The following is a 72,089-nucleotide window of genomic DNA, read 5'->3' as shown; positions in this document are numbered from 1 at the left end:
TCAGAAATATTTTTCTTATTTGCATAAGGAAAAAAGTAAATGTTTCAACAATTTCTGGTAATACAAGCTTGATTGAAGGCTCCGGAAGAGCTATTATATTTCTGTCTAAGGGAACAAAACTTATTATAGACATTGCATTATTCTCCTCCAAGTCCCAAAGAAACTTGTTGAATTTTATAGATATCCACCGAAATGGGCATCATCTTGAGACAATAGATTAAATGAACGTGGAATATCTTTGTATTACAAAGAATATTTCTGGCCAGAAATGCATTGTAGAAAAAGTTACCGACTTTATCTTCTGGCTTATACTATTCAAAAATTAGTACAGTTGAAGCACACTCTATCGTAAACCAGAAGTTTACGAATTCAAATACTTTTGTGCTTTGGCATGCCCGTTTGAGCCATCCTGGATCAATAATAATAAGATGAATTACTGAAAATTCGAGTGGACATACATTAAAGAACCTGAAGATTCTTACAAATGATAAATTTTCTTGCGATTCTTGTTATCAAGGCAAAATAATCACTAGACCATCACCAATGAAGGTTGACATTGAATCCCCTTCATTTTTAGAGCGTATACATGGGGATATATATGGACCTATTCACCCACCAAGTGGGTTGTTTAGATATTTTATGGTTCTAATAGATGCATCTTCAAGATGGTCTTATGTGTGCCTACTATAATCTCGCAACCTGACGTTTGCAAAGCTATTAGCCCAAATAATTCGATAAAGGGTACAATTTTCAGATTATCATATAAAGGTTATTCGCCTCGATAGTGCTGGAGAAATCTCATCTCAAGCTTTTGATGATTATTGTCTATCAGTTGGGATAAAAGTTGAACATCCTGTAGCCTATGTTCATATTCAAAATGGCCTTGTAGAGTCATTTATTAAATGCCCAGAATTGATAGCAAGACCACTACTTATGAAAACAAAATTACCCACTACTATTTGGGGACATGCTATCTTGCATGCAACATCACTTATCCCTCTAAGACCAACACATTATAATAAATATTCTCTTTCATAATTAATTTTTGGTCATGAACCAAATATTGTCTATCTACGAATTTTTGGATGTGTTGTATATGTGCCAGTAGCACCACCACAACGTAGTAAGATGGGGCCACAGAGAAGGATAGAAATATATGTTGGGTTTGAATCATCCACTATTATTCTCTATCTTGAACCATTGACAGGAGATTTATTTACTGCTCGATTTGCAGATTGTCGGTTTGATGAAACAATTTTCCCACAATTAGGGGGAGAGAAAAAGGAAATCAAAAGAGAAATTGTGTGAAAAGTTTCATCATTATCTTACTTTGATCCACGTACCATTATATGTAATCAGGAGGTCCAGAAGATCATCCATTTACAGAATATAGCAAATCAAATGCCAGACGCATTTACTGATTTGAAAAGGATAACGAAGTCACATATCCCTGCAGAGAATGTGCCTATCCTAATTGATATCCCAGTAGGACCATCTACTAGCATGAGAGCTAGTGAACCTAAAACACGCCTAAAGCGTGGTAGGCCTTTGGGTTCTAAGGATCGAAATCCTCGAAAAAGAAAATCAACAAATGATCAAAACGATACTATGAAGGGATCTCCAGAAGAGATCCAAGATCTGATTAGTTCTGAGATTCTTGAAAAATAAATGAACCTGAAGTTCAAGTGAGTGAGGAAATTTTAATAAGTTCTACCGGTGATGGGATTAATTTAAATCGATCTGAAATAGTGGTGGATAGTATTTTTGCATATAATATTGCACTCAATATTATGCAAGATAGTGAGGATCTTGCACGCCGATCTGTCGAAGAATATTGACAAAGATCTGATTGGTCAAAATGGCAAGAGTCAATTCAATCGAAATTGAAGTTACTTGCTAAAAGGGAGGTCTTTGGACCAGTAGTCCAAACACCTGCTGGTATAAAGCCAGTTGGTCATAAATGGATTTTTGTACGAAAAAGGAATGATAAAAATGAAGTTGAAAGACACAAATATCGCCTTGTCGCACAAGGATTCTCACAACGACCTGGAGTCGATTTGGATGAAACATATTCACCTGTTATGGATGCCATAACATTTTGATATCTCATCAGTTTAGCACTACATGAAAAGCTTGAAATACATCTAATGGATGTAGTTACAACTTATCTGTACGGATCACTTGATAATGAAATTTATATGAAAATCCCTGAAGGATTTAAAATGCCTGAAGCAAATTTAAAATCTCAGGAAATATATTTAATTAGATTACAAAGATCTTTGTACGGTTTAAAGCAATCTGGGCGCAAGTGGTATAATCGCCTTAGTGAATATTTGCTGAAAGATGGTTACATAAATGATGTTATTTGTCCATATATTTTTATAAAGAAAATGACATCAAAATTTTGTTATAATTGCAGTTTATGTTGATGACATAAATCTTGTTGGAACTACAGAAGAGCTCCAAAAGGCAATTGAATATCTTAAGAAAGAATTTGAGATAAAAGGTCTAGGAAAGATAAAACTTTATCTTGGTCTGCAAATTGAACATTTAGCATATGAGATCTTTATCCATTAATCTGCCTATATCTTAAAACGCTTTTACATTGACAAAGCACACCCATTGAGTACACCAATGATTGTTCGATCACTTGAAGTGAATAAGAATTTGTTCCGACCTCCAGAAGAGGATGAGGAACTCCTTAGTCCCGAAGTACCCTATATCAGTGCAATTGGTGAACTAATGTATCTTGCTAATGCTACAAGGCCTAACATAGCATTTTCTGTTAATTTACTAGCAAGATATAATTCTTCTACTATACGGAGATATTAAAACGGGATTAAGCATATATTGCGATATTTAAAGAGAACTCTTGATATAGGTTTGTTTTATACTAACAAAGATAGTGCAGATCTTATTGGTTATGCAGATGCAGGTTATTTATATGATCCCCATAAAGATCGATCTCAAACTGGGTACGTGTTTACATATAGAGGTACTGTCATATCATGGCGCTCCACAAAGCAATCTATTGTTCCTACTTCTTCAAAGCATGCTGAGATAATAGCTATTCATGAAGCAAGTAGGGAATGTGTATGATTGAGATCAATAATTCATTTTATTCGAGAAAAATATGGTTTGGAATGTGAGAAAAGACCCACAATTTTATACGAAGACAATGTTGCATGCATAGCCCAATTGAAGGGAGGATTTATAAAAGGAGATAGAACAAAGCACATTTCACCAAAATTATTCTACACACATGATCTTCAGAAAAATGGTGACATTAATGTACAACAAATCCGTTCAAGTGATAATCCAGCAGATTTATTCACTAAATCTTTGCCAACTTCAACTTTTGAGAAGATGGTATACAAGATTGGAATGCGGAGACTCAAATATTTGAAACAAGATTTTCATCAGGATGCACTCTTTTTTCCTTACTAAGGTTTTTCCCCACAGTGTTTTCCTTACAAGGTTTATAATGAGGCACCTAGCAATGCGTATTACTAAATATGTGTACTCTTTTTCCTTCACTAGAATTTTTTTCCATGGGGTTTTTCCTAGTAAGGTTTTAATGATGCACATTATCTTTTAAACATCCAAGGGGGAGCGTTATAAATATATTATATTATGAATGTTTATTTGGTACTCCGTTGTAGATAAATATTACTACCGGTAGAAGATTATCCATACCTGGTACAACGAGTTTATCCTTTCGGTACTCTGTTATGGATAAATATTACCCTCTGTAGAAGATTATTTATACCTGGTACAATGAGCTTATCCTTTCGGTACTCCGTTATAGATAAATATTACCCTCGGTAGAAGGTTATCTATATCTGGTACAGTAGCAACTTACACATCAGCTTCCTTTCTTCTATAAATAGAGGAGATTTCAGTTTATTATGTACATGAGTTTGAAGTCGAATAATATATTAATTTCTCTTTATACGTGTCTTCACTTTACAATCTTTATTTCATAACAAGTTATAGTAGTTAAAAATATTTCTTTTTTAAGGTTTAAAAAAGATATCTTCTTCTCCTCATAATACCCTACTCCTCTCCCTTAGTTGATGAAAAAGCAAAAATTTCCGCACCCATTGATTTAAAAATTTAAATTGTCTTTGCTTTTGAGTCTTTGGACCAAAAATCAAATCTCGAGCTTTCAATTCTTTGGCATAAATATCTATGTTTGCTGACTTTTCAAATTTAGCTGCTCCACTAATTTAAGTGCAAAGATTCTTCCAAAGTAGAAGGACGAGGACAGATAAAGTTTTCTTTTTGGAACTTCTTGTATATGCATTGTGCCCTACTAAATTCGAACTCTCGCATTAGGAAGATTCGCATCGAGAGTAAAGTGTTTTCTAACAAAAATAATTTTATATTCAATGTTTGAAACCAAAATTTATGATTAAGGATAAAAGGTACTTATAGCTCCCCCAAAATTCTTGTTAGTGAGGACAAATAAAGTTAAAAAGCATGTCACTAAGTGTCACCTAAAAGGGTAGATTTGAATTTGATTAGTCATTATTTGAAGTTGACAAGGTGCAATTAAGGTTTAAGTCTTTAATTATAGGTTATTGTAAAACGACATGAATCTAACATCATAGTAGTAGGCAAACTTTTCCAAAAAGTGTAATTTCTCAACTTTTTAATTTAACTTTTCCCTGTCCTTGGAACATTCCCTAAAAGGTAGGAGGAAAGTTTAGTGGAGAAACTACTTAACAGATTACTAATGTAATTAAGAGGGATTAATTCTGCGAAAATGTTTTTTTATTGATGGTATAAATTAGAAACAAGTTGTTCTCTTTCAGTATTTAATTGGAAATATTAGATCTGTTGAAAGGAATTGATTGTATATTGAAACAGACTTATTCCATGCTCCTTTTTTTCAAATCAAATAATTTACTTATAAGAGATCTTAATCTAAAGTGTATATAAATATTCATTAGCTAAAATTGAGGGACGAAAGTGTATTTAAAAGACATGGGTTATGCGTTTATTTGTTTGGTAAAATTATTATGTGCAAACAAGTATGCCATTATAACTGTGGTAAAATTCACCTTCTCTAACATACACTAAAATTTTATATCTAATAAAATTTCAACTTGAGATAGTGATGAATTAATGTAACGTACCGACTCTTTTGAGAGAAGCACTCCCTTCTCTCTAGCTATCAAAAAACAGACCCTGCAAATTCCCTAATAACACTACTTCTCTGGAAAAAAAACTCCCTTAAAATCTGCAATGGACAGTCACGCTATTCGAATGGAGCCACCCCCAAAACCGCCTACCATCCTTTCCAATCAATCAACAGACCTTTTCTCGTTCAAGGAAAAGCTACTAGCCAATGACCATGAGAAATGTTTTTCCTTGTCCTCAACTCCCTCTCATTTACTACCTATGGCTATTGACTCCATTGAGGTGGAACTGGACAAATCACTTACAGAATAGGAAAACGAACACCTAGTTCAAATAAGTGGGGAAGACAAGCAACACATCTACTACCCCTGGAGGTTCTCTGTAATAATTAAACTCCAAGGAAAAAAAATACTTCACCAAGTATTCAAACGAAAAATCACTGATCTATGGAAGCCTTCAGAGGCTTTCCCTCTCATTGACCCGGGAGAGGGCTACTACACAGTTAAGTTCAATAAGGAAGAAAACATGGTAACAGCCCTGCAAAAAGGCCTCTGATTCATATTTAGCACTTTCTTATCAGTACAACGATGGGAGCCTAATTTTGTGCCATCAACAGCAAAACAAACACTCACCGCAATCTGGCTAAGATTGCCAGAACTACCCACAGAATTTTACGATGAAAAGATCCTAACAAAAGTTGGAAACACAATAGGAAGACTCCTCAAAGTGGATGCATGCACTTCTGCAGCCCTTCGAGGACGTTATGCTAGAATTTGTGTGGAATTACCCCTAAATAAACAGGTTAAATCAAATGTGTGGATTGGCTCTCATAAGCAGCAGATCCTATACGAGTGTGTAAAGCTCATTTGCCTAAATTGTGGCTTCCTAGGTCACTCCACCAGCCAATGCAAAAGAACAAATCCCCCACCAAAAACCTTACCAACAAAGGGAAAAGAAGCAGAGAAACAAGAACTACCACAAAATATCATGCAAAAAGAACAACACAAAATCTGTCAAACAGATCAGCATGCATCAACGGAGGAATGTCAAACAGTAACATTCAAGAAAGGTACCAAAAAACAAACTGCGAACAAAGAAGCTATATCAAGGACAAGTATAAACGTAAATATATTTGATGCTTCTACAAGTAAATTTCTTACTTTTCAAATCTTTAATTACAAGGCAAGACCTAATCAAGGTAGTGTGGGTGTTAAGATTATCGATTCAAATTCTCACATAGACTACCAGCCCGTCCAGTCGCCATTAACAATGGCAAATAACTCTCAAAACCACTCCTCCTATCTTTCTCCACAGAACGTGGTTTTGGATAACTCCAAAAACCACTTAGATGAATTATCAGACTCTTTTCCGCATAATAATGGCAATAAGACTGTTAATACTAATAATTCTAATAAAAATATTATTAACAATATTAATATCTCTAAAAACTCTACCCTTATTAAAAAGGCCTTTTTGATAAATCTACAAAAAATCCAAAAAGAGTGTCAGACATTAGGGCCCCCCTCTTAACCCCTACCCCTGGGGAACCAATGAGGGTGAAAACCCCCCTAACCCACTATCGGATCCCCCTAATAACAAGGGTAACATAAACAACATTACCCACATGTCAAAGCATGAAGTATCTATATTCCAAATGGCCAATGCCAAGGAACACGTATCCCAAAACCAATCAATCTCTCCTACAAATAAAACCCTTACGCTATCCCAAACATTCAACATGCAAAGGGATATCATAATCATTGAAGCTGGTACTGTGACTTCCCAAGAACCAAAAATTCACTCTAAAAACTCTTCTCCTCACCAACAGAATGCCCAGACTACCCATAACCAACAGGAGACGATACAGATTCATCCAACTCCTGCGCCTACATCAGAATATGGCAAATACAACTCACCCAAATCAACCACCAACAATTCTGATTCAGCCCCATATGCCGGAGAACCACCAGCCCCAGTCATGAGTGGAATTGGGCTTGATGGATCATGCTCTTTCCTTCACCATCATGCTAAATGGGAGGGAAACAGTAATTGTCCTCCACAACTCACACTACCTAGCTCAACTTATTTCAGAAGGGATCCGCCTCTCAATGAACAATTACATGAACCACATTTGGTTGAACAACATTCTCCAACCAATCGCACCAAATCTCCCTCCACATACAAACCAAATGATGATGGGGAAATGGATCATGCCACCACACTTTGTTCCACTCCAATCAGCCCAACCAGTGATGAATCTTCCATTCTTCACTCCGGAGATAGCCACCTCTCTAAACCTAATCTTCACTCCTTGGGACACACATGCACCACAAGACCCAACTGCTAGTGTCCAAAATACAACTACATCTCTCCACCAAACTACTCCTCAGTCCCATGCAAAACCAAACTCCCAACCCTAAGAGGCCATGTGTCACGACCCCAGTTCACCCTCCGTGAACTGTCGTAACGACACCTAGTCTTTACGACTAGGTAAGCCTATATTGCGGAAGATAACCAAAACTTGCGGAAGTAAAATAATTTAAAAACAGGAATAGGGCAATAATAGTGTTAAAATGTGCCGCTCGGCATACACCATATATAAATCTCAAAAACAACATCCAAATCCAAGACCCGGAAACCCACGAATCACAAGCTAATGAAAGAAATACTACATAGCTCTTGCTCTAACTCCGGAATTTCTAATAAAGAACAGAAAAGTGCAGAAGGGCTATATACTAAAGGAAGGAATAGAAAGGGACTCCTTGGTCTGCATACGCGGCAGATGTACCTCGAAGTCTCTAAGCAGTCGCCTCTCTCAATGATAGGAGGCCTGATCAGCGGTACCTGGATCTGTACATGAAAAAATATGCGCAGAAGGGGCATAAGTACACCACAACGGTACTCAGTAAGTGCCAAGCCTAACCTCGGTTGGGTAGTGACGAGGAAGGTCAGGGCCCTACTGAGATTAAATAAATATAGAGAATGTGAGACATGACAGTATAAGATAAGCAATACAGTTGAAAAACTACAGTAAGAATCTACACAGGATAGTAAGGAGTACAATATCGAAAACAGAAATAATGGCAAACACCAGGAAACATCGCTCATAACAAGAATGATAACCGGGGATCTCTTGGTATCCCGAGGATCTCTTGGTATCCTCAATATATATGCCAGGGATCTCTTGGTATCCCGAGGATCTCTTGGTATCCTCAATCTCTTGACATCCTCAATATATAGGTCAGGGATCTCTTGGTATCCCGAAGATCTCTTGGTATCCTCAATATATGTGCCAGGGATCTCTTGATATCCCGAGGATCTCTTGGTATCTTCAATATAGGTACTAGGGATCTCTTCGTATCCCGATGATCTTTTGGTATCCTCAATATATGTGTTAGGTATCTCTTGGTATCCTCAATATAGGTACTAGGGATCTCTTGGTATCCCGTACCTCAGTCCAAATCATAAATACGTGCAGGGGATCTCTCGGGATGCCGTCCCATAGTCCCAAATTAAATCACACAGCAGCAGCTCAAGAATATCAAAATAAATGCTAAATTCGTAACAAGTAGACAGTTAATTCTAGCCTAACATGCTTCACGTAACGCAATCAAGGCAGTTCAAGCAAATAAGCAATTAAGTCAACTAAACATGCTCTTCTAAACTAACATAGGCTAAGTTTGCAAGTAAAATAAAGCAGGTAAGAAAGGAACTCAGTTTAAGTACTTAAAGTAAAATCGGGTTTTCAACAATTAGCTCAAGTACGCGCTTGTGACCTCACATACAAGGCATCTCAACTATCAGATATCATATCCTAGGGGAAATGTCCCCCACACAAGGTTAGACAAGCCACTTACCTCGAACCGGCTCAAAATCAACTTGAAACCACACTTTTGCCACGAGTATCCAACTCCAAATGGCCCAAATCTATTCAATTCAATTGCATTGTAAATAACACTTCAAGTAACTAATTCTACAATTAAATTCTAAGCTAATACGGGAAATCATGTAAAATGACCAAAACGCCCCTCAAGCCAATGTCTCGGAATTGTGTGAAATTTATATTTTCAGAAACCTCGTACTCTCACGAGTCTATACATAACAAGAACACTGAAATCAGAGTCCAAATGACCCCTCAAATCCTCAATTAAAGGTCTCTTAAACTCAAGCCCTAATTACCCATTTTTCCCAAATTTCTCACCATTAATTAGGTCTTTAATCATATGAAAACAAGTTTTAAAGTCAAGAAGGTTATCTCCAAGTGATTTCCCTTTGATTTCCTCAAAAACCCCTCTTAGAAGCTTCAAACCCGGACAAAAATGGTGGAAGAGTAGCCAATTTTCGCAAAGACAACTATTTATATGTTCTGTCTAGCGACTTCCGCATTTGCGGTCAAGACTGCTTCTGCGGACCATTTGTCGCATCTGCGACTCCCACTTAGGAATCCAATTTTCGCATATGCGGTTATTGTTCCGCAGGTGCGGTACCGCTTCTACGGTTAAAGTCCCGCATCTGCGGAACCTGCTTCTCCTGCCCAAAATCCGCATTTGCGCTTGCCTTGTCGCTTTTGCGGCTCCGCACCTGCGGAACCCAAACCGCAGGTGCGGTTATGACAGATAACAACAATTTCATGCAACTCTTCACCTTCAAAAATCCTTCCGTCAATCATCCGAAATTATCTCGGGGCCCCCGGGACCCCAACCAACAACACCATCAACACCTAATACCTTATTCAAACTTGTACCAATCCTTAAAACACCTAAAACAACACCGAAAACTCGAATTAATCAAGGATTTAAGCCTAAGAAGTCTAATTTTCCTCAAAATACGCTTTCGATAAAAAATCTAACCAAACCACGTCCGAATGACCTGAAATTTTACACACACATCCCAAATGACATGACAGAACTACTGCAACTTTTGAAATTCCATTCCGACCCTCGGATCAAAATCTCACCATCGGACCGGAAACTTCAAAACTTCAACTTTCGGCATTTCAAGCTTAAATTAGCTACAGACCTCCAAAACACATTCCGATCACGCTCCTAACCCCAAAATCACCTAATAGAGCTAACGGAACCATCGGATTTCCATTCCGAGTCCGTCTTCACACTGCTCCGACTACGGTCAACTTTCCAACACTTAAGTTCTCATTTAGGGACTAAGTGTCCCAAAACTCTCCGAAACTCAGAACCGAACGTCCCGGCTAACCAAAAATAGCATAAATAAACACGGGGAAGACAGTTAATAGGGGATCGGGGCGTTAATTCTTAAGACGATCGGCCGAGTCGTCACACCATGACAGAAGAAGCAGCGGAGCCTATAAACTTAGTCCTAGAGTTAATAATAAACAATTCAAATCTAGAAGACGTAAAAGTGTTCATCTTCACGGAGAGGCAGGAACAGAGGCAAATTCTCAAATGTCCATTAGCTCTCTACAAAAACACGATAGTTATACGACCACCTGCCGGCCCATCTATAAGACAGCATGCAATGATCCTTGTGCCATTTTAGAGGAGAAACCCAATTCATGCCCCAAGAATTTTGGAGAATGGGGATCTCTACAACTGGAATTTAAGCATGAATAGGTCCATCTCTTTTATTATTTGGAATATTCGAGGGGGAAACAGTGATACCTTCAGGCTTCACTTTAGGGAGATGATCGACACTCACCATCCTAGCATGGTAACACTGTTGAAAACACGTATGGATAACCATATGGCCGTACTTAATCCTTTTGGTTTTACGGATATGATTAAAATACTGTCTAATGGTCAATTAGGGGGAATGGTAATCCTTTGGAATCATGCAGTAGTTAATGTCCACAGCTTCGTTAGAAGGAACCAGGAAATCAGTGCGACCATTGAGGTAATACCAATAAAATTACTTGGTTATTTACTTCAATATATGCTAGTACTAAGGCAAAATAAAGAAACCTGCTTTGGGATAATTTAATTAGTATGCATGATCACTATAAGGGTCCTTGATTAGTAGGGGGAGACTTTAATGACGTCCTAGACTCTAATGAAAAATTAGGAGGGAACTTAGTTAGTAGTAGACGTACAAAATAACTATGGGATTGTATAAACAAATGTGGTCTCACTGACTTAGGGTACAAGGGTTGTAAATACACTTGGTCTAATCGAAGAAGGAAAAATAAAGGACTTATTATGGAAAGACTAGACAAAATTCTAGCTAATAGTGATTGGATCAGTGCATTCTCTAATGCTTTTGTCACTCATTTACCCAAAACTTACTCAGACCACAACCCCCTATTACTCCAACTAATATCTAACCAAACCACTAGACTTCCTAAATCCTTTAGGTTAGAATCTTACTGGTGTAGACACCCCAGTTTTTTGAACCTTGTCAAAGAAAACTGGAAGGGTTTAGATTACCAAGATTCTTCCAATGCCTTTATTACAAGGGTCAAAGATTGAAAAAATACTACTTTTGGAAATATCCACAAGGAAAAAAGGAGAATCCTAGCAAGACTAAAATGTATCCAAGAATCAAAAAACTACTACAATAGCACATTCCTTTAAGATTTAGAATGGTCTCTTCAATCTGATTTTAACAACTACCTAAAAATTGAAGATGACTACTGGAAACCAAGGTCAAGAATTTCTTGGGTACAAGAAGGAGATGCTAATACTAAGTTTTTCCATATAATGGATACTAATAACAGAAGGAGAAACAAAATCATGTTCTACAAGGACGACCATGACAACTGGATCAATAATCCAATAGATCTTATAAAACACACCAAACAGTTTTTCCTTAATTATTTCACAACCTCCCATGAATCTACTAATTGGTCAGATATTCGCCTTGACCCACCAAACTACAATAAACATGATCTTAATAGTTTGGATAATCCTTTAATACCAATTGAGATCACCAATGTCGTCTTCTCTTTCAAAACCTTCAAGGCACCCGGCCCCTGATGGTATACATCCTTTTTTATCAAAAATATTGGAACATTGTCGGGCCCTCATTCATTAAAGTTTGTTCTCATGTTTTCAAAAATAAAACCCTCCCTCCAAATATCAATGATACTTATATTTGCCTGATCCCAAAAATTAGCAATGCTAACAATCTAAAATTTTTTAGGCCCATTGGTCTTTGCAACACCTTATATAAAATTATCACAAAGATCATCGCAAATAGGATCAAATATTTTTTAGATAATCTAATTAGCCCCTTTCAAGCGAGCTTTATAAAAGGTAGAAGAACTAGTGACAATGTCATCCTAGTTCAAGAGATCATTAATAATTTTGAGAAAATGAAGGGGAAAAGACTAGTATGATCCTCAAGTTAGACCTTTAAAAAGCCTTCAACCGTCTAGAATGGTCTTTCATCTACAGAATGCTTAAGTTCTTCAAATTTCCACCAGCAATATCTACATTAATTCTGAACTGCATATGCTCTAGTAGAATTTCAATCCTAGTCAATGGTTCTATGACTGAATTATTTAGCCCAAGTAGGGGTATAAGACAAGGTTGTCCATTATCACCATACATCTTTATTTTATGTATCGAAATGTTCTCCCGTCTGATCTTTCATCAAGTTGATATCTGTCAATGGGATCCAATCCATCTCAGTCCAAGAGACACATGAATTTCACTCATTTTCTTTGCTGATGACCTTACTCTGATGTCCAGGCTTAATGAAAAATCTTGCAAAACAATAAAGAATAACCTCTCCTTTTTTTGCAAATTATCGGGGCAGAATATTAATCTACAAAAATCAAAAATCATAGTCTCCAAAAACTGTCATCCCAACATAGCCCAAGAGGTAGCCTCCTTCTTTAATATAAAAATAAATAATTCCTTTGGGAAATACCTAGGCTACCCAATCCTAAACAATCACCCCACCCCAAAGGACTATCAGTACATTATAGATATTATGCAAAGAAAACTATCCTCCTAGAAAGGAAAGTTTCTGAACATCGTAGGGAGAACTACCCTTGCTATTTCAACCCTCAATGCAATCCCTAGTCATGTTATGCACTACACCCTTCTTCCGAATAAAACTTTGAAATAAATTGTCCGCATCCAAAGAAACTTTATATGGGGAACTAATAGTGAATCAAAAAAAATTCATTATATCAATTGGAACAATATCACTAGGCCCAAAAAAGAGGGAGGCATAGGACTAACAATGGCCAAAAATAAGAACCTAACCTCTCTAACCAATCTTGCGTGGAGACTCTTGACGAATACCACTGCACCATGGTCAAGAACTCCCATTCATAAGTATGCAATAAGCATGTCACGACCCAAAAATCCCTCCGAAGGAGTCGTGATGGCACCTAGTCTCTAAACTAGGTAAGCCTAACATTAACTGAAATAACATTGATATTTGCCAACTTTAAATTAAATTCTTAACAATTTACCATTCCCAGAACCGGTGGTACACGTCACAAGCCTTTCTAAAAGTAGTTATACAAAATAAATACATCACTGTTCCGAAAGAAAGGGAACAAATGAAAATAAGTACAGTTGAAGGTGACTCTGAGAACTGTGAATGTTGTAGAAGGTTTACTCTGAGTCTCCACCACAACGAACAGCTACTATCGATCAAATATCTGTATCTGTACACAAAAATGTACAGAAGTGTAGTATCAGCACAACCGACCCCATGTGCTGGTAAGTGCCTAGCCTAACCTCGGCGAAGTAGTGACGAGGCTAGGACCAAACTACCAAATAAACCTGTACAATATAGCGTACAAAAATAATAGGAAGCAGATAATAATGATGGCAATAATGATCAACCAATGATATAAATAGCAGGCAACAAGAACACCATAAATGCTTCTAAAAAAATAATAAATACAAGTGCAATCAATTAATCAAGTCCTTCAAATATAAATCTTCCGCCAATAAATCCTTCAAGTAATAATCTTTAAGATAATATGCTTTTCAATAAATATCTTTTGAATGTATTTCCTTCAAATAAGTATCTTTTAAATATGCATCTTTCGACTATAATTCTTTCGAGTAAAGGTCACCTTGTGATGCCTCATTTCATAATCATAAATAATATAGGTCTCAGCCCACTTTCATATTTTCACGGCACCTCGTGCCCATATATTTTTGTCTCATATTGCACAACAATATTCTCATGTTACTCAGTTCATAGGGTCCATAACTTAATACAATTAAGAATGTCAAAGAGCCTCATTTACTTAATATAAAGTAGAGTACAACTTCCAACCCAATTAGGAAATTAACAAGAAAAGATGAAATTATTTTTAGAAATCATTTGATAAAGAAGATACCATTTTCAATTGAAGTACAATATCGAATGAATCCTTTACCTTTAATACGAGAAATCAATAAATCAAAACATAGTAGAAATTCCTTTTTAAGTAAAGTACAACCTCAAACGTTTTAAGGAAAAAATTAGTTAAAAAATTCAATTGAGTTAAAAATGTAACAATTTTTGAAATTTGGAATATTGAACATATATATATATATATATATATAAAAGGGTAAAAACAGAATATCAAGAGAATTATAATGGAATAAACCACTAACAAAGGCCAACCACTAACAAGAATAAGGAAAACAAAGGCCGTTTTCACTTTCTGTTCACGTCTTGCAGGCGTGCAACCCGATCCCATTTCATCATGACTCGTGGTAGGCGTACCACCTGTTCCCATTTCAATCAATATCTTGTGGTAGGCATACCACCCGCTCCCATTTCAATGTCATTTGTGGTAGGCATACCACTCGCTCCCATTTCAATATCATTTGTGGTAGGCGTACCACTCGCTCCCATTTCAGTCAATATCTTGTGGTAGGCGTACCACCCGCTCCCATTTCTTTCAATATCTTGTGGTAGGCGTATCACCCGCTCCCATTTCATTAAATCTTGTGGTAGGTGTACCACTCGCTCCTATTTCAATATCATTTCTTGTGGTAGGCGTACCACTCGCTCCCACTTCAATATCATTTATGGTAGGCGTACCACTCGCTCCCATTTCAATATCATTTGTGGTAGGCGTACCACTCGCTCCCATTTCAATATCATTTCTTGTGGTAGGCGTACCACTCGCTCCCATTTCAATATCATTTGTGGTAGGCGTACCACCCGCTCCCATTTCAATATCATTTATTGTGGTAGGCGTACCACTCGCTCCCATTTCAATCAATATCTTGTGGTAGGCGTACCACCCGCTCCTATTTCTTTCAATATTTTGTGGTAGGCGTACCACCCACTCCCATTTCATTAAATCTTGTGGTAGGCGTACCGCCCGCTCCCATTTCATTATATCTTGTGGTAGGCGTACCACCCGCTCCCATTTCATTATATCTTGTGGTAGGCGTACCACCCGCTCCCATTTCAAGCCAACAATAATGACAAGGAATACCGGCAAGGGAACAAAAGCAATATAACAACTTCCCGGCAAGGGAACAATGATATTTCAACAACATCCCGGCAAGGGAACAATAATATCAAACAAACATCCCGGCAAGGGAACAATAATATCAAACAAACATCCCGGCAAGGGAACAATAATGATAATAACAAATGAAGCGCAATAAACTACAACGGAGTCATAACAATTTATAATACAAGACTCACAGGCATGCTTGACACCAACGTATAGATACTCGTCACCATGCCTATACGTCGTACTCCACAATTAACATGTAACAAATAAGACACAACTCCTAATCCCTCAAGCTAAAGTTAGACCAAATACTTACCTCGCTTTGCAACCAATTCAAGCTTCCATCACACCTTTGCATCGCACATTAGTGTCTGAAATCCTAATATCTAGTCATAAACAATTCAATATACTCAATACAAGTCGTAGGAATTAATTCCATATGAATTTACACATTTTCCAAATTAAATCCGAAATTTAGCTCAAAATTTCCCGTAGGGCCCACATCTCGGATTCCGACGAAATCATAAAATCCGACAACCCATTCCGATACAAGTTCAACCATATAAAAATTATCGAATTCCGATGTCAAATAGACCTTCAAATCCTAAATTTTCATTTTTGAAAAGTTTTTCAAAAACCACAATTCTTTCATCCAAATCCGAAATAAACGATGAATATTGATGTAGATTCATGAAATGTAATCACTTCCGGGTATAGAACACTTACCTTGAATATGAGAGGAGTTGGAGGTCTTGACAGAGTGGAGGAAAACCCTCAAACTCGTCCAAAAATAATGGGATAAAATGAATCCCGAAATTGTGTTTATAAGCCCAGATTTCGGATGCTGCCTCGGATGCTTCGCATCCGCACTTCACTCCTCTCAGAAGCTCGGATGCTGACCCGGATGCCTTGGTAGGACTTCACTGCCTGGCCTCTTTTCGGACGCTGCAACGGAAGCTTCGCATCCACGCAGTCCTCCGCCAGCCTTTGGTAATTTGGTCATAACCTCTTGTAGTAAAGTCCAAATGATGAACGGTTTGAAACATTGGAAACTAGACTCAACGGGCTTTAATTTGATAGGTTGTGAATCCTACAACTCCTTATATAACTGGATATACGCTCGTCCAAATTAAGGTCTTGTGCGTACTCATTTGCAACTTTGGTATATTATGAAATTTTCCGACTTGGCTTAGACTTAGGACTTTACTTAGACCTCATATATCTTATAGTATGCCTCGTGCACTTGCTATTATATCCAATTGGTATCCATCATGGTAATAGACCTCTTCCACATATAAGATAATATAATTAGAACACGTCAACTCTCTTATTTCGCCGAAATGCGCCGAATTGTCCTATGGACTTCCGAATCCAAATTTGGACACACGTCTAAGTCCGAAATCGCCATATGAAGCTATTAATTCCATTTCAGGGGTGTTTACGCAAAAGTCAACTCCCCGGTCAACTCTTTCCATTTGAGCTTCAAAAATAAGATTTTTGCTTTTTCTTTAAATTTAACTCTGAATCTTGCGAAAACCAAACTCGACCATACATGCGGGCTATGATGCATATTACAAAGCTTCTCAAGGTCTTAAGCCGTTGAACGAGACGCTAATTCTTATAGCGACAGATCGAGTCATTACAAAGCATTCCTAAAAAAATAGCTCTTTTGTCTGGAAAAGCATTCTAAAAGGATGGTCTATTTGCTCCAAAGGCATTACTTGGATCCTAAGTGATAAATCCAAACTAAATATTTGGAGATCAAATTGGATTCCAAATTGTAGTACTCTTCGTCAATCAATTCAGGGTCCACTCAAAAGAGAGGAGATTAACATGACTGTTAGAGACATTCTCCTTCACAAATGATGGAATCTTTCAAAAATTTCTCTTAATATCCCAAAGGAGATAATAACCAACATCAACAAAATTCCAATGCCATTAAATAGCAAACAAGACACCCCTGTCTGGTCCCTTTCCCCCAATGGATGTTTCTCCTCCAAATCATGATCCAGGATCCTACAAGATAAAACACCATATCAACAAAACTTTTTGTAGATCTCGAAGCTTAACTGCCCAAACAAAATCAGATTCTTCCTCTGGCAATGTCTGCATAATAGAATACCCTACCGACAATACCTTCAACACATTGGCATCAATATTGATAACAAATGTGCCATGTGCCGCAATGAAGAGGAATCTCCCAGGCACATCTTCCTCACATGCACTATCGTCCAAAACTTGTGGGAACATCTGGGGGTAATGGTATCCTCCACAACAAATGACCACTGGTTACTTCATATTAAAAACCTCACACCCAACTTCAGTAGTGCCTACATCAACTGGCAACACTTTTTCCCATTCCTGATATGGGGAATCTGGTTAAACAGAAATAGAAACAATATTAATAACACCACTCTGAGCCCTTCAATCCAAAAGCTTATAAATCATGCTACTGAATTCCACTTCATGACCTTAACCAACAACCCTATTATTAATATGAGAACCATTAACATTAATTGGCATGCACCCCAAAAGGGTTGGATAAAGCTAAATATTGATGGAGCCTATGAGGAACACAAAAGTGGTATAGGTGGGGTTTTCAGAAATAACAAGGGGAAATGGATAATTGGTTTTCAAAAAAATATCAATGCTCTGTGCCCTCTTCACACTGAATTATAGGCACTTCATGAAGGCCTACAACTAGCTCAAAGATTCAATCTATTTCCTCTAGAAAAAGAAACAGACTCAACAGAAGTTATCAAGGCTAATAATAATGGCCATGCCATACTAAACAATGTAATTTACTCTTCCAGGTCATTAATGCGCCAGGAGAAGGGCCTCCAACTGAGGCATAATTTCAGACAAGGGAATGGTGTTGCAGATGCACTAGCAAAGGATGCAAAAAATCAGAAAAAAACCCATATATGCAAGAAGAAGTTAAGATGTTGGCGTCACCGCCAGTTTTTGTGGAAAAATTGCTTAATATAGACATATGCGGGGAATATATTTTGTCTAAGAAACTATCTACCAATGTTTGTAATATGTTAGTATGTCAAGGCAATCAGAACATTGCAACAAACAATGTACCTTTGAATGAAGGGTCAACGTACCCTCTCCCCTTCATGTACTTCACCTCAGGTGAACCCCTTTATAATATGCAAAACTCTACTTAAGTAAGTTTATATATATATATATATATATATATATATATATATATATATATATATATATTCCTATTAACGTTCAAAAAAGAATTAATGTAGCGTATAATCAGGGATTGAAATTTAATTGATGGAAGTCGATATTTCTTGGTCGTGTTTTTTTTTGGGGGGGGGGGGGTCGGATGTGGAATTTAATTGTCCAATCGAAATCGATCGATTGTGACCGACCGAAGTCGGTCGATTGACTCTAGCGACCTAAAGAATTTCGGCCACTATTGTCACGACCCGGAATTCCCACCGTTGGGATCGTGATGACGCCTAATATTTTACTTGCTAGGCAAACCAACGTTAGAACAATTTACCTCTTTTAACAGTTTAAGTGATAGCATTAATAACGACCTAAAATAACAGATATGTTCTAAGTATAAATGAGCAAGTTAAACAACCAAACGTCTATTACAATTCCCTGAACCTGGTTTCACAAGTGCACGAGCTTCTAATTAAAGTAATACACATAAGAGTCTGAAATAAGTACAAACTATTTGAATGAAGTTATACAGCTAAAAAGAAAAGAGGATGGGTACTCCAGGAGTTGTGGGCGCTGAACAGCCGTACCTCAAGTCTCCAACAATGTCCAATCTGAGCACGCTAGAATCTGCCGCTGGAACCAACTCCAAAATCGGCACAGAGTGTAGTATTAGTACAACCGACCCCATGTACTGGTAAGTGTCGAGCCTAACCTCGATGAAGTAGTGACGAGGCTAAGGTGGGCCACTTACAATAAAACCTGTATGCAGTATATGATAATGACATAATAATAAAAATACAGTATAGAATTAAACAACCAACAGGAAATGATAACCACAACCTTGAAAATAAACTAGTGTCGTCCAGAATTACCAATTTTACCAGTTCAAACAAAGTATCGGAAAAACAATGCAGCTAAAGAAATAGAAACATATAGTTTATTGCGGCGGGCAATCCAATCTCACTAGACAACACATAATCCTCCCTTATTCCACCATGAGAATATCAATAACAGTAAATAATATATTTGTTGCGGCGCGCAACCCGATCCCACCATATATCAATATCAATGTCGTAATTTCACCCTTATTTTACCATATCAATCCACCCTTATTACAGCTGTTGTGGCATGCAATCCAATCCCACCGTGTATATATATATATATTCACCCTTATTCCGCCATATCAATCCTCCCTTATTACACATGCTTCGACGTGCGGCCCGATCCCACCATATCAGAATCAAACACTCAATGTACACAGTCAAATTATCAGGCTAAATCACGAGGCCTTTATAGTAAATAATTACCAAACTGAACCAAGAAAAGGAAAACCTCGTTCAATATAGAATCTATACGAATAATACTACACAGCAAGATCAATCCAGAAAATATGCCTTGAAAGTACTAATAACCAGCTCAAGCAAATAATGGGAGACAACGAAGCTACGAAAGAACTAATTTCAACAAAGAGAAACTATGTCTAACAGGTAGCAATTAGGCATAAAAATACAAGTGAAGCATGTAGTAGTTAAGGTAGGAAAAGACAATGTAAGAAGAACGGGAAGGACATAAACAAAACAGATAAATTGGCGGCGCATAGGTACTCGTAACCTCACCTATACGCCGCTTACATTGATTTCACATAGCAAATAAGTCAAGGGTTCCTAATCCCTCGAGTCAAAGTTAGACACGACACTTACCTCGCTCCGCGGGCTAGTCAATGCTCAACTACCGCTTTTTCTCTAGTATCCACCTCCTAACCACTCGTATTTAGCCACAATTAACTCAATAACATCAATTATTGATAAAGGAATCAACTACAATACATAAATTTAGATTTCTCAAACTTTTTCTCAAACAGTCAAAAACTGATCCCGGACCTTCTTGGTTAAAACCTGAGGTTCAGACAAAAACTCCTTTACGCATTCACCCCCGAGCCCGGATATATAATTGGTTTAGGAATCCAACCTCAATTCGATGTCTAAATCCCCAATTTTCCAAATCTCTAGTTTCTACTAAAAATCCCCAATTCTACCATGAACACTCTAGATTTTAGGTTGAAAATTCATGAAATATATTGGGTAATTGAAAGGAAGTAGGTTAGAATCACTTACCAAAAATTTGGGGAAGAAAATCTTGTGGAAGAATCGCCTCTAGGTCTCTTAGTTTTGAAAAGTTTGAAATAATGGCCAAATTCCCGTTTTGATTCTGTTTTGAATAGCTGGGCGACAGTGCTCATCGCAATCGCGTGAACACTGTCGCATTCGCGAAGGGCTGCATCCTAGAGACTTATGCGATCGCGAAACTCCCATCACCTTCGCGAAGGCTATGCCCCCCCTGGCCTTCGCGTTCGCGAGCCCTTGCTCGCGTTCGCGATGAAGAGCGACTGACCCCCTCCCCCAGGTCCCAAATGCGACCCGTTCGCATTGAGCTGGCCGCGATCGCGAAGGGTACGACCCCCACCGCTCCACGTTCGCGACCAAGTCTCCGCGTTTGCATTGAGTAAAATTTCTCCCTAGCCTAGATACCCTTTGCGATCGCGAGAGTGACTATGCGATCACGAAGTACAATGTACCAAACACCAAATACAAAACTCTGACACCTGATTTTCTAAGTCCAAACCTCCCGCAGCCTATCCAAAACTCACCCGAGCCCTCGGGGCTCAAACCAAACATGCACACAAGTCCTAAAACCTCATACGAACTTGCTCACACAATCAAATCGCCAAACTAAAACTTAGAACTACGAATTTAGCATCAAATCGAATGAAATTTTCAAGAAAGCTTTAAAACTTCTAACTTCACAACCGGACGTCCGAATCACGTCAAACCAACTCCGTTACTCACCAAATTTCACCGACAATTCTTAAATATCATAATGAACCTTTACCAGAACCAAAATATGGACCCGATACCAATGAGATCAAATATTAACAAAATTCTTAAAACTATTAGATTTTCAGTCTTTCAATTTTTAACAAAAACTCATAACTCGAGCTAGGGACCTCGGAATCCGATTACGGGTATACTCCCAGGTCCCGTGTTTTGATACTGACCTACCGGGACTATCAAAGCATGAGTCCTGGTCCGTTTACCAAAAAAATTTACCAAAGTTAACTCAAAAAGGTTTTTAAGTAAAATTCCTTATTTTTATCAACTTTCAACATAAAAGTTTTCCGAAAATACTCTCGGACTGTGCACGCAAATTGAGGAGGAATAAAATAAGGTTTTAAAGCCTCGGAATACAGAATCAAGTTCTAAAACATAAGATGACCTTTTGGATAATCATATTCTCCACCTCTAAAACAACCATTCGTCCTTGAACGGACATAGAAAAGTACTTGAGCTAGTGAAAAGGTGGGGATATTTGCTACGCATATCAGACTCGGACTCCCAGGTAGCTGCCTCAAGAGGCTGACCTCTCCACTCCACTCGAATCGAAGGATAACTTTTCAACCTCAACTGACAAACCTGCCGGTCTAGAATAGCTACCGGCTCCTTCTCGTAGGTCAAATCCTTGTCCAACTGGATCCTACTGAAATCTAACACGTGGGATGGATCGCCGTGATACTTCCGAAGCATGGACACATGAAACACTAGATGTACCGTTGATAAACCTAGTGACAATGCAAGTCTGTAGGCCACGTCTCCCACTCGTTCAAGGATCTCAAAAGTCCCGATATACCTAGGGCTCAACTTGCCCTTCTTTCCAAACCTCATTACACCCTTCATGGGTGATACACGAAGCAACACTTTCTCTCCGACCATGAATGCCACATCATGAACCTTACGGTCGGCATAACTCTTCTGCCTGGACTGAGCTGTGCGAAGTTTATCCTGAATGATCTTAACCTTATCCAAGGCATCCTGTACCAAATCTGTACCTAATAATCGAGCCTCGCCCGGCTCAAACCATCCGACTGTCGACCGATACTATCTACTATATAATTCCTCATAGAGTGCCATCTGGATGCTCGACTGATATCTATTGTTGTAGGCAAACTCCTCTAGCGACAAGAACTGATCCCATGATCCTCCAAAGTCTATAACACATGCACGGAGCATATCCTCCAAGATCTAAATGGTACGCTCCGACTGTCCGTCCGTCTGAAGATGAAATTATGTGCTCAACTCAACCCGCGTACCCAACTCACGATATATTGCCTTCCAGAAGTGCGAGGTAAACTGCGTATCTCGATTAGAAATGATAGACACAGGCACACTGTGAAGACGAACGATTTCACTAATATAAATCTCTGCCAACCGCTCTGAAGAATAGGTAACTGCCATGGGAATGAAATGTATTGACTTGGTCAGTCTATCCACAATAACCCAAAGTGTATCAAACTTCCTCTGAGACTATAGGAGTCCAACAACGAAATCCATAATTATATACTCTCACTTCCACTCAGGAATCTCTATCTTCTGAAGCAAACCACCAGGTCTCTAATGATCATACTTTACTTGCTGACAATTTAGACACTGAGCTACATATGCAACTATATCCTTCTTCATCCTCCTCCACCAATAATGGTGCAGCAAGTCTTAATACATCTTGGCGGCGCCCGGATGAATAGAATATCGAGAACTGTGGGCCTCCTCTAGAATCAGTCCATCCATATTAGGAACATAAACACGACCCTGCATCCTCAAAACTCCATCATCTCCAACCGTAACCTACTTGGCATCACCGTTCCGCACTGTGTCCCTAAGTACAAGCAAATAAGGGTCATCATACTACCGCTCCTTGATGCGCTCAAACAAAGAAGACCGAGCGATTGTGCAAGATAAAACACGACTAGGCTCAGAAACATCCAACCTCACGAACTGATTGGCTAATTACTGAACATCTAATGCAAGCAGTCTCTCACCGACTGGAATGTACGCAAGACTGCCCATACTAGCTGACTTTCTACTCAAAGCATCGGCCACCATATTGACCTTCTCGGGATGATACAAGATGGTGATATCATAGTCTTTCAATAGCTCCAACCACATTCTCTGCCTCAAATTGAGCTCCTTTTGCTTGAACAAATGCTGCAAACTCCGATGATCCATGAACACCTCACACGACACGCCATAAAAATAATGCCTCTAAATCTTCAGCACGTGAACAATGGCTGCCAGCTCCAAGTCATGAACAGGATAATTCTTCTCATGAATCTTTAGCTGTCGTGAAGCATATGAGATAACCTTTTCACCCTGCATCAATACCGCACCAAGTCCAATATGAGATACATCACAATATACCATATAGGACCCTGAACCTATGGGAAACACCAACACCGGTGTCGTAGTCAAAGATGTCTTGAGCTTATGAAAGCTCGCCTCACACTCGTCTGACCATCTGAATGAGGCACCCTTCTAGGTCAACCTGGTCAACGGGGCTGTTATAGATAAAAACCCTCCACAAACCGACGGTAATAACCTACTAGTCCCAAGAAACTACGGATCTCTATAGCTGAAGTAGGCCTAGGCCAATTTTGAATGGCCTCAATCTTCTTAGGATCCATATGAATGCCCTTTGCAGATACAACGTGCCCCAAGAAAGTGACTGGGTCCAACCAAAACTCGCATTTTGAAAACTTAGCATACAACTGGCTATCTCTCAGCGTCTAAAGTATGATCTGAAGATGCTGCTCATGCTCCTATCGGCTGCGGGATTAGATCAAGATATCATCAATAAACACAATCACAAAGGAATCTAGGTAAGGTTGAACACCCAGTTCATCAAATCCATAAATACCGTCGGGGCATTTGTCAAGCCAAATGACATCACCGGGAACTCATAATGCCCATATAAAGTCTGAAAAGCTGTCTTAGGAACATCGAATGCTCTAATCCTCAACTGATGGTAGTCAAACCTCAAATCAATCTTCGAAAATGCCTTGGCACCCTGAAGTTTGGTCAAATAAGTCATCGATCCTCGGCCATAGATACTTGTTCTTGATATTGACTTTGTTTAACTGCCGATAATCTATGAACATCCTCATCGATCCATCCTTCTTCTTGACAAACAATAGTAGCGCACCCCAAGGTGAGACACAAGGTCTAATAAAGCCCTTATCAAGAAGATCTTGCAACTGGTCCTTCAACTCTTTCAACTCTAGCAAGGCCATACAATATGGCAGACTAGAAATGGGCTGAGTGCCCGGAACCAAATCAATATAGAAGTCAATATTCCTGTCGGGTGGCATCCCCAGCAAGTCTACAGGAAATACCTCTGGAAACTTTCGAACAACTAGTACAGAATCCATAGAAGGAACCTCCACACTAGAATCGCAGACATAAGCCAAATAAGCTAGACAACCCTTCTCGACCATATGTCGAGCCTTCATATAAGAGATAACTCTGCTGGTAGAATGACCAGGAGTCCCTCTCCACTCTAATCGAGGCAACCCCGGCAAGGCTAAGGTCATTATCTTGGCGTGACAGTCCAAAATTGAATGATAAGGTGACAACCAATCCATCCCCAAAATGACATCAAAATCGACCATATCGAGAAGTAGAAGATATATACTAGCCTCAAGACCCCCAATAATAACCACACATGAATGATAGAAACGATATACAATAATAAAATTCCCCACATGTATGGATACATATACATGGGAACTTAAGGAATCATGAGGCACAACTAAATATGAAGCAAAGTAAGATGACATATAGGAGTAGGTAGACCCTGTATCAAATAAAGCTGAAGTATCTCTGCTGCAAACTAAAAAAGTACCTGTGATAATCATGTCAGAAGACTCAGCCTCAGACCTGGCTAGAAAAGCATAGCATCGGGGCTGGGGCCTACCACTCTGAACCATATTTCTAGCGGCCTGACCTCTACCTCTAGCGGCCTGACCTCTACCTCTGGCTCGCTGAACCCTACCTTTAGTTGGCCAAGCGAGCAGTGGTGCACCTGGTGCCGGAATCATGGCACGAGAACTCTGGTGCTGTGGCGAAATGCCCAATAATCTCAGACAGGTCCTCCTGATATACCCATAGCCACCACACTCAAAACATCCATCCTGATAATATGGCTACTGAAACTGAGACTGTCTCGAACGGGCCGGCTGACCACGGTAATAACTCTAAATAGGAGATGTACTGATTGGAGCTGGCAGTGCACTATAAGCTGGCTACCCAGAATAAGGCACTTAAGGACCATGACTCCCTGAAGCATTGTGGGAAGTCAATGGCCTAGGAGGATGACTTCTACCAAAAGTACCTCGACCTCTTAGTGAGGCCCCACTAAATCCACCAGAGTGACGCGGCCTCTTGTCAGACCCCTAACCCCTCCCCTGAGCTAAAACTATCTCGACTCGTCTGGCAATATTGGCTGCTGCCTGAAAGGAAATCTCACTCCCAGTCTCCTTAGCCATCGGCAATTTGATAGGCTGAGTAAGTCCCTCAATAAACCTCCCCTCTCTCGGTAGGAAGCAAAATGTTACATCTCGCGTTTTCGTACGTTAAAATTTTATTTTTAGTTAACTGACGTAGACTCGGGAATGAGATCATCTTGACGTTAACGTACTTACGCTATTTATAACAAGCGATAAATAAGTGTTATGAAGGATAAAAGTGGTACATGGAGTAAAGAAAACAAGTTTCGTTGAAAGTGGCCAATTTGGAATAAAATACGGGTCTAGCGATAATACCCGATAATTATGAACTAGTACCATGCAAGGTACCATATGACCACGGTAGTATAATATATAAAGTATATATGAAGTATTTTAAAAATAAATAGAATTTTAAGTAATTTATGGTAATTTTTAAATTATGCGGGTAATTGATTAATTACCGGATAATAAAACATTACCCAGTTAACTAATAAGCGGATAAAACTTTACTAATTATGCCCAAAAAAAACATGGCACAAGGCCACTAATCAAGGAAGATGACTCATTGAATATATGTGTAGGTGTCTAAAGTAACTTAATCAAAGATAAGTCTTAAGTTCAAAGAAGCTTGATATAACAATTTAATCTCAAAATCCATTCTGGAAGTAGAAAGCTAGAAACAGAAGCTTGAAGCAAACTTCAAAAACGTTGGAACAAGTTTAACTTTTAGCTTAAATCCATTCTAGCTTTGGTTCACAAAACGTTAGAAGTAGAAAACAATTTCGTTTCAATCCAAGTGAGGATTTCATTCATATTTCGCAGAAGCAGAAGCTTCATTTTGTTCAAATAATTCAAGAAACAAGTATGTTAAGGCTCTCCCTTCTTCCTTTTGGCATGGTCCAAATTATACTAAAGAAACGAGTAAACACATAGTTTTCATAAATTACTCTATTCATAGAAATAGTAGGGGTGTCTATATTCTTGATTCCCCATGAGAATTATTATTATCTCCTGTTTATGGATCTTAGTATAATACGCAGTTGGAAAAGTTTATCCGGAAGGAATATTAAGATTATTACGTATTTTTCATGCATTTCACTAATTTATACATGTGCATTGACCCATGACCATATGGAGTTATATACGCGTATATATGTAAATATATGTATATGGGATATGTAAAAAGGTTACGGTGTTATATACGCACCACCACCTGACCAGCTGGTATATATTGATGATGTTGCCCACAGTGGCCAAGACGATATGATGGGATTCTCTCAGTGGCTTGATGATATTATGTACACCCATACCTATGCATGGCACGACATTTATACCCTCGTGCATGACATTATAAACGTTTCGGAATTTACAAAGTTATTCAGATTTAAAGATGTGTTTCCTTATTCCATGTTTCATCTATGTCTTTTACGTACTAATTTTCATGTCTTACATACTCAGTACATTTTTCGTACTGACGCCCTATTTCACGGGGCCTGCGTTTCATGCCCGCAGGTGCAGGTAAGCAAGCTGACGGTCCCCCTTCTTAGGATCCTTGATCAGCGGGAGTTGGCATGCTCCACTTGATTCAGAGCTGCTTTTGATTTTGGTACGATACGTTTGTATATATATATATATATATATATATATATATATATATATATATGGGTATGACGTGGCTCAGCCCCGTTTTTGTACCGTTATATTTCTATTAGAGGTCTGTGAACAGTATGTCTAGTTGCGCTGTATGTGGCCTTGTCGGCCTTCAGTTTTGAATGTATAGTTATCTATAGCAGCCTTGCCGGCTCACCCACTGTATCATGCATGTATATGTACATATGCCTTGTTGGCAAGGTTCCTTCATGTATGTTATTCAGATTCGTATCTTAGACGCATGCTTAGGGGTGTTTAATGGGTAGGACTCAAGCACCCATCGCAGCCCATCGGTTTGGGTCGTGATAAAAGTGGTATCAGAGTAGTTGTGTCCTAGGGTTGTCTATAGACCGTGTCTAGTAGAGTCTTGTTTATGGGTGTGTTGTGCACTATACTTATAGATAGGAGGCTACAGGACATATAGGATGCTATCCTCTCTTTTTATCTCAGATCGTGCGATACAAGAATTCATGTACCTAACAATACGCTATATTTTCAGCAATGCCTCCAAAGAGTACGGCTGCCCTGAAGGGAAAGTCTGTGGCCAGTGAGACTACTAATCGAGCGCCACGAGTTACCAGGGATCGAGGAGATTCTTATGGTGAGGTTCTATCTCAGACTTCACATACCCTGCCCTTTCCAGAAGAGCTCCGAGGGGCACCAGCTCCAGCGGCCACCCCTGTACATTCAGCACCTCAGCCGAATGCACTAGGTCAGGAGATGAGAGATGTTATTCAGTTATTGACCCGATTAGTAGTCGCACAGGCTCGACGTCAGGTATTGGTCATGCAGATAGGTTTGTGAGTGCGAGGGTTCGTGAATTTATTAATTTAGACTCTCCAGTATTCACTGAAGCAGATCCAAACGAGGACCCTCAGGTATTTATTGATAGAGTGCGTAGGACGTTACGGGTAATGAAGGCTACTGTGACTGAGTCAATTGAGCTAGCTTCCTACAAACTCTGAGATATTGCAGTTAATTGGTATGAGTCTTAGGAATTGTCCAGAGGTGAGGATGCCCCTCCAGCAGTATGGCAAGAGTTTACAGAAGCTTTTCTTCATCATTATCTACCACCAGAGCTTAGGCGAGCTAAAGTTGATAGGTTCTTGACACTTCGACAGTGTAACATGAGTGTTCGGGAGTACAGTCTTCAGTTTGATTCGTTGGCTAGGTATGCTCCCACTATTGTATCTAAGATGGAGGATCGGGTTCACCGGTTTGTGATGGAATTAAAGCCTTGTAAGCACGTGATTTTTGCCCTATATGAGAATTACTCCCAAAAAATTCAAAAAATAAAATAATTTTTCTTGGTGTGCAATTTTTGTGATATTTTGTGTAACTATTTGTATGTTTGTCTATGCATGTTTATTTGTTAAATTAATAAAAAAATACAAAAATAGGCATCTTTTGCATTTTTAGCATTTAATGTCCAAATGAACAATTTTATGCTTAATTATTACTTAATTGTGCGTTAATTGTTATTGGAAGTTAATTTGCGCTTTTATAACTTAATTTAGTTCTTAATAATAATTTAAGTACTTTTATAATTTAGTTTTAGAAAAATAAAAGAAGAAAAGAGAACAAAAATACAAAGAAAAATCGGATTGGGCCACTTCTTCAATTTCAAACCACAGGCCCAAATAATTGCCCAACTTTCCCCATGACCCGGTCCGTTTCAAACCGGGTCGACCCGGTCCGCTCCATTAACCCAACACCCCATCTTCATTTTTGTCCAACACAAAACAAAACCAAAAAAATAAAAAATAAAAGGTGAATTATCACTATTAATAGTTTTATTTTTTGTTTTTTTTATATATAAAAAAAATCCGAAAATATTTTATTTTATTTTTTTTATTTTTATTTTTTATTTTTAAAAAAACATATATAATAATTTGGGAATGATTTTTAAAAAAAAAGTAAAAGAATGTAGAAAATTTTTTAAAAAAAATAAAAAGTTTTAAAACAAAAATTTAAAAGTAAAAGAAGGTTGGAATTAAAAAATAAATATAAAGGTATCTGAAAATTTAAAAAAATTTAAAGTAATTGAAAGTAGCATTTTTAAAAGAAAAAGAAAAGATAGTGGTTTGTTTTTTAAAGAAAAGTTAAATAAAGTGAGATTCTCTTTTAAAAAAAATAAAAAGTGGGATTTTAAATAAGATAAAGTAATTAAAGTTGGAATTTTAAAAATAAAAGTAAATAAAGGTGGGATTTCTTTTTCTAAAAAAATAAAAGCAATTTGTAAGTGGGATTTCTTTTAATTAAAAAAATAATAAAATAATAAAAAAACAAATCTGAAAATTTCGAAAATTTTGCTATAAATAGAAGAGAAAATTTAGGAAGAAGGGGTGGAAAAAAAAGAGGAAAAACTAGATAGAGAGAAGAAAAAAAGAGGGGGCGGAGTGAGAAGTATACACCCGATATACATTCTGGATACACTGAATATACAGGGGCAGAATTCATTTTGGAGAGTTTTGAAGTTGAAAAAGAATAGTTACTGTTTCATTGCCTCGCTTAGTATCTGAAATAGTCAGAACCTTCCTGCCTTTTACTTCTTCTCTATACTTGGAGTCGTTTATAGTCTCCTGGGTTTTCTGCTATTCCTACTGTTACTGGTCTATTCCTGTGTTGCTGGACTGTCGTTGCTGTGCTGCATTGTTACTACTGTTGCTGCTTCTCATCTTCATCTTCTCTTGTTTTCCAATACCAGGTACACGAATGTAATACTAGTTATTGCAAGCTAAAAATGTGGAAGCATGAATACATATGAAGAATCGAATTTTGAAGTTTTAATTTCGCTTTTTCTCTGTTCCTTTTATTGATTGTATTTAGGCTATTTTATGTATTATTGAATAATAATTGGAATAAGAGAAAATAACATAAGTTAGTCTTTAATGAATCGGCTTGGCAAAACGGGTTAATTCACTAGCTACGAAGGTTCTAAGATTATCAACAGTAGGTTAATCGTGAACAAGTACTTAAACTTAGCTAAGACATGAATTTGAACTAAATTTCGTGAATTAGGTATTAAGGCATGATTTGAGTTCAAACAAAATTAGAAGAACGTTTAAGTCTAATAAACTTTCTATTAAGCTTTAGTAATTATGGTTAAATCCAGTTTCAAATGGTTGTGAATAATTAATTCCAATAGTTTTTTTTATATATAACAATGCGAGCTTCAATCTAACTATATTTGATTCTTTTGAATATTAGTTGTCGAATTTTTATTTTATTTATAATTTCGAATTTTTTTAGTAAAATTCTTGTTCATCAATATTTGTATTAATATAGCAATTAGTATGCCATGCTTTCTTAAAAAAAAAAGCTCGTAATTAGTTAGGATTTTCTTTATTTATTTTAGAGACTAATTTTAATAGAAAAGATGTAGTCGCTTTAGGATTTGTCCATTTAAAATAAATGAGATGAGCCTTGCCTAGTAAAATATATAGATTGCGGGGCCCTCACAAATGTATGTGTTAATTACTTAGAACTCGGGATCGGCCGCTTAGCGAACTTCACGGCCTTTTCTCAAAATAACGCTGCGCTAGTCGCTTTAGGCGCGTATTTAATAATGTTATCTCCTTAAACTCGGGTGCACATTTATGTGACCCAAATCCAAATTTCAACCGAGTCGAGATATGCCAAACAACTACGGGTGCATTGATGTAACGTGGTTCGAGATATGTTTCCACGACGTTGCAATTCTCGTAAAATAATAACAATAAGTAAGAAATCGGTAAAAAGATAAAATTTTGCACATAAGTTCATATTTGTATAAAATCAGATAATCAAGCCGAATATAACAGTTGAGCGACCGTGCTAGAACCACGGAACTCGGGAATGCCTAACACCTTCTCCCGGGTTAACAGAATTCCTTATCCGGATTTCTGGTACGCAGACTGTAATATGGAGTCATTCTTTTCCTCGATTCGGGATTAAAATTGGTGACTTGGGACACCCTAAATCTCCCAAGTGGCGACTCTGAAATAAATAAATAAATCCCGTTTCGATTGTCCTTTAATTGGAAAAAAAAACTCCCTAGCACCCTCGCGGGTGCGGAAAAAGGAGGTGCGACAGCTCTGGCGACTCTGTTGGGGACTAGACCCAGAACCACTGGTTCAGGGTTCAAGAATTCGAGCTTAAAATAACTGTTATAGTTGGCTTTATTTATTATCTGATTTTTACATGATATATGCTTAATGTGCTAAATGATGCTTTTACCGCTTTAATATTATCTGAATTGTGTATATAAAACTGCTACGAAACCCTTCTTCTTTCTGAGTCTTCTAAATTTATGGTGTACACGTGCGCGTGGCCCACCTTTCTGTTAGAAGTCATACCAAATAAGACGAAGTTGGGACAAGTAACTAGGCCGGGCAGACTTTCGTGCTCCCGGTACGTTGCCCCCATTTTGGCTCAAGCTGTCCACTTGGGTAAGCCAGGGTTAGAACAATATGCCTCGGGTTTTTCACTTAGAATAACTCAGTTACATGCCGGATCCCTAGTAGGAACGTTTGTTTACATCACGTGCATTTGACTTTGGAGGCTCAACATAGGGGTTGGGTCTGTCTAGGACAGGTGTACCAAAAATGAAAATGACCATCCTGATGCATCTTACTTGCTCCTACTTGCGCATTTATTTGATTCGGACTTGTGTGTTGACTGACTTTTGAATATCAAGAACAATATTTTGAAATGAAAAAAGAAATAGCGGTTAGGGAATTGATTGTTTATTTTTGAAAAAAAAAACTCAATGTCTAAATATTGTCAAACCTCTACCGAAATTTCGAGAAAATGAAAAAAAATGTTTTATTAGTTTGTTCTACTAAAAGCAAAGAAAAAAAAGTCGTTGTTCTGTCTTATTTTAAAAAAAATATATATATATATATATAAAAAATATATAAAAAGGAAAATAGTTTGTCTTCCCCTGAAAATTACAATGAAAAAGAGTCTTACTTTTAAAATAGTTTTATTTATTTGTTTCTGAAAAATTCAAAATGAAAATGAAAAGAGTCGTGCTTTGAAAGTGGTTTTGTTATTTGTTGCTGAAAAAGAAAAAAAATCCTGTTTTAAAATAGTTCGGTTAATTAGCCCGAACTACGCGGGTTTGATTCTCACTGGATGTGAGATACGTAGGCAACCCTCATCGGGTCCAACCCCCTTTTTGCTAAAATAAGCCAAAAACCAATAAATAAATAAAAACGTGTCAAAATTTTAATTTTGTCATAAATAAGTCGGGCAGTGTCCAGCCTCCCCTTTTGCTAAAAAATAGCCACAAAAAAAAATATGTCAAATTTTAATTTTGTCATAAAGAAGTCGAGTGACGCTGTTTTATCAAGGCATAGCCGAATGTTCCCGAAAGGGACACTGGAAGGCTGACTTTGCATAAACAGCCACCTTTGGGTCATTTTTTAAAAATTTGGTCCTGTTGACCCACACAGCCTTAAAAAATCTTCGTCCCCAAGGCGTTGAAGGGCCGTGTTGCAACACCTGGTTTTTATTGTAATTTGAAAAAAAAAACAAAGAGTCAGCGGTCAGGTGAATACCGTTTGAATTTTGTCATAATAAGCCGAGCCAGCTTCGGCCGCGTCTTAAACCGTTCTTGCCGAAATAGCCTCAGAGTATCTTTCAGTTGTCGAAAGGCTATTTTCGTAAAAGAATGGACAAGTGTGTAAAGTGTCATAAAATAATCCTCTCCGGCCTCAAAATTTGGAAGGGGCCACATTTGCAAAAATAACCGTTTGGTTGCATTTGTCAAATGGAGAAAGGAAGCTGGCCGTTTGTTTTGGAGTTTGTAAAACTTTTGATTATAATATGTGGGTCGTTTGATTTTCAAGTTTGCAGGTCATTTTTAAACCTTTGAAACCCAATATGAAAATTGAAAAAAAAATGATTAGTATTGCTTATCTTTTACTGGTCCGAACTACGCAAGGTCTGATTCATGCGGGGGCATGGTACGTAGGCAATCTCTATAAGATTCGACCACCACAATAAAATATATATAAGAAAATAGAATAAAATAAAAGTGAATAAAATTTTCAAGAAAGCTGGGACGACACAAGCAGTCGAGCAAATGCATAATAGAAAGGGGATATTTGTCTAGGAGCATTGCATCTCAACGTGTAATTATATATGTGTTAAATTCTCAAAACTAACAAGTTTGTTCATTTTCAGAATTCAAGCAGTTAGTTTCTTTAAAGAGTATACTGGCATATTATCATTATCACACAAGATCAAAAGGACCAATACCCGAAAGTATGTCTATCCCAGATGTTGACACAGGTATTGAGCTAGAGGAGATGGATGTCGGGAAAATGAAAGAAGAGATTTTTAAACTCAAGCAGCAAATGGCTGAGATGTACCAAGCCTGGTCTACAGGGCAGCTACCCCCATCTTACCCAACTAACCCTGCTCCATCAATGACCCAAACTCAGGATAATATTACCACTGAATTATCCCCAAATTTCCCCATTTACCAACACTACCGAGGAACCACCTCTCAGACACCGCAGTCTCCACCTCCGAAACCAGTTTCATACTTTCCTCCACCTGTGACTCCTGTTTTCGTAGCACCTCCCCCGGCTACATTCCACAAATCTCCTAGTGAGCCTACATTCCAGGCCCAGGACACCCAATATTACCCCCGGAGCCCACCCTCAAAGCCTCCGAAATCCATTCAACTACTCCTCGTTTTGACCTCCCAACCGAAAGTGACAAGCCAGCCAAAATGCGGAACAAGAATAGATGATCAGGAAGGTCAAAGGTCTAAAACAATATTTCCGAGACATGCGAGGGTTAGGTGGGCAAGTCAGTGTAGCATACAAGGATTTGTGCTTGTTCCCAAATGTACAATTACCAGTTGGCTTCAAGATGCCTAAATTTGACCTATACAATGGGCACGACGACCCAGTAGCCCACTTAAGGGGTTTCTGCAGCAAGATGCGAGGAGCTGGGGGGAAAAGACAAATTATTGATGGCTTACTTCAGTCAAAGTTTGAGCGGATCAGCTTTGGAGTGGTATACACGCCAGGACCATGGGAGATGGTACACCTGGGATGACCTAGCACAGGCATTCGCACACCATTTCCAATACAATCTGGAAATCATCCCAGATCGACTATCTTTGACAAAATTTGAGAAGAAACACAATGAAAGTTTCAGAGAGTATGGCTTCCGGTGGAGAGAACAGGCAGCAAGAGTGGATCCTCCTATGAAGGAGAGTGAAATGGTAGACTACTTCCTCCAAGCCTTGGAACCAACTTACTATGCCCATTTGGTTTCAGCGGTAGGGAAATCATTCAACGAGGTAGTGAAGATGGGAGGTATGGTGGAAGAAGGCCTCAAGACAAATAAAATTATGAGCTATTCAGCAATTAAGGCAGCTACTCAAGCTATTCAAGGCGGGGTAGGAGAAATCGGAAGAAAGAAGAAAGAGGAAGCAGCGGTAGTTGATTCAGGAATTTGGTCGGGACCCAGAGGTTCACCGCCTTACTATAATCAACAACGACCTCACCAATCAACTTACCACCACAATTCATCCCAACACTACTATCACCCTTCGGAGCCTCATTCTTCCATTTACCAAGCCCAAACATACACTCAGCCTCCGGTTCGCTCACAATGGCGCGCGCCGGCTCCCCAGAACACACATACACCACTGCAAAACACCTATTCACCACCAAGAGCCTACAAGAACCCTCCAGGGGCAGGTTTCCGGGGAAATCAGGCTTTCAGAAATGAAAGAATACAAAGAACATTCACTGAGTTGGGGGAAACCTATACTGCCGTGTTCCACAAATTAAGGCAGTTAGGCTTGTTGAGCCCAGATTGCCAAATCCCCTTCCCAAAAATATGGACCACTCGGTAAGCTGTGAGTATTGTTCGGGGGCTCCCGGACATGATACCGAGAAATGTTGGAAGTTGAAACATGCAGTACAGAATCTTATTGACACCAACAAGATTGAGGTTCAGACACCAGAGGCACCCAACATCAATCAGAACCCGTTGCCGGCACACCTTGAAACCCACATGATTGAGCTAATTCACGAAGGAGGGAAGCTAAAGAAACCCTCACAAACAGTGATGATGATCCGTGTCGGTTCAAAAGAAATGTTAACCAGTGGGAAAGCGGTGGTATAGTTGGAAAAGGTGGATGACAAGCCAGTTATGGTGTTGGGAAAAGGGTCCAACAAGGCATATGTGCAGTTTGTAGGGTTGAAAGCAAAAATCAACAATTGAATGGCTACTCCTCTTCCTATACGAAGGGAGTCTTGGTAGTGGGCTCTGATTTTCTTTTTTTTGTTGTCTGGATTATTCTAGGGTTGTAATCCAGATCTTTCTTGTGCTCGCCAAAGTGTGAAACCTTGCTATCCCGTATTTTAATAAAGTGAAAGTTTTTTTCCTCATTCCTTATTTTGTTTTAATTTTTCTTCTTATTTTTCTCTTCTGAACAGTTCTCTTTCTACTGGTTCTAATGACATGGCATGCACGACGGATCTTCAACCTAGTCTAAAAAAAATCAATCTGATTTCGAACTTATAGTACAAGATTGTGATGATAAGTCGGAATACGATAAGGATGAAGCCTTCGAAGAAATTAACAGAGAGTTGAGCCAATTTGAAAAAAGAGCCCAACTGACACGGAAGCTGTCAATCTAGGGGATGCGGATGACATCAGGGAAGCTAAGATAAGCATCCACATGGAACCAAACATCAGGGAAGAACTAATCAAAGCACTTACTGAATTCAAAACATTTTGCATGGTCATACGACGACATGCCGGGCTTAAGCACCAATCTAGTGGTTCAAAAATTGCCCACTGACCCGGCATTACCCCCCGTCCAGCAAAATTGAGGAAGTTCAAAACCAACGTGAGTGGGAAGATTAAGGAAGAAGTGACCAAACAGCTGAATACTAAGGTTATTCGGGCCGCTCGATATCCTGATTGGTGGGCTAATGTGGTGCCAATGAAAAAAAAGAAGAAGAAGAAGAAGACGGAAAATCCGAGGTGTGTGTTGATTATCGCAATCTAAACAGAGCAAGCCCGATGACGCTTTATGATCAACAGATATCGAAGGGAAATGCGTCGACATGGCTATCAATTCTGACGCAGTTAAGAGATATTATGATTTCTTGTAATTATAATTGTTGTTTGTTTGTACTTAGCATTTATCAGAAAATGAAATGACGGAGGCAATTCTTTCTTCTATCCAAACACTTTGACCTTTGCTTCCCCTTTTGAGCCTTATTTACTCTTTCATACCCCTCTTTTGGAATCAGTAATGAAAACGAAAAAAAAAGTAATGATAATAAGAACAAAAGAAAAGTAAAAAAAACAAAGGAATGGGAACTACGTTTGACCTGATTCCTCAAAGAAGGATACGTAGGCGCCTCACAGCTCGGTCATAGTGTAACATAGTGTGCATAAGGTAACATAGTGTGACAAAATAAAAATCCCCGAGCAAGAAAAACTGGGGCAGAAGTTGGCGCTTGTAATTTTGTCAAGAAAGTTTGATTCCAAGAGTTGTACTATTTTACCCCTAAAAATTATTTTTGAACTTTGGATACCCCCTTCTACTTTCAGCCATACACAAAAACCCCTATTGATGTCCAAAAAAGACCTCCCGATCAGTATCTGAGAAGTGCTAAGTCAATTCAAATGGAAGTCGGGAATAACACTCTGATCCCCAGCAAAGAAGAAGATCATAAGCTTAAAATGAATTGATAACCGAAAGAATCCCCAACAGAGAGAGTCATATCGGCAGCACTCCAATCCTCAGCTGAAAAATAAAATAAAATGAGAAAGTCTTATCGGTGAAAACCTTCAGAGGCACCATAAGGCGACGGGAGTTGAGAGAAATGAGAGAGTCTTATTAGTGAAAACCCCTCGAAGGGCACTATGAGGCGACAAGACAAGATTGGCGGGAAGGATCCGCATTTGGCAAAGAGTTGAGTGCCTGTTTATCCCCAGCAACATGAGGCCGTCTGGAAGGTTGATTGATACAAATAGACTGGGTTGATTAATCCGGAATGCGCGACATGATCGTTGGAATCGGTTATATCATTCAGATAAGTTCTTTTCTTTCCTTTTCCCTAGCATTTGTTCAGAAAGAACTTCTTCTTTTTCTATTTTTTGAAATTCTTCACTTTTTCATTTCTTGGTTTAAAGATTTTACCTCCCCAACAGTTTGTTTTTGAAAAGGATTTTCAGAGTTTACTACCAGTTGCCAAAATGATGCAAAGCAAAAGGCGAATACAATAGGCCAAAGATAAGGCGATAAAGTGAAAAGAAGTTGGTCGCAAACACAGAGTGGGGAAGGAAGAAAAGGAAAATTCATCCCCAGCAAGTTTTGATAGCGTAATGAAGCACAGAGCGGGGAAGAGGGAAAGGGAAAAACCATCCCCAGCAGGAGTGGCACGACCACTCACCATGTGTTAAAACTAACAAATTTTCTTTGATTTGAAGCAGGAAAAGGAAATCTTGTTAATGGCGAAAAAACATGCCACAAGGAAAAGCACCAACACTGGGGCAGAAAATTTTCTGCCATTTGTCGAAAATTTTCTCGAAGGAACGAGGAAATCAATTCAAGTTTTAAGAGATAGCAAGACAACACGATTCTAAGAAAGACAGTCGGAGGTAAGACAATTCCAAATTTTTGAAGATGGGTTCATCCGCCCTCGAATAGGATATTCTGGGTTCATCCGCCCTCGAATAGGATATTCTGGGTTCATCCGCCCTCGAATAGGATATTCTGGGTTCATCCGCCCTCGAATAGGATATTCTGGGTTCATCCGCCCTCGAATAGGATATTCTGGGTTCATCCGCCCTCGAATAGGATATTCTGGGTTCATCCGCCCTCGAATAGGATATTCTGGGTTCATCCGCCCTCGAATAGGATATTCTGGGTTCATCCACCCTCGAATAGGATATTCTGGGTTCATCCGCCCTCGAATAGGATATTCTGGGTTCATCCGCCCTCGAATAGGATATTCTGGGTTCATCCGCCCTCGAATAGGATATTCTGGGTTCATCCGCCCTCGAATAGGATATTCTGGGTTCATCCGCCCTCGAATAGGATATTGTGGGTTCATCCGCCCTCGAATAGGATATTTTTGGGTCATCCGCCCTCGAATAGGATTTTATTTTCAAAGTTGTTGTTGATGCCAGGCGCCCACTTGTATAACGAGAGGAATACTTTTCAGTCATCACATTTCATGCCAGGCGCCCACCTGTATAACGAGAGGAATACATTCAGTCTTTACATTTCAAGCGATGAAGTTGGGAGCCCGTCCAGATAACAGAGGCATACATTTCAGCATTAATTTTCAAGTATTGAAGTTGGGAGCCCGCCCATACAACAGAGGCACACATTTCAAGATCAAGTCAGAGGACAATAAAATAGAGGGTTACAACAGGAATCCCCAGCAGGAAACAATAAAAATCCCCAGCACCGGGAAGCAAAAGGATGCAACAAGAGGTCCCAGCACAAACTCAAGTGCATGTGTCAAAAGGAAGAAAAGCATCTGAAGAAAAGCACCGGAGGAAACACAAGCTGACAAGAAAGCAAGGCAACAAGAACAAATTTTAGTCTAGCCTAGCTTCTTGTTTTCTTTTAAACACGGTGTAACAAGGAGATCGGTAAGCAGTGATAACAGCATGCAACAGCAGTAACATTGCAGTCTCACGGTAGTCCCAGCTACCAAAACTTCCCGAACTACATTGACCTGATTCCTGTTTAGCCCAGGATATGTAGGAAACCTTTGAAGCAAAGGTTCGGTCAAATCTTTTTCAAAAAAAAAATGCTTCACACGGAGTACTCGGATGGGCAAAAATCGCTCGCTTTATCTTTGCACGAAAACCCTTCGTGTCTTCGGGCAAAGAGGGGCAGTTGTAAGCACGTGATTTTTGCCCTATATGAGAATTACTCCCAAAAAATTCAAAAAATAAAATAATTTTTCTTGGTGTGCAATTTTTGTGATATTTTGTGTAACTATTTGTATGTTTGTCTATGCATGTTTATTTGTTAAATTAATAAAAAAATACAAAAATAGGCATCTTTTGCATTTTTAGCATTTAATGTCCAAATGAACAATTTTATGCTTAATTATTACTTAATTGTGCGTTAATTGTTATTGGAAGTTAATTTGCGCTTTTATAACTTAATTTAGTTCTTAATAATAATTTAAGTACTTTTATAATTTAGTTTTAGAAAAATAAAAGAAGAAAAGAGAACAAAAATACAAAGAAAAATCGGATTGGGCCACTTCTTCAATTTCAAACCACAGGCCCAAATAATTGCCCAACTTTCCCCATGACCCGGTCCGTTTCAAACCGGGTCGACCCGGTCCGCTCCATTAACCCAACACCCCATCTTCATTTTTGTCCAACACAAAACAAAACCAAAAAAAATAAAAAATAAAAGGTGAATTATCACTATTAATAGTTTTATTTTTTGTTTTTTTTATATATAAAAAAATCCGAAAATATTTTTTTTTATTTTTTTATTTTTATTTTTTATTTTAAAAAAAATATATATAATAATTTCGGAAATAAAAAAATAAAAAAAAGTAAAAGAATGTAGAAAATTTAAAAAAAGTAAAAAGTTTTAAAAAATTTAAAAGTAAAATAAGGTTGGAATTAAAAAATAAATATAAAGGTATCTGAAAATTTAAAAAATTTAAAGTAATTGAAAGTAGCATTTTTAAAAGAAAAAGAAAAGATAGTGGTTTGTTTTTTAAAGAAAAGTTAAATAAAGTGAGATTCTCTTTTAAAAAAATAAAAAGTGGGATTTTAAATAAGATAAAGTAATTAAAGTTGGAATTTTAAAAATAAAAGTAAATAAAGGTGAGATTTCTTTTTCTAAAAAAATAAAAGCAATTTGTAAGTGGGATTTCTTTTAATTAAAAAAATAATAAAATAATAAAAAAACAAATCTGAAAATTTCGAAAATTTTGCTATAAATAGAAGAGAAAATTTAGGAAGAAGGGGTGGAAAAAAAGAGGAAAAACTAGATAGAGAGAAGAAAAAAAGAGGGGCCGGAGTGAGAAGTATACACCCGATATACATTCTGGATACACTGAATATACAGGGGCAGAATTCATTTTGGAGAGTTTTGAAGTTGAAAAAGAATAGTTACTGTTTCATTGCCTCGCTTAGTATCTGAAATAGTCAGAACCTTCCTGCCTTTTACTTCTTCTCTATACTTGGAGTCGTTTATAGTCTCCTTGGGTTTTCTGCTATTCCTACTGTTACTGGTCTATTCCTGTGTTGCTGGACTGTCGTTGTTGTGCTGCATTGTTACTACTGTTGCTGCTTCTCATCTTCATCTTCTCTTGTTTTCCAATACCAGGTACACGAATGTAATACTAGTTATTGCAAGCTAAAAATGTGGAAGCATGAATACATATGAAGAATCGAATTTTGAAGTTTTAATTTCGCTTTTTCTCTGTTCCTTTTATTGATTGTATTTAGGCTATTTTATGTATTATTGAATAATAATTGGAATAAGAGAAAATAACATAAGTTAGTCTTTAATGAATCGGCTTGGCAAAACGGGTTAATTCACTAGCTACGAAGGTTCTAAGATTATCAACAGTAGGTTAATCGTGAACAAGTACTTAAACTTAGCTAAGACATGAATTTGAACTAAATTTCGTGAATTAGGTATTAAGGCATGATTTGAGTTCAAACAAAATTAGAAGAACGTTTAAGTCTAATAAACTTTCTATTAAGCTTTAGTAATTATGGTTAAATCCAGTTTCAAATGGTTGTGAATAATTAATTCCAATAGTTTTTTTTATATATAACAATGCGAGCTTCAATCTAACTATATTTGATTCTTTTGAATATTAGTTGTCGAATTTTTATTTTATTTATAATTTCGAATTTTTTTAGTAAAATTCTTGTTCATCAATATTTGTATTAATATAGCAATTAGTATGCCATGCTTTCTTAAAAAAAAAACTCGTAATTAATTAAGATTTTCTTTATTTATTTTAGAGACTAATTTTAATAGAAAAGATGTAGTCGCTTTAGGATTTGTCCATTTAAAATAAATGAGATGAGCCTCGCCTAGTAAAATGTATAGATTGCGGGGCCCTCACAAATGTATGTGTTAATTACTTAGAACTCGGGATCGGCCGCTTAGCGAACTTCACGGCCTTTTCTCAAAATAACCCTGCGCTAGTCGCTTTAGGCGCGTATTTAATAATGTTATCTCCTTAAACTCGGGTGCACATTTATGTGACCCAAATCCAAATTTCAACCGAGTCGAGATATGCCAAACAACTACGGGTGCATTGATGTAACGTGGTTCGAGATATGTTTCCACGACGTTGCAATTCTCGTAAAATAATAACAATAAGTAAGAAATCGGTAAAAAGATAAAATTTTGCACATAAGTTCATATTTGTATAAAATCAGATAATCAAGCCGAATATAACAGTTGAGCGACCGTGCTAGAACCACGGAACTCGGGAATGCCTAACACCTTCTCCCGAGTTAACAGAATTCCTTATCCGGATTTCTGGTACGCAGATTGTAATATGGAGTCATTCTTTTCCTCTATTCGGGATTAAAATTGGTGACTTGGGACACCCTAAATCTCTCAAGTGGCGACTCTGAAATAAATAAATAAATTCCGTTTCGATTGTCCTTTAATTGGAAAAAAAACTCCCTTGCACCCTCGCGGGTGCGGAAAAAGGAGGTGCGACAAGCCTCACTTGCTTAATGATTGTATGTCGGTCTCACTTCAGCCAGACATGGATATTTCTTGTATTCAGGAATACGCTCAGGGTGTAGAGGAGCATAAACAGAAATAAATGGCCGATCGTGAGTATGATAGGGCCCAGAATAAGAGAGCGAGGTCTTCGGGTTCTTCTGGTGAGTTTCGAGGTGGTCAGAGGCAGCAGTACTCGAGGTATCCATCCCAACCCTCGGCTAGCACGCCCCCTCAGTTTGGTGGTAAGAGATTCGATCATTCCACATATTCAGGATCTGGTAAGAATTTCAGGGCCTCAGGTTCTTAGTATAAGCGCGAGTCAAATCATATGAGTCCACCCTTACCACGATGTGCTCAATGTGGTAAGCAGCATACCGGGCAATGACGTATGGGATTAGGTGTTTGTTATACTTGTGGTTATCCAGGCCACATTATGAGGGATTGTCTGATAAGAGGTGATGCAAGCATAGCTCAGCCAGCAGGATCTGTAGATAGTTCGTCATCATCAGTATGCCCCCCTGGGCAAGGTCCACAAGTACTAATGAGTCGTGGTAGAGGCAGAGTATCTAGCTTGAGTAGCCCTCAGAACCGCATTTATGCGTTGGCAGGACAACAGGACCAAGAGTCATCGCCTAATGTTGTTACAGGTATATTATTAGTCTCCTCCTATGATGTATATGCACTGATTGACCCGGGTTCCACCTTATCATATGTTACTCTGTTGGTTGCTAGTAAGTTTGAATAAAACCTGAATTGGTTAAACCTTTTGAGGTGTCTACACCTATTGGGGATTCGGTGATAGCTAAGCAAGTATATAGGGGTTGTATAATAATAGTTCATGGTCGACCTACCGTAGCAGACTTAATCGAGTTAGATATGGTAGAATTTGATGTTATAATGGGTATGGATTTGGTTGGCTTCTTATCATGCCAACATTGATTGTAGATCAAAGATAGTTCGATTTCAATTTCCAGGGGAGCCTGTTTTAGAGTGGAAAGGTAACACGACATCGCCGAAAGGTAGATTTATTTCCTATCTCAAGGTAAGGAAGATGATCAGAAAGGGTTGTATTTATCACTTAGTTCGGGTTTAGGACGTGGAAGTGGAGTCACCAACCATTCAGTACATCCCTATGGTGAATGAGTTTCCCGATGTTTTCCCCGATGAGCTTCCAGGTCTCCCACCAAAGCGAGAAATTGAGTTTTCTATTTACCTACTACCAGATACTCACCCAATATCTATTCCTCCCTATAGAATAGCCCCTGCAGAGCTGAAAAAGTTGAAAGAACAACTAAAGGACTTGTTTGAAAAAGGTTTTATCAGACCTAGTACGTCACCGTGGGGAGAACCTTTGTTTGTGAGAAAGAAAGATGATTCCTTACGAATGTGTATTGATTATAGGCATCTGAATAAGGTGACGATCAAGAATAAGTACCCACTCCCAATAATTGATGATTTATTCTATCAGTTGCAAGGTGCAAAGTGTTTTTCAAAGATAGACTTGAGGTCCGGGTACCATCAGATAAGGGTTAAGGATGAAGATATTCCGAAGATAGCATTCAGGACTAGATATGGGCACTTTGAGTTTCGGGTTATGTCATTCGGTCTGACCAATGCCCCAGCAGTTTTCATGGATTTAATGAATCATGTGTTCATGCCTTTTTTAGATCTGTTCGTAATTGTATTTATTGATGATATATTGGTGTATTCTCATTCAGAGAATGAGTATGCTGGTCATCTGCGTACTGTGCTCAGAGTTCTATAAGAAGGAAAGTTGTATGCAAAATTTTCTAAATGTGAATTCTGGTTGAACTCTGTAATTTTCCTTGGGCATATCATTTCGGGTGAAGGCATCCGGGTGGATACACAAAAGATTGAGGCAGTAAAGACTTGTCCTAGGCCCACAACACTGACGGAGGTTCGTAGCTTTCTTGGTTTGGCAGGTTATTACAGGAGATTTGTAGAGGGATTTTCTTCCCTTTCAGCACCTTTGAAAAAGTTGACTTCGAAGGGAAAAAAGTTTCAATGGACTGATGTTTGCAAATGGAGTTTCCAAGCATTAAAGGACAAATTAACGTCAGCACCGGTTCTAATGCTTCCAGAAGGGACCGATGGTTACGTTATCTATTGTGACACTTCAGGCGTTGGGTTGGATTGTGTGCTGATGCAGCATGGTAAGGTTGTAGCTTATGCTTCTAGACAACTAAGAAATCACGAGAAGAACTACCCGACCCACAATTTAGAGTTAGTTGCAGTGATTCATGCACTAAAGATGTGGAGGCACTACGTGTATGGCATTTATGTTGATATCTATAAAGGATCATAAGAGCCTCTAGTATATCTTCAAACAAAAGGAATTGAATCTACGTCAAAGGATATGGTTGGAACTACTTAAAGACTGTGACGTTGATATTTTATACCATCCGGGGAAGGCGAACGTAGTAGCCGACGCCCTCAGCCATAGATCTATGGGTAGCTTGTCGTATTTGTAGCCAGAAAAGAGGGGAATAGCCCATGAGGTTCATCAGCTAGCTAGTCTTGGAGTTCAGTTACTGGACTCAGGTGACGTTGGGATTACTCTTCAGGATACGACAATATCATCTTTAGTAACTAAAGTAAAGGAACGCCAGTACGAGGATCCTGTGTTAGTTTATTATAGGGATATACCCTTCAGAAGGAGAAGACACCGTTTAAAATTACAAAAGATGGGGTCCTCAGATATCAAGGACAATTATGTGTGCCTAATGTTGCAGGGCTGCGTTGGCAGGTTATGGAAGAAACTCACTATTCTCGTTATTCTTTCCATCCAGGAGCAACAAAGATGTATCATGATATCAGGGAAGTGTATTGGTGGGACGGAATGAAAAAGGATATAGCAAAATTTGTTGCTCAGTGTCCTAACTGTCAGCAGGTTAAGATTGAGCATTAAAAACTTGGTGGATTATTGCAGGCTATGGAGATTTCGACTTGGAAATGGGAAATAATCAATATGGACTTCATCGTAGGCTTACCTTGTACCCAGTGTAAGTTTGATTCAATATGGGTGATTGTTGATAGGCTTACAAAGTCAGCCCATTTTCTGTCAGTCCGAACTACATATTCCTCAGACGATTATGCGAGGCTTTATATTAAGGAGATAGTACGACTGCATGGTGTCCCTGTATCTATTATATCGTATAGAGGAGCTCAATTTATAGCTAACTTCTGGAGGTCCTTCCAAAAGGGATTGGGGACTCAAGTAAGTCTTAGTACAACATTTTATCCCCAGACATACGGACAGGCCGAGTGTACTATTCAAACACTGGAGGATATATTACGAGCTTACGTAATAGACTTCAAAGGTAGCTGGGATGATCATCTGCCGCTTATTGAGTTCGCATATAATAATAGTCACCATTCCAGTAATCATATGGCTCCATAAGAAGCTCTTTACGGATGGAAGTATAGGTTGCCTTTAGGGTAGTTTGATGTTCGAGAATCTGGATTACACAGGCCAGACCTGGTTCAGCGAGACATAGAAAAAGTAAAGTTGATTCGGGATCGACTATTGATAGATCAGAGTCGTCAAAAGTCATATTCTGACGTGCGACGGCGAGACTTAGAGTTTGGGGTTGATGACTGGGTATCCTTAAAGGTGTCGCCTATGAAGGGTGTGATGAGGTTTGGCAAGAAAGACAAACTTAGCCCACTGTATATTGGGCCTTATAGGATCATTCGGAGAGTGGGCTGAGTAGCTTATGAGTTAGAATTGCCTTCGGAGTTGGAGTCTGTCCATCCGGTTTTTCTCGTATCTATGTTACGAAAGTGCATTGGCGATCCTACCCGAGTGGTGCCCACGAATGATGTATAGATTACAGAAGATTTATCATTCGAGGAAGTTCCGGTTGCCATCCTAGACCGACAAATCCGCAAGCTGCGGAATAAGGAGGTAGCCTCCGTGAAAGTACTTTGGAGACACAACAATGTGGAAGAAATGACTTGGGAGGTCGAGTAAAACATGAAGTCTAGATATCCCTACTTATTTCCTCCTCCAGAGAAGGGTCTGGCTGAGACATCATAATCATAAGGTACGTGTATAAATTCTTGTGTTAGTTATTGTTGTTGGTCATGTGAGGCCATTGTCGTTATTCATAATTATGGTCCTGTGTGTCGTTGGGCTATTAAGCTTCTATGGGGAGACTTGGTAGTGGTGTTATTACAGAGGTGACCTTTCCAAAGTTATATAGATCACGGGGAGTTGAACATTTGAGGATGAATGTTTCTAAGGGGAGAAGGATGTTACATCTCGCATTTTCGTACGTTAAAATTTTGTTTTTAGTTAACCGACGTAGACTCGGGATGAGATCTTCTTGACGTTAACATACTTACGCTATTTATAACAAGCGATAAATAAGTGTTATGAAGGATAAAGGGATACACATATTAAAGAAAATGAGTTTCGTTGAAAGTGTCCAATTTGGAATAAAATACGGGTCGAGCGATAATACCTGATAATTATGAACTAGTACCATGCAAGGTACCATATGACCACGATAGTATAATATATAAAGTATATATGAAGTATTTTAAAAATAAATAGAATTTTAAGTAATTTGTGGTAATTTTTAAATTATGCGGGTAATTGATTAATTACCAGGTAACAGAACATTACCGAGTTAACCAATAAATGGACAAAACTTAACTAATTATGCCCAAAAGAAACGTGGCACAAGGCCACTAATCAAGGAAGATGACTCATTGAATATATGTGTAGGTGTCTAAAGTAACTTAATCAACGATAAGTCTTAAGTTCAAAGAAGCTTGATATAACAATTTAATATCAAAATCCATTCTGGAAGTAAAAAGCTAGAAACAGAAGCTTAAAGTAAACTTCAAAAATGTTGGAACAAGTTTAACCTTTAGCTTAAATACATTCTAGCTTTGGTTCACAAAATGTTAGAAGTAGAAAACAATTTCGTTTCAATCCAAGTGTAGATTTCGTTCATATTTCGTAGAAGTAGAAGCTTCATTTCGTTCAAATAATTCAAGGAACAGGTATCTTAAGGCCCTCCCTTCTTCCTTTTGGCATGGTCCAAATTATACTGAAGAAACGAGCAAACACACAGTTTCCATAAATTACTCTATTCATAGAAATAGTAGGGGTGTCTATATTCTTGATTCCCCATGAGAATTATTATTATCTCCTGTTTATGGGTCTCAGAATAATACGCAGTTGGAAAATTTTATCCGGAAGGAATATTGATATTATTACGTATTTTTCATGCATTTCACTCATTTATACATGTGCATTGACCCATGACTAGATGGCATTATATACGCGTATATATGTAAATATATATATATGGGATATGGGAAAAGGTTACGGCGTTATATACGCACTACCACCTGATCAGCTAGTATATGTTGATGATGTTGCCCATAGTGCCCTCAGTGGCTTGATGATATTATGTACACCGACACCTATGCATGGCACGACATTTATACGCACGTGCATGACATTATAAACGTTTTAGAATTTACAAAGTTATTCAGATTTGAAGATGTATTTTCTTATTCCATGTTTCATCTATCTTTTACGTACTAATTTTCATACCTTACATACTCAGTACATTTTTCGTACTGATGCCCTATTTCACGGGGCCTGTGTTTCATGCCCGCAGGTGCAGGTAGGCAAGCTGACGGTCCCCCTTCTTAGGATCCTTGATCAGCGAGAGTTGGCGTGCTTCACTTGATCTGGAGCTACTTTTGATTTTGCTACGATACGTTTGTGTGTGTATATATATATATATATATATATGTACGTATGTATGTATATGGGTATGGCGTGGCTCAGTCCCATCTTTGTACAGTTATGTTTCTATTAGAGGCCTGTGGATAGTATGTCTAGTTGGGTTGTATGTGGCTTGGTCGGCCTTCAGTTTTGAATGTATAGTTATCTATAGCAGCCTTGACGGCTCACCTACTGTATCATGCATGTATACATACATATGCCTTGTTGGCGGGGTTCCTTCATATATGTTATTTTCGTAATTCAGCAGATGTTATTCAGATTCGTATCTTAGACGCATGCTTAGGGGTGTTTAACGAGTATCACTCAGGCACCCGTCGCGGCCCATCGGTTTGGGTCGTGACACAGAAGAATAGCATGACGGGCTAGATCCACAAATCGAGTCTCGTACTGAGTGACAGTCATAGAACCCTGCTACAGATGCTTGAACTGGCTCCGGTAGTCCTCTCTCTGAGTGATAGGAAGATATTTCTCAAGAAATAGCTGAGAGAACTGGTCCCAAGTAAGAGATAGCGACCCAGCTGGTCTGGACAACATACAATCCCTCCACCATTTCTTGGCGAAACTTGACAGATAAAATGCAGCAAAGTCGATCCTATTGGTCTCCACTATCCCCATGTTCCGTAACACCTCATGACAACTGTCCAGATAGTCCTAAGGATCCTCTGAAGATGTACCGCTATAGTGAACTGGGAAAAACTTGGTAAACCTATCCAATCTACACAAAGCCTCGGAAGACATAGCTAATCCGTCACCGGTCTGTGCTTCAACACCCGGCGGAACTACCCCAACTGGCTGTGCTGCTGGAGTCTGAAACTGGGGAGCCATTTGCTCCGGAGTGTGAGTAGCGTGAGTCTGGACTCCTCCCTCAGCCTAAGAGATGGCTGGTGCCATTGGAAATGTTCCGGTCTGAGCAACACTCTCCGTAAGGCCCACTAGATGAACCAAAGCATCCTGAAGCACTAGGGTAGCTATAAACCCCTCCGGAACCTGAGTCGGTCTGGCAGCAACAGCCTGGGCTGGAACCTCATCATCAAACTCCACCTGAGGCTCCGCTACTGGTGTTGCTGCTCGAGCTCTTGGCCGAGCCATGCCCCTGCCTCGGCCTCTGGCACGGCCTCGGCCTCAACCTCTGCCCCACGTAGGAGCTGCCACTAGGGGCTTTGGCTGCTGCTCAGCTGAAGATACGGTGCATTTTCTTGCCATCTGCGAGAGAACAGAATAGAAGAGTTCAATCAGCAATGATAGAATAAAAACCACACGACAGAGAAGAATATGAGTGAAACTGTTCCTAACTCAATAACCTTTGGAAGATAAATACAGACGTATCCGTACTGATCCTCTAGACTCTAAGTTTGCCCGTGACTTGTGAGACCTGTGTAACCTAGTGCTCTGATACCAACTTGTCACGACCCAGAATTCCCATTGTCGGGATCGTGATGACGCCTAATATTTCACTTGCTAGATAAGCCAACGTTAGAACAATTTACCTCTTTTAACAGTTTAAGTGATAGCATTAATAACGAACTGAAATAACAAATATGTTCTAAGTATAAATGCGGAAGTTAAACAACCAAACGTCTATTACAATTCTCTTAACCTGGTGTCACAAGTGCACGAGCTTCTAAAGTAATACACATAAGAGTCTGAAATAAGTACAAGCTATTTGAATGAAGTTATACAGCTAAAAAGAAAAGAGGATGGGGACTCCAGGAGCTGCAGGCGCTGAACAACCGTACCTTAAGTCTCCAACAATGTCTCATCCGAGCACGCTAGAATCCACCGCTGGGACCAACTTCAAAATCTGCACAGTATGCAGAGTGCAGTATTAGTACAACCGACCCCATGTACTGGTAAGTGCTGAGCCTATTCTCGACGAAGTAGTGACGAGGCTAAGGTGGGTCACTTACACTAAAACCTGTATGCAGTATACGATAACGACAGAATAATGGAATTACAATATAGAATTAAACAGCCAATAGGAAATGATAACCACAGCCTCGAAAATAAACCAGTGTCGTCCAGAATTACCAATTTTACCAGTTCAAACAAAGTATCGGAAAAACAACGCAGCTCAAGAAATAGAAACATATAGGTTGTTACGGCGGGCAACCCGATCTCACCAAACAACACATAATCCTCCCTTATTCCACCATAAGAATATCAATAATAGTAAATCATATATTTATTGCGGCGCACAACCCGATCCCACCATATATCAATATCAATGTCATAATTTTACCCTTATTTCACTATATCAATCCACCCTTATTACACCTGCTGCAACGTGCAGCCCGATCCCACCATATTAGAACCAAACACTCAATGTACACAGTCAAATCATCAGGATAAATCACGAGGCCTTTACGATAAATAATTACCAAACTGAACCAAGAAAAGAGAAACCTCGTTCAATATAGAATCTACACGAATAATACTACACAGTGAGAACAATCCAGAAAATATGCCTTGAAAGTACCAATAACCAACTCAGGCAAATAGTGGGAGACAACGAAGCTACGAAAGAACTAATATTTTCAACAAAGAGAAGCAATGTCTAACATGTAGCAATTAGACATAAAAATACAAGTGAAGCATGTAGCAGTTAAGGTAGGAAAAGACAATATAAGAAGAACGGGAAGGAAACAGATAAAATAGATAAATTGGCAGCGCATAGGTACTCGTCACCTCACCTATACGCCGCTCACATGGATTTCACATAGAAAATAAGTCAAGGGTTCCTAATCTCTCGAGTCAAAGTTATGCCCCCTGGCCTTCGCATTCGCGACCCCTTGCTCGCGTTCGCGATGAAGAGCGACTGACCCCCTCCCCCAGGTCCCAAATGCTATGCGTTCGCATTGAGCTGGCCGCAATAGCGAAGGGTACGACCCTCATCGCTCCGCGTTCGCGACCCAACCTCCACATTCGTGTAGAGTAAAATTTCTCCCCATCCTAGATCCGCATCGCGATCGCGAGAGTGACTATGCCATTGCGAAGTACAATGTACCAGACACCAGATACAGCACTCTCACACCAGATTTTCTAAGTCTAAACCTCTCGTAGCCTATCCGAAACTCACCCGAGCCCTCGGGGCTCCAAACCAAACATGCACACAAGTCCTAAAACATCATACGAACTTGCTTGCACAATTAAATCGCCAAACTAACACCTAAAACTACGAATTTAGCACCAAATCGAATGAAATTTTCAAAAAAACTTTAAAACTTCTAACTTCACAACTGGACGTCCGAATCACTTCAGACCCACTCCGCTCCTCACCAAATTTTACAGACAAGTCTTAAATATCATAAGGAACCTGTATCGGGCTTCGGAACTAAAATACGGACCTGATACCAACGCGATCAAACATTAACCAAATTCTTGAAACCGTTAGATTTTCATTCTTTTAATTTTCAACAAATTCATATCTCGAGTTAGGGACCTCCGAATTTGATTCCAGGCATACGCCTAGGTCCCATATTTCGATACGGATCCACCGGGACTGTCAAAATACAAGTCCGGGTCCGTTTACCAAAAATGTTGACCGAAGTCAACTCAAATGAGGTTTTTAAGCAAAATTCCTTATTTTATCAACTTTCAACATAAAAGCTTTCCGGAAACACGCCCGGACTGCGCACGCAAATCAAGGAGGAATAAAATAAGATTTAAAAGGCCCCGGAACACAGAATCGAGTTCTAAAATATAAAATGACCTTTTGGGTCATCACAACTACGAATCGGCCAATTTTTGCCCATTACCAACCAATATCAATCGATTTTGTTGGTCGATTTTGACTGAATTTCTAATAGTGTGTTATTCACAATAAAAAACTTAATCCAATGCAGTATCACAATTTAATAACATTGCATAAAATTTCTTTACATTTCGTCTGTTTATGTATATAAGTTAAACTCTTATAAAATAAATAATATAATAAGTATAATAAGTAGTATTCTTACTCACTAAATTAAAATTGTGAATTTTGCATCACAGCTTTGTCCCGACAAGGAAGGTCAAACTAATCTCCTGGTTTCAATACATTTGCTTTATTGACTTCTCAATTTTCTAATTTCGAAGATTTTATAATGTAGAAGAGACAATGAGACTACACCAGTTAGGCATGCGTCACTGTCAACTAAATTTCGATTAGAATTTGTTTAGTCAAAGTTTGAAGTTAAAAACTTGTAATTTAGGTAGAAAGCTTAAATAAACAAGTTTGGTTCTTTGAAAACATGCTAGACAGGTAAATTATAAATATAAATATTTATGTCAGAACAACCTAATAATTACTTCTTAATGTTGATATACTACATAACAAAGGAAGTTTATGAATATAACCAAACAAGTTTTTTTTTTAAAAAAAAACTTGAAAATTTTCTGAAAAAAAGTTATATATACAACTAAACCAAATGCACTACTTTTTGCTTTTTGCTTTATTTGTAAGCCGTCCGTTTGGTGTTGACTTCATTTAAAAATAAAAATAAAGTATACAGAAGAATTTATTTTTTTGGATTTTAATTATTGGACTTCGTTCCACGTCGTATAGTGGGGCATTTGCATCTATACCCGTTTTTTGTGTCACGTTTTAACTTGTGTCCGCTTTGCAAAAAAAATTGCAAGTGTACCCGCTTTTTCGCATAACTTCAGCATACGGGGCTGAAGTAGCAAAGGCAATCACGCAAAACTTCAGCATTCTAGTAGCTGGGCCTGAAGTTCAGCTCTAGAGCTGAAGTTTTTGTTTTGTAACTGGTGAAGTTCAGCTCTAGAGCTGAAGTTTTTGTTTTGTAGAGCTGAAATTTTTGTTTTGTAATTGGCGAAGTTCAGCTCTAGAGCTGAAGTTTTTGTTTTGTAGAGCTGAAGTTTTTGTTTTTGTAACTGGCGAACTTCAGCTCTAGAGCTGAAGTTTTTGTTTTGTAACTATCGAACTTTAGCTCTAGAACTGAAGTTTTCTATTTTTGGGGGAGGAAGATTGACCTTTCAAATTCCATATTCTATGTATGGAGATGGCCTCATTCATTTATTCTGGATCACCAGTGTTTAATTTTCTTAAACGCTCAGAGTTAGCAGCCAACCTCAGTTTGAAAGACCTTCATCTCCACTCTTGGTTTATACAATTTCTGATCTGGAATGAAGCTATTCTTACTCAATGTAATACAGGGTCAAGGTTGTTCATTTCTCTATTCAATTTACTTTCAACATTGTTGCTTAATTATTTAAAATCTTGCCCATACGTTTGAGCTCATATCATTAAGTGGAAGCGTATTATCTTCTGTATCCAATTGTTGACAGATGAGATTTTTCACTGCTTTTATATCGTTGTGGGATGGCAAATATAATGTTTAATTTTCTTCATATGCTGATAGTTCAGTAAATATTAGTACAATAACGCTACTAGAATATATAGTAAGATGGCTTCTGAGGAATTGAGTGAAGCCACAGAAGGAGAGATATTGTTACATCAATGTTAAGTTCCGGAGAGATATGGAGATCACTGGGAGAAGGAGGAGGAGAAAGGGGGCTGAATTTGTTTAAAAAATGGTAAGTTAAATGGGAGTGACCAAATAGGGCGCCCCGTAAATTTTTACTCGTATAGTCCATGGATACACAGAACCTAGGATTCATGATTAGGAAAGTGTTGAAAATGACCAGAAATATAGTTTGTTGCCGTCTGGAGCAGGTATTTAGAGTCTAACAAATATCTTCGGTTCATAATTTTTTTGCTTTACTTTCTCATGAAAGTTTGAAATGAGATTAAGTAGAGCAATACTGATATATAGTCGATTAAATTATTCATAATTGAGGCATAATCGGTGCTCTTTTTGTTTTAATTGCCATACAGAGACAATCTATTATTTAAGTAGTAAATGTGGCCGTATTTATTGCTCTCAGTTTGAGTAATGTATAAAGTAAATAATTAAAGATTTTTGCCGTAGGTTTAAAGTCACAGCTACAACATCTAGAAGATAGAATGATACTTCACTCTTACTTAATATCCTAATTCAGCTCTATCTATGTATCAAGACTTTTCCTCGAGTTAAAAGTAGCGTTTGGATATAGATTTTGTTGAAACTTGAAAAACGAATTTTTGAAATTATGCTGGAAAATAATTTTTGAAGGTTTAAGTTGTGTTTGGATATGCATTCTATTTGAAAACAAAAAAACTTGAAGTTTTGTAAATAAAAAGATCACCCAAAACTGGTTTATTTTTGGAAACTTGAATTTTTTTTTTCAAAAAAATTGATCATATTCCATGAAACAAAATATTTTTGAAAAAAAACAGTCAAAATCTATGGCCAATAGAAGCTTTGTTTTTAACTTAAGGAAAGAGACAGGATAGACATGGGCAGGATGGCGAGGAGAATGGAAAGAGAGAGAAAAAGAGGGTGATAGGATAGGCAAAAAACATTAGGAACACAAATTATTAATGGGGCATTCCGAGAATTGAACTCGGGACCTCTCGCACCCTAAGCGAGAATCATACCACTAGACCAAATGCCCTTGCTGACACTGCACTTTAGTTCATCTTTTCTTATCACTACTATTTTGAGAGAAATTTTTTCTAATCCAAATGTAGTTTTGGCAGTTCTAACAGATTTAGAACTCCATTTTCAGATTAGTAGCCCATGTTTCACATAAAAACTTACTTGCACTTCCCCTGGGCTTGATTCCGTTCAACCATCAAGAAAGAAGCAAGCCTTTTTTTTTTACCGGGGTTCCCTCTTTATGGTTAAAATCAAATGCCAACGTGCTTGAAACATAAAGTTCGAAGTGGGATCTAGCCTTTGGGCTTAGTTCAGAGTTCTGCCTTCTAGGCTTCTTCCTTAATAAGGAAAAGCCTTTACGCGGGTATGAATCAAATAAAAAAAAGTGAATCCGGATCCTTCGCCACCTTCTCTCCTTGGTTCTGAGATTGTAAGGATTTCTGCCCTCTTTCTCTTCAAATTAAACCGGCATACTGAAATCGATTGCACTAAGGAGCTTCGATTTTGCTGAAAGAAGGACTATGTTGAAAACTTTAAAGGACACTCTGTGTGTGTATATATATATATTTCTTGCTCGCCAACGAATAAAAGTGAGTCTTTCCTTCTTTCACCTCTGACAGTTAAGCTCCTCATATGATATACGTACAAGGTTTTGACACAATTACGTGGAAAATTAGCAAATAGCATATCAAGAATATAGCAGTGTTTCCCTGTCAAAAGAGCGGTATAAACTTGATGCTGAGTAGTACAGAATAGAACATACGAATAAACCAATACATTGTATCATTCTCCGTGTGATGTACCAGAAAAAATATACTTCGAAGCTCTCAACAGACGAGCCTAAACAGTATACCCCCTAAAACTCCTGGTGCGGCACACCCTCTTGCAAAAAGTTTCCAAGTAGCCTTTGGTCAAGAACCATGTTGGGCACCTGAAATCATATTTTGTAAGCACAAAGTACTATAAACTCAAGAAAGGGGATTACTGGAGATGAATCTTATAAGATAATGAGCCTTGCCTTGTTGCCGAAGAAGATCTTGGAGTTGTTGGCTATAGCTTCAATGAATCGCAGCTCAAGAAATTCTGGAGTAAGCTTCAGCTTGTTTGCTTCTGCTTCTTTCATTGTTCTGAAAAATCCCAGATTGGTTAGTATACTCTTCAATGGGAGAAATTATCTACTGTCTGACAGAATCTGTGTTTTAATAACAGTAGTATCCGAGCTATTTTACGTGACCTCAACTATCCCACCCGCTACCCAGTACCTCGCACTCAGTGTTAAAAATAGCGTGAAGCAAGGAAAAGCGACAACCCCATTTCACGAAAAGCGAGAAGCGATGCGCCTGCTTTTTTGAAGTGAAGCGGAATTTTAAAAAAAAATTAAAATAAATATGGCATAGACAACACATGTAATTGTAAGCAAATGTTCAATACTTGAATTAAAAAGCTAAAGAGTAGCATCAAATTAGACATCTAATGGCCATCTTGTTGGTCTCGCTAACTCTTGCCGAGTAAGCCCAAGCCGGGTCTTTCCTATCTTCTTTTGGCACCATTAAAATATCAACTACATAACACATAAGAACTAAGAATAAAAAATATATAATTTGGCAAAAATTGGGCAGAGGGGCAGAAATTTTCTGGAAAAAATTCGCCAGCATTTCAACGCTTTTTGGACGTTTAGAAAGAAAAAGAAAAAGAAAAAGAAGAAGGAGAAGAAGAATGAAAATAAAAACATACCTGTTGAAATCGTTGGTTTTTTGAGGAAGAAAGGGCTGGTTTAAAACCCTAGGTTGCTGCTGAAGAATGACTAAAACAGAAGACTCACTCGATTTGGGTCTTTTAATTGAAAAAGACTCGTTTGGGCTGTTTATTTCAAGAAGCGATCGCTTCTTCCGCTTTTCCCGCTTCCCGCTTTTTTGGTAGAAGCGACCGCTTTTCTGTAGCTGAGTCGCTTTTAGTACAGGTAGCGACACACCCGGCGCTCCGCTTCGCTTAAAGCGAGGAAGCGGTCGCTTTTTTGAACACTGCTCGCACTAGGACAGATACTGCGTAACTCTACCCGCCGAGGCTTAGGTAAATAGAAAGAAAAAGCCTAGTGCTTTTTGCCTCTGCCGAGATTTGATCTTGGTGATCTCATAGTTTTGATCCCACTTCATTGACTGTTAGGCCTCATCCTTGAGTGCTTTCTGACATAAACTATACAGGAGATAAGTTTAGAGAATTCACCGATAGTAAGCTGCATCTGACAGGCTCTTTTCACGAGCTAGGTACATTGAATTTGCAATTTCCTCTTGCTTCCTTGCACTATCTTTTTCCATCAACTTCTGTTCCATCTGAATCTTACTAACATGAGCATTTCTTTCAGCTTCACTAATTGCTATCTTTTTCTGTGTCTCTGCTTCCTTCTCAGCAACTCTCTGTCTCTCTACTGCAATCAAGACCTGTAACACATGATTGATGCATGAATGGTTACCAATTAAGTCGCTGTTAATCCCTGAGCAATAATGGCACATTGTGAAATACATTGATTTTCAGGTATTCAATAGTTGCTATTATGATGATAGGTTGAGAGAAATGTTCACTCATAAACCAGCCCTTTTATGCATGTACTTTGACACAATAATGCAAAGACAGATCTTGAAGTCCTTTTGTTTCCAATACACCAAAATCTTCAGTTCGGCCAAAGATAAGACAAAAAGAAAATGCAGAGTTCGGCCAAAGATAATACAAAAACAAAATGTAGAGTTCTCCACTTAATACCTTGGTGCGCTCCTGTTCCATGTTCTCAAAATTTCGTCTTATGCTTTCTGGGATGGAAGGTTTTGTAATACGCACACTGAGAATCTCAATACCGGGAGCATATCGTGTGCAGTCGGCCTGAAGAGCATCTTTCATTTTTTCATCGATCTGAAAATGTTTGGCAGGCACCTCGTCAAGACTATTAACAATAACTTCCGCTAAATTAACTTTGCGAATTTTTGTTTTAGAACTGATGTAAGTAATCAGCCATATTTCTCGCCTTACAAGGTATGTCACGGAGTTTAAGCACGAAATAGAGCATGTCTAAGTGAGAAAAGCATGACTGGCAGGTTAAAACCAGAACAGTTAGAAGACAGGTTAATCCTTATGCTAGCCAGGGAAACTCGCAAAAGTGACAATCTGTGGATGAAGATATTACTGGACGCATTGAACAGCACAAACACCAGAAAGAAACAAAAAAGGCATAGTTCATAAATGTTGACTACAACTGGCAGACCAATCTGTCTATAGAGGCCAAGAAGATTCTTACCTGATCAAACATGTCAATATAAACTTGTTGAAGGCTGTGACCACTGCAGAACTGATTGATCTCATGGTGGATCTTGTCATATATCCATGTATTATCATAATTGACCCCATAATTCAGCAGAGTATCATATACGTGATCCTTACGAAGGCGATTAACAACCTGAAAGCACATGAAACAAAAAGATGAACAATGCATTCCTGCATATAGCATAACTACAAGGCAGATGGTTTACTTCTATTTTGTCAAAGTTGATCATCACGCCTCCTTTGGTCCCACAAGGAATATCCCTAACCTGCATTAGCACATGATCCAGAGCCATCACTCAAAGAATCATACTTGCTAGAAATTTTGAGATAGAAAACCTTAAAAAGGTATAACAAAAGAGAGATCAACATTACCAAATCTGTTTGAAGAGTAACTTGAATGGGTTCAAACTGAGTTATAAAGGGAAGTTTCAAATGAAAACCTGCACACTCAAACATACATGTTTGATCAACAATAGACTTCAAAATAAGGATACACCCCAATAAAATGCAAATGATCAGCTAGCTAAAGCACCACATATAACCTGGATCAGTTATGGTGTTCAAAAGAGCACCTCCTCTCCAGTAGACTCCAACATGACCTTCCGGCACTTGATGTAAAATGGATAAACTATTATTTAATGTTGACATAGAAGGAGCCACAATCTGCACTTGAAGAAGAAGATCGTTTCTAATAAATCATATCCCCAACATACAAGTCACAGTTATTATACTTAAGTCCTATTACCAAGTTACTCAATAGCATAATGCAATACAAGTTGAGGATCGTTTACCAAAGCATTAGACCATTGCCAATATTTCAGTGTCAAACAATTGGCAGGTGAAATCCAAGACAGTTATATCTAAAAACAATGTCCAAGACAGTTATATCTAAAAACAATCAAACAACAAAAGTTTTACCAGAAAGGCGACTCTTAATTTTTTTTTGGGGGTGTGACGACCAATTAAAACACTAGAGAAGTACGACACTAATCCTTGAACATTTTAACAAGATAGAACCCCAGTCAAAACTGAAAGAAGCACACCAGCTGCTGAGCATTCATGCAGCAAACCATTATCCTGTTTGTGAATGTCGTCTTAAACAACCAACTCAATCACAAATACTCTAAATGTGTGCAAAAATTTATCATGTAATGAAGACAGCTTCCAAGCTTCCATTATGTTGATTAATCAACAGCTTTCAGCTTATATACCCTGGATACATCGAATCATGGAGAAGAGTGTCCTCCCCTTACTGCATTAGCTAGGTAACTCCTTTTCTTAATTATGAAATCAAAGTGGGTACGGAGTAGGGGCATCGCTAATAGCATTTGATGAATCTTACACCCCTAATTCCATTAAGCTCCACTTTTAAGGGACTAACAATACCATAGAAGATGTAGTATGAAACAACGGATATATGATTGCCCCAATCCCAGGAATACCAGAAATTGTATGTGACAGCTAGTAGGAGGAATATAGGCAAATCTCTCATGCTTGTACAAAAGGGTTCCTGTGAGCTGTTAATAATCACTCTCAAAGTCAATAGTAATAATTACTGACAGGAGAACCATGAAGATCAGACATGATGAACGACCATTTCTCCATCTATATATCTGAAGGGAAGTAACAATCCCAAAGGAAACGGAAGTGTTAATCATCTAACCATTTCTTTTTTGAAGTGTCAATTATCTATCCATATATTTTTAAGTCACAAGAATGGCAGGCAAGTTACAAATATCAAGCCAATGTAATCTGATATATTCAATGAGACAATTACGTAACAGAGTTCAGTTATGGATTACCTCTAAATATGTCAGGGATACGGTAATATACTTTTTGCTGCAAAAGCACGAATTTGGAAATTTTTACCAGGAACAATTAGGAAATAAATTTATTGACCATAAGGTTTTTGCACAAGAGGACTATCATTATTTTAATATTTTGACCATTTATAAAACATGCTTTTTAAAATAAAATAAATATCTAGAAGAATATGACTGTAAACTAGCACCAAATGTTTTGAAGAATAAACGTTAAATGTTAGTATATCAACAGAACTTCTCTACCATAATAAACACACCAGTCTAAATGATTTCATCCAAAACAGGGTCTTAAACTGGATTGAACTTAGATAACTGTGGTGATTGGACCAATGGCACACACCTTGACTATTCCGCGGGCAATGTATCTTCTACCAGTACATGTACCGAGTAACTCTACCCACCAAGGCTTCGATTATGGGAAGAAACCACATAACTTCTTTATTCCCGCCTCAGTTGGAATTTGGAAACTGGTCTTCCACGGTCTTTATTCCAACTTTATTGACCGTCTTGCCAAACCCTTCGGTGCTACACCTCGAGTACTTCTATAGCTCAATCAAACACTCTACCCTAATTTGTCTTTCTTTTACTCTATAAGCAATTCAATCAAAGCCATTACATCCTCAACAGGGTCTTAGATTGGTCTTCACTTAAGTAGATAATCCACTTAAACAGAAAAAGCTCATCCTAAAAATCAAAGAATGGTTTAAACTGAAAAATCCACTCTATAGTGATCAACGCAAATATCAAGCATAATGAATATATAGAAGCCTTAGCATGGTGGTTTATCAAGCACCTGGTGCATCTACGATACATGTACTAAACACAATTATCAAGCACTATTCACTGATTCACTCTACATTTTTATCACAAATTAATAATAGCAACAAAAAATAAAATAGGCAGAATCAAAACTAAGAAAATGAAACAAAAATAAGAAACTATAGATAATTTACAAGCACTTTATTGATAATTTAGGGATTAAGATTAGTTCACCAATACGAAAATGGCAATGAAGGACACGAGCACAGTGAGAATGGGAGTAAAGTCTCCACCACCAGCTCCGGCGCCGGCGCCGGGCCTTGGGATTTGGGGAGCACCTTGTTGTCTCTGCTGTTGTTGTGCATCCATTGCGAATTTAGTTTTCTTAGCACTCAAGTTTGTTGGAGTTTTCTGCAAGTCTTAAATAAGTTTGTTTTTTTTTTCTCGGTTAGAGTAAATGGAAGTAAGATGGATAAAGTTAGGGCTTGTATTTTGGGCGGGCCTTGACTTGGAAGCCCATTAGGACTCCCACGTCCGATGAGCTTTTGGGGGGAAGTGTACCGTTTGCCAATAATAAAATATGTATTTACTTTTAAAAAGAATTATAAAAAAAATATACATGACTTCAATCCATAATAAAAAATGACCGATATTTTTAAGTTTTAACTTACCTAGTCCATATTGTACATATTTTGAAAGCACTAGCAAATTCAAAATCTATGTTCTTACAATCATTGCTTCTAAAAGTTATGGAGTTAAATCTGTGTTCTCACAACTATTGCTTTCACTCTCTCTTCTTCTCATGTCTTCTACATATGCTTCAAGGGGTCGTCCACCATTATTGCTTCTCTCCATGTGTCACCTGATTGCAATGTAAGAAAATTGAAAAGTAGAAGTCCACCATTGAAGATCATTCAAAGCTCTTTGTTGCTCTCTTGAGCCGAGGGTCTCCTGGAAACAGCCTCTCTGCCTTTCGGGGTAGGGGTAAGGTCTGCATACATACTACTCTCCCCAGACCCCACTGGTGGGATTATACTGGGATATTGTTGTTGTTGTTGGTTTCGAAAATAGAATTTTTTGAGTTTGTTGGTTGTTTGGGTTGGGTGTTGTTCCAATTAATTGAAAATATCAAAAGGAGTTCAAAATTTAAAATTGAAGTGATTTGGAGTAGATTTGAGCAAGATTTGAGTTAAATTTCAGAAAAGACGCAAGGAAAAAGACGAAATCAATTTTTTGCATAATAATATATAATCTTGTATAATAGTGTATATGAGTATATAAACACATCTTATACACTTTTATATACCTTTATACAAGCATCTATAGACGAACATCTTTCACGATTTTCAGTTGCAATTCTTTACAAAACCAATCCAAATCTCCATTAAATGACTTCAAACTTTATATACAACCTCCTTATATTATTTCTACGGAAAAAGGACTGATATATCCCTCTACTATGGTATATTATTCAATACCGTCCCCCGTTATACTTTCCGTCCCTTAAAGCCCTTACCATCCAACAAAGTTTTATACGTTCCCCTATTTTAACGGCTGGGACACGTGGTACGCTCTGAGAAGACCAAGAACCCACTACACTAAATAAAACTAACCCGCCCCAATTCCCCTGCCCCGCCCGCCCGTTCATAAACCATACCAACTAAGTAAATACACTCAAATCACATTAATGTAGATGAATACATTCTTTTTTTAGAGTATATAGGGGTACAACAATTAATAATTGTTGGATCATCTGGTAAGTATTATGAAGTTGAAGGAGATATAGGGATTAGACAACTTTTATGCCTTGTCTGTGATGAATTTAAGGTACTAAATGTCTATGCTGTAGATGAGTGTGAAGAAAATATTTGTGTCCCCAACATTATCAACCATACTGAGGCTTACATATCTCAAGTATTAGTTGGTACTGATGATAGTAGTAGTGAAAATGAAGATGAAGATGAAGATGAGGCAGGTTCTGATGTCCTGGCCTATGATTTTGAAGAGTTAGAACACTTGGAACCTCCAGAACTAGTGAAACAAGCTGGCACGCCTAAAGTCAAAAGAGATAGACAAAAGGATGAGGCAATCAAGAGGCAAGGGGAGTGGAGTCAGTCTAGAAAGGCAGAATTATGACTTGTGGCAATTGTGGAGAGGCAAACTATAATGCAAGGGGATGTAAAAAGGTATAGACCCAATACTTAGCTATTATACTTAATTGATATTAATTATTTCTTTTTTATTACACTTAATTGATATTAATTATTTCTTTTTTATATTAAACAGCCAATGAATGTGCAGAAAGTGACAAAGAAGAAGCAGCCATCAAATGAAAATGATGGGCATACATCTAGGGCTAAGAAGCCAGCCAAAAGACAAAAGACTTTGATTAATGAAGACATTGATGATGATGAGGTATTGGCAGATATCAATTTATTAGCACCCCAAGTGTCTCAAACAAGTGAAGGCATTAGCAGCAGTCAGTCATTTATCTTTATGCTTACTCTAACTTTGGGTGCTTTTTCTGATTTTGATGATGGACCTGAATCTCCATTAAGGCCTAGTATTATATCAGAATCACAAACTAGACTTATGCAAAGGCAGAAGGTTGGTATGAACACTGGGACAAGGACAATCAAGTTTACAGGAGATAACACAGGTATAAATGAACCTGTTGATCTTCCATACTCCCCAGTAAACTTGACATGGAAGGAAAAGGCAGCAATCACTGGTAATCAGTTGGAGATGCAAACAAGACAAAGAATTGGGAAGTTGAAGACAAGAAAGGGGCCTTGATAATCTAATTAGGACTTGTTTTGTTAGTTGGTAGCTAAAGTGAAACTTAAACACTTGATTTATTTTTTGTTGGCATTTGGAGTAGGATTCCTTGTTATGACTTAATTGAGTAAGTTTTTGAAGTTATAACAGTGGCATTCACTTCTCCAATTTGATGTAATAGGCAGAATTATAACTTGTTGAATTATGTAGTTTGGTTTATCTGAATTGAAGTTACTGCCGAATTTTTGTTACTCTTACTGCCTAATTTTTGTGTCAGCTAGATATTGCAGTCCTGAAGCAGTTTGTTGTATTTGCTACTACAGTATCATCGGTTGTATTTGTTACTGCATTATCAGCAGTTTGTTGTCCTTGTTGTGTTTGCTGTATAACTGTTAAATTATCATCAGTTTGACTGCAACAATATCATTTATTGTATAGCAGTTTTTGGAGCTTGAATGCATTGGGTTTATGGCAGTCAGCCTTGGTTGGTTTTGTGTCTTTGAGGTTTATGACTGAACATTGCATTTTTGGACTAAACGAATGAGAAAGTTATATTAGCAGTATGAAAGTTGTATTAGCATGTTCCCAGATGTATGAGAAAGTTGGGATCACTATTTCTTAGTAATTGGTTAACAATGACTTAGCAAATTCAACATTAAACATCTAAACAAAGAAACATTCCAATACAAAATCCAGCCATTAACAATGTCATTACAATACAAAATCCAACCATTCCAACACAAAAAAATGACAAGTTCAACATTCCAATATTCAACTGTTGATACAACATTCCCCTTCGGCAAAATAATTTCAACATAATTTCACTTTATTATAGAGGAGAATGCAAATCCAACTATTAGCGAGCATAAAATTGTGATGATAATCTTCAACTTAACCACTTTTGCTTCCAATTCCATATTTTTTTAACTTCAAAATTCTTCATAGAATCTATGGGTTCAATCTTTTCAGTCAGCCCGTCTCTTTCAACCTTAAGAGCTTCCAAAGAAACATTTAACATCTTAATCTCACGATTTGCAGCTTTTAATCTTACACTGTTAATTGCAATTAAAGCAGCATTAGGATACTCTTTATCAGGCCATTCTCAAAACCCACATCCTTCACTCTACACAAACCACAATAAAATATCTTCAAAGATTGAACACTATAAAAGTTGGGAATTGTAACAGGAATCGAAATACAAAAATAAAAACTACCTCAGGTTTAGGACATCTGTAAAATCTTCTACCAGGGTTTAAGAGAGTTTTTGAAGTAAAGTGATTAGCAACTTCCCCACATCGGCAGATCCTCTTCGATGAACAGCTATTTTCCGACATTGTATAGCAGTTTCCGCCCAACTGAATACTTAGCAATGGGAGCGATGAAGAAGCCCTAGAATTCTGATGTTATGATTGTGTTTTTACAGTGGGTTTTTGATTTATGGGTTTATCAGAATGGGAACGAGGAAGAAGCCCTAGAATTTTGGTGTTTTGTTTGTGCTTTTACGGTGATTTTTTAATTTATGGTTTATGAACGGGCGGGCGGGGCTGTGAGCACGTGATTTTTGTTTCACACGACAATCGCTCCAAAAAGAAATAAAAAACAAATATAATTGGCCCTGCTGTACAATTTCGGATTTTCTGTGCGGCACCTTGTTGATTTATTTGTGACTTTGGCCCATTTTTATTTATTTAATTTATTAAAATAAGGTTCAAAAAATATATGTGTCCTGCATAATTCAAACCGTAATTCGGTCGTTAAATAGAAAATCGTGAATAGGCATTTTCGTCCGTGATTTTATTTGGTTTGACTTTACCTGTTTTGAAACATTTTAGTATGTGCGCAAATAATTGTATTTGAGTGTGTATTTAATTTTAATTTGATTTTTTGGCTTAGTTTTGTTTTAAAATAAATAAGAAATAATAAATAAATAAAAAAAATAAAAAAAGGGAAATAAAGAAAGGACCCCTTCTTTTTCGGATTGGGCCAATTATTAAATTGGCCCAAACAAACAATGCCCAAAACCCAGGCCTGCCCGGTCCAGACCACTTAGTGCCTGGGGTGGCCAAACGACGTCGTTTGGATCGTGCCTGATCGGGGCCGTTGATCTCAGAGTGATCAACGGCCAAGATCAATCCCCCATAACCCATCAACAAACCCGACCCGTCTCACCCGGACCGACCCTAACCCTTCACCCTTGAAACGACGTCGTTCCCTGATAGTCAAAGGATCCTGGCCCTTCCTCTCATCTCATCCAACGGCCAGGATCCATTTGCTCACTAACTATATAAACTCCTAACACTACCCTGCCCCCCCTATCCAAACCCCAGCCTTCGTCTCCCCAAACAAACAGCCCTAAAACCCTAGCCGCCCCTGCGCACTTCCGCCATGAAAGCCGGCGGCATGGATGCCGGTGACCTTCCCTTGAACACCATAGGACCCCCATGCCATCCTGAACCCAAATCTACCAACCCCATGGTTCGAATCACCCCCCAGGTCCTCGAATCTTCATTCGAAGATTCGAGTCAAAACTCGATCTAACCCAACCAACCCCAGTTTCATACCAGACACTCCCCAGACCCCCCTCGTGACCAAACCATACTTGGTTTGGTCCGAATCTGATCAGGGAAGCATGAATCCCAGATCTGAGTTTTTGGAATTTGTGGGTTCTTCGTCACTGGTCCATATCCGTTCGAACCAAAGAGGTTAAGGTCTAATGGACTTTAATCCAAGTGTTTCTCGTCTGAGAAACACTTCGTTTAAAGTCCGTTCAGCCTTAAGAAAGGCTTGGCCAAGTCCGAGTTAAGGTTTTGATCTTTTTGCGGTTTAAGGTGAGTTTTCTTTCTTTTCTTAGTTGTTTTGGTTTGTTTGATTGTTGTAAGGGTCTGTTCGTTTGCTGTTTATGTCCTTGACCTCTATCAACTGTGCTTCAACTACTTCGCCTGAACCTCTGTTTGTTTGTCTAAATTCCCCCCTCCTATTCTGATAAGGCATTGTGTATTTGTTTGTGCAAGTAGCTGATTTTCGAGTTTGGACTGATTAGTTGACTCCTCGAGTGTATTCCTGTTTAGTCAGTATAATGCGAACCATGTATCAATACTGTTTAAATGTTTGATTTTTGGCTACGATTGTGTATGTTAATACTAATATAGTCGAGTCGACATGTGTCGTCAATTAATTTCAACTGTCTGAGCATAGTAAATCGATTTGCTTCTGTTGAACATTTGTTGAAATCAATTCAGAACCAGTTTTGTTTACTTATAGCTGTTGATTTGGACCAGTCAATGTAAAAAGGGATTGTTTATGTTTAAATCCTGAATTGGAAGGCATGTGCACTCGTGCACAGCATGTGCATTGGTGCACCTCATGTGCCTTGTGCACAGCCTGTTTTTCTGCATTAAGAAGCTTTTAAGTTTTAAACAATCTGACAGTATATGCTGTCAGATATATTCTACTGCCCATACTTGCTTTTAGATAATAAAATGAAAAGTTAAAGCCTGCCAAGGGAATGTCATGGGATTAATACTTAAATAGCTGAGTGGAAACTGAAAAGAAAGGGGCACAGGGGAGGGGTATCTGATTAATTTAACAGGCTGTAAAAGGTTTGATGTTGAGGCTTATAAAAGGGAGGCACATTAAGAGATAGGGGGGTTCCATCAGTTGAAGGGGAGGGGATTTTTTGGATAATAGAAAAAGGGGATAATACACAGAGAGACATTGATAGATACACAGACATTTTGGATAATATACACACACACAAACAGAAATAGATAGAGAGAGGCATAACACAGAAAAGAGGAACTGCATTTTCATCTTTGTCTTGATTCTCACTGGTCTGGATTTGCTTGTTCCATATTGATTTCTTCTGAGTCCTGTTTTGAGATTTTTAGTTGTGTGTAGCATCAGTGCATCCCCAGATCTATTTTTGCCTAAATTTTGATTCATATTACTGGGAACTTGCCACACCCTGTCGTCTTTCATTGGCTCCAACTGCATCTTGTACTGGGATTCTGCTTTCTATCTGGTTACCTGCTGTTGCTGCTGCTATTTGGTTTCCTGCTGTTGCTGATTTTCTGCTTCACTTCTTCTTTGCATTTCAGTATTCAGTGTTGTTCCAGGTACACATTTCAAATCCCACTTTGGTGTTAACTGTAACAGTTCAAAAGCATGAAATGAAAGGAGTTCTTGAAGAAGATTCAGATGTCTGTTTTGTGCTGCTTGTGATACACTGATCTCTTTTGTATAAATTGATTAGTGTAATCCAGTAGTGAAAGATTAGTTAGACAATACTTAATCAAGTTTGCTTTTTGCATCTTAGTTTCTAGTTGTTTGCTAAGTACAAGATGTAATAGTATAATATATAGAAGGTGTGGATAATTGGCACAGAATTTTCGACTGGTTTCCCATCAGATAATGACATGTATAAGATAGAATATTTCCACCTACACAATAATGTTCTGTGTTATTTTCCTTCCATTTATCAAGACCGTTAGGCAACATATAGGTACATGTTCGAATCCCCATTAGTAACAATGCCTAGCATTCAATTTCCTTAACCTAGCTTAAATAAGTCTAGTTAAGCTCGATTCGAGGAAATGTCCGAATTAAGTATTGCATTTCATCCACCTCCATATAGCTTCCTTGTTCAACCAAATATTTCGTAAGGTATGGCGTCTTTTCATTTTTATAAGTGATTAGAAATTGATAGTAATCCGTTTTTTATTTCAATTAGCATGCATCTTTCCTTCTTCCATTTCTGGAAACGAAAACAATAAGAAATGTAGTCATTGTAGGTTTTATTTTAATGAGACGAGCCTCGCCAAATAAAAAGAAAAAATGCGAATTGCGGGGCCTTCAACTAATCATAATATTTAGAATTCGGGCTAGGCCGTTTAGTGAATCTCATGGCCTTCTCAGAAATCATAACGCGTTAGACCCTTTAGGCGCGGCTTAATTAAATCATATTCTTAAATTCGGGTGCGCATGGATTGTGACCCAAATTCAAATCTCAATGGAGTCGAAATGTGTTAACAACTGCGGGTGCATTGATTGTGACGTGGTTCGAGATGCATTTTCACGACGTTGCAATTCTATAAAATAAATGATAATAACAAAAGCGGTTTAAACTTAATAAAGGCGTTAAGTCATAACATGTATTTAAATCAGATATTTAGCCATTATAACAATTTAAGCGACCGTGCTAGAACCACGGGATTCGAGGGTGCCTAACACCTTCCCTCGGGTCAACAGAATTCCTTACTTAGAATTTCTGGTTCGTAGACTTCATTTGGAAAAGTCGAAAATTTCCTCGATTTGGGATTCAAGATAAACCGGTGACTTGGGACACCAAAAGCCAAACCTTTCCCAAGTGGCGACTCTGAATTAAATAAATAATCCCATTTCGAATATTGTCACTTAAATTGGAAAAACTCCACCCGCGCATCTTACCCCTCGGGGCGGGGCGCGCAAAAAGGAGGTGTGACAGCTCTGGCGACTCTGCTGGGGACTCAAACCCAGAACCACTGGTTCAGGGTTCAAGAATTCGAGCTTAGAATAATTGTTATATCTGGCTTATTATCTGATCTTTATTACATGTTTTGCATAAAAGTGCTAAATGTTGTCTTTTACCGCTTTTGATATTATCTGAACTGTATATAAACTGTGCCGAAACCCTTCTTTTCTTACCTCCGGGGAGAAGCTCGCTGGTCGAGACTCCCTATTCTGTTAGTGTCAATACTTGAAATAAGAAAGAGGTCGGACAAGTTACAAAGCCGGACGATCTCGCGGGTCCCCGGTACGTAGCCCCCTCCTCGACTCGAGTTGTCCGCTCGGGTACACAGTCTAGGGCAAATACCAAGGTTTAAACCTAGTATAACGAAACTTCATGCCGGATCCCTAGTAGGAACGCTTATTTGCATCATATGGCATTTGACTTAGGGGACTCAACACAGGGGTTGGGTCCGTCTAGGACAGGCAACCTGAAATGGAAAGACCATCATGCTGCATTCCTATCTGTGTTATGCATTTATCTGCTTCGGTTCCGCATGTCGACCGGTTCTTAAAAAAAAAAAAGGGAAAAAAGGGAAAATAGCAGCGCAGGGGAGATAATTACTTATTTTTGGAAAATAGAACCAATGTCCAAGTAGTGTCAAAACCTCGCCGGAATTTTTCTAAAAAAAAAACTGTTTTGTTTATTGAGAGTTGTTAAAAAAAAATATATACAAAAATTTTTCTTTTATCACTTTCAAAAATCAAAAAAAAGAAATTTATTTTAAGAGTAAAAAAAAAATCGAAAATTCATAATTCAAAAAAAATGAGTTGTTTCTTTCGTAGTACCCCTTTTATGAATTCAGACTAATAGTCCAAATTTTTCTTAAAAAAAAAAAAATAATAATATAAAAAAAATATATAGTTTCTTTAATCTTTATCTCTTTTCAAAAAATAAATGTAAATAAATACGCATTCCTGATTTCTAGGTTTATTCGATTTTTTTTTCCTATGTTACGATACCCCGAACTACGCCGGTTTGATTCTCACCGGATGTGAGATACGTAGGCAACCCTCGTCGGGTTCAACCCCCATTTTGCTAAAATAGCCAAAATCAAAAAAATATGTTTCAAATTTTTAAAGAGTCATAAATAAGTCAGGTGATGCTGTTTTGACATGAATAGCCGAATGTTCCCGAAAGGGACGCCGGAAGGTTGACTTTGCATAAATAGCCACTTTTGGGTTTTCCTTAGCATTTTTAGACCCACACAGCCTTAAAATCTTCTTCCCCGAAGTGCTTAAAGGCCGTGTTCAAAGCTTGGTCCCCTCTGTAAAATATTTTGAGTCAGTCATTTTTGTTAAAATCACCTTAATAAATGTGCAGGATGAGCACGATGCAAAATGAACATTTTTCAATAATGACCAAAATCCCTATCAAGTTACGGCTATGGTGGAATGATCTAGGTGTTGAAGGGCAAAATGAGGTTAAGAAAAATCTGAAAGGTCTTGTGGGTCTGTTGGAAATCCAGCCTCGGGGAGATATCATAAGAGCTTTGGTTACCTATTGGGACCCGGCGCACAATGTTTTCCATTTCTCTGATTTTGAGCTCACCCCAACTTTAGAAGAAATGGCCGGATACATCGGGAATACTGAACTTCCGCTGAGGGAAAAATACTTGGTCGCCCCAAGAGTCGTCACAGTACATCGGTTCCTGGATTCATTGAAAATACCTAGAACAGTCCACAACCCGGATCTAGCAGCCGGATTCTGTACTCCATGCTTCATATATGATAGATACGGTCACGAGGGGGGATTCAATAATCCAATCAACAAACTGTGCAGCAAAGGAGTTCGTCAGAAGTGGGACGAGCACAGACGGGTGGCGTTCATGATAACGTTTCTGGGACTTCTGGTATTTCCCAGGAAAGATGGAAACATTGATTTGAAGATATCGGGGGTCGTCAGCACTTTACTCACGCAAAGTGACAGTACTCTCGCGCCTATGGTGGTATCCGACATCTTTCGAGCTCTCACAGCTTGTAAAGCTGGGGGAAATTTCTTCGAAGGTTGTAACTTGCTCCTGCAGATATGGATGACCGAGCACCTTTGCCATCATTCCGAGATTTTGAGCCGTGGTTCCCCGGATAAGACCCGCATAGAAGAATCTTACGCGAGAGCCAAAGAGATCAGTTTGCCCGAAGGAGTCCTGGCTTGGACCTCGTTCTTTCAAGCTCTTACTGCCAGCCAAATACAATGGAAGTTGGGATGGTTGCCCGTTGATGAGGTCTTATATATGTCAGCGGCTAAAACTCATTTCTTGCTGATGGGGCTTAAGAGCATTCAACCTTACGCACCCGGCCGAGTTTTAAGACAGTTCGGAAAATGCCAGACAGTACCTCATGAGGAAGATCTAAGCACTCAAGCAATTGAGATAAGTCCTAACGGACAGTTCCCAGAAGCAAAGATTCGCCAAATCTGGAATGAGGGTCAATATTTGAAATCAGATACTTGCGTGCGGGATCAAGCCAAAGGAGAAACGGCGCCAGGTTACCTTGCATGGTACAGAAGGGAACTCGAGCATGAAAGGCCAGCTAAGAGACCCCACATCCGGAATTTTACCGAATCATCACAAAAGCAGTGGGATTGGTTAGCAAAAGAAAGAGGCTATTGCACCGAAATCAGCAGGTTAAAGCAACAAGTGGAAAAATTGAAATATGAACACAACGTGCAAGTTGCTACCGATCTGGGAGAGCGGAACAGGTTGATTCAAGAAAATGAAATGCTCAGAGCCCAGATCAAACAGATAAGGTTGGATGCAGATAGACAACCAAGGCGTCGATCGGACGAGCAGCTGATAAAAGGGCTAAAAGGTGAAATCAGGGAATGGCGAGATGGTTTGGAGAAATCTGAAAACATCATAGCAGAGCTCAAAGCACAGTGGGATACAAGAACGGATAAGCATCGCAGGTACCTGAATCGATTGGAAAGCGACCATGAGAAGACTGTTGCTAAGATAAAGAGAGAGATGGCTGCACTTGAGATCAAAGCAGCTAATCAGGCCAAGGATTTCCAAATTGAGAGCAGATACTGGTATGACTCAATAGCCCGGATGAAGTTGGAAGTACGACGACTGAAGCATCAGCATGTACAAGATGCTCAAGTTTTCAAGATATGCAGCGATCAGACAAAACGCCTGCTCGTAGAGAAGAAGCAAACCAGAGATAGGA

The 72,089-nt window shown here is 38.4% G+C and overlaps 1 protein-coding gene and 1 non-coding gene across 2 annotated transcripts; both read right to left on the bottom strand.

Moving 5' to 3' along the window:
- Positions 1–54,649: 54,649 nt before the first annotated feature.
- Positions 54,650–54,721, bottom strand: TRNAP-AGG (transfer RNA proline (anticodon AGG)). Its single transcript has one exon. It is a non-coding gene; the product is annotated as a tRNA-Pro (tRNA).
- A 650-nt stretch (positions 54,722–55,371) lies between these two features.
- LOC104227563 (uncharacterized) lies at positions 55,372–61,032 on the bottom strand. Its single transcript, XM_009779827.2, has 9 exons — positions 60,834–61,032; positions 58,560–58,680; positions 58,390–58,457; positions 58,224–58,283; positions 57,992–58,150; positions 57,463–57,609; positions 56,929–57,143; positions 55,724–55,832; positions 55,372–55,636 (listed from the first exon to the last, which is right to left on the bottom strand). The coding sequence occupies exons 1-9, from the start codon at positions 60,966–60,968 to the stop codon at positions 55,562–55,564; spliced, it is 1,089 nt and encodes a 362-aa protein (XP_009778129.1). The 5' UTR covers positions 60,969–61,032; the 3' UTR covers positions 55,372–55,561.
- Between the last annotated feature and the right edge of the window lie 11,057 nt (positions 61,033–72,089).

Source organism: Nicotiana sylvestris, chromosome 10, assembly GCF_000393655.2.
Source record: "Nicotiana sylvestris chromosome 10, ASM39365v2, whole genome shotgun sequence".
In the NCBI taxonomy this organism is placed as follows: domain Eukaryota; kingdom Viridiplantae; phylum Streptophyta; class Magnoliopsida; order Solanales; family Solanaceae; genus Nicotiana; species Nicotiana sylvestris.
Note: the sequence above shows the minus strand (reverse complement) of the source record. Positions and strands in the feature narration are given on the sequence as shown.

Excerpts from the sequence above, each read along its gene's own strand:
- LOC104227563 (XM_009779827.2), bottom strand. The coding sequence starts at position 60,968 with ATGGATGCACAACAACAGCAGAGACAACAAGGTGCTCCCCAAATCCCA. Across the intron at positions 58,284-58,389 it reads TTACTCTTCAAACAGATTTG|GTTAGGGATATTCCTTGTGG; the intron begins GTAATGTTGATC and ends GTGCTAATGCAG. Across the intron at positions 55,833-56,928 it reads TCAGATGCAGCTTACTATCG|AACAATGAAAGAAGCAGAAG; the intron begins GTGAATTCTCTA and ends GGGATTTTTCAG.